The 72,089-nt window shown below is 41.7% G+C and overlaps 4 protein-coding genes and 1 long non-coding RNA gene across 10 annotated transcripts; 3 read left to right on the top strand and 2 right to left on the bottom strand.

Moving 5' to 3' along the window:
- Positions 1-7,575: 7,575 nt before the first annotated feature.
- Positions 7,576-12,227, top strand: RPN12A (regulatory particle non-ATPase 12A). Of its 2 annotated transcripts, none has more exons than XM_078582016.1 (7): positions 7,576-7,754; positions 8,365-8,443; positions 8,670-8,772; positions 9,757-10,020; positions 11,571-11,682; positions 11,793-11,933; positions 12,027-12,227. In XM_078582016.1, the coding sequence occupies exons 1-6, from the start codon at positions 7,650-7,652 to the stop codon at positions 11,931-11,933; spliced, it is 804 nt and encodes a 267-aa protein (XP_078438142.1). In that variant the 5' UTR covers positions 7,576-7,649; the 3' UTR covers positions 12,027-12,227. The 2 variants fall into 2 exon arrangements, with proteins under 2 accessions (XP_078438142.1, XP_078438141.1); XM_078582015.1 differs by having other exon boundaries at positions 12,000-12,227.
- An 8,584-nt stretch (positions 12,228-20,811) lies between these two features.
- LOC144708936 (cellulose synthase-like protein D2) lies at positions 20,812-25,205 on the bottom strand. The gene is made up of 2 exons (XM_078582387.1): positions 24,341-25,205; positions 20,812-23,319 (listed from the first exon to the last, which is right to left on the bottom strand). Exons 1-2 carry the CDS (start codon positions 25,093-25,095, stop codon positions 20,904-20,906), a joined length of 3,171 nt encoding a protein of 1,056 aa, XP_078438513.1. The 5' UTR covers positions 25,096-25,205; the 3' UTR covers positions 20,812-20,903.
- A 4,664-nt stretch (positions 25,206-29,869) lies between these two features.
- On the top strand, positions 29,870-35,451 carry CRR22 (Pentatricopeptide repeat (PPR) superfamily protein). 5 transcript variants are annotated; one of them, XM_078582390.1, is made up of 4 exons: positions 29,870-30,078; positions 30,866-30,955; positions 31,932-32,063; positions 32,983-35,451. In XM_078582390.1, exons 3-4 carry the CDS (start codon positions 32,058-32,060, stop codon positions 34,879-34,881), a joined length of 1,905 nt encoding a protein of 634 aa, XP_078438516.1. In that variant the 5' UTR covers positions 29,870-30,078; positions 30,866-30,955; positions 31,932-32,057; the 3' UTR covers positions 34,882-35,451. The 5 variants fall into 5 exon arrangements, with proteins under 5 accessions (XP_078438516.1, XP_078438515.1, XP_078438518.1 ...); XM_078582389.1 differs by having other exon boundaries at positions 30,860-30,955; XM_078582392.1 differs by lacking the exon at positions 30,866-30,955 and having other exon boundaries at positions 32,989-35,451.
- A 10,320-nt stretch (positions 35,452-45,771) lies between these two features.
- On the top strand, positions 45,772-47,260 carry LOC144708924 (uncharacterized). Its single transcript, XR_013582900.1, has 4 exons — positions 45,772-46,104; positions 46,823-46,876; positions 46,946-47,015; positions 47,099-47,260. It is a non-coding gene; the product is annotated as an uncharacterized LOC144708924 (long non-coding RNA).
- Positions 47,261-49,297: 2,037 nt separating this feature from the next.
- On the bottom strand, positions 49,298-52,542 carry LOC144708474 (Target of Myb protein 1). Its single transcript, XM_078581833.1, has 4 exons — positions 52,315-52,542; positions 51,025-51,669; positions 50,357-50,590; positions 49,298-49,809 (listed from the first exon to the last, which is right to left on the bottom strand). The coding sequence occupies exons 2-4, from the start codon at positions 51,541-51,543 to the stop codon at positions 49,405-49,407; spliced, it is 1,158 nt and encodes a 385-aa protein (XP_078437959.1). The 5' UTR covers positions 51,544-51,669; positions 52,315-52,542; the 3' UTR covers positions 49,298-49,404.
- Positions 52,543-72,089: the final 19,547 nt, after the last annotated feature.

Raw genomic sequence — 72,089 nt, 5'->3', positions numbered from 1 at the left:
ATCAGAGGCTTCATTAATGAGTCTGACATGTTATTTGTTGATGTAATACTTTCGATCACAATATCTCTTCAGGCAATGATCTCCCTAATACAATGAAATTGCCTCATAATGTGCTTTGAGTTCTAGTAAAACGATGGTTCTCTCTCTTTTGATGGTGTACCATTGTTCTCACACAACAATAGAATAGGATACAAAATGAAAGGAAAAATACCAAGCTCAATGATAAAATTTCCTCAACCATACTACCTTGGCAACTTTGGCTGCCACAATGTATTCATCTTTTGTATTCAATGCCACAAGTGCTTTTTTTGGAACTTTTTCAAGATGCCACACATCCGTTCAATATGATCATGAATATAGATATAGATATGCTATCATTGGGGTTTGACTAGAAACTTGAGTCGATATAACCCTAAAGCTCCAGCTCCTCTCCTGCATAAATTAGAAATAATTCCATAGTCCTTCTCAACTCCTAAAGGATGCATTTCACCGCTACCACTGTTCATTTTCTAGGTCGGCCAGAAATCCCCTTGCGACACTTAGAGGAATCCATGATCAGGCCTAGGTACATAGCATTTCATACATGAAGATCTGATAACCTATGCATATGGAACTTTGCCATCATCATTCTATATTCAGGAATCTTAACTAAGTGCTCTTTTGATACTTGAACTCCATGTATCATTGGTATGAGACCTCACTTGGAGTTCTCCATATCGAACCTTTTGACACTGGTGTCCATGTACATGTATTGTGATGATCCTGGCATCCTCCTAGATCTATCTCAATAGATACATATTTCCAATACCTAGGTTGCTTCTCCAAAATATTTCATGGACAAGTTCTTGCACAATCATTCCTTAACTGATTAAAACATCCCTACATCATTCCTAATGGATAGACTCTCATCCACATAAAAAATTGCAAAAGTTGTGCTCCCACTAGTCTTCTTGTAAACACATGGTTCATATTCGTTCTTAATGAATTCATAAGATTTTATGGCCTTATCAAATATGAAATTCCAGATTCCCAAATATTATTTTATTTATAATTAGATATTTGTAGTTTTCAAACCCTAACTGAAAACTCCTTTGATGTATAACCATTGGGTTGTATCATATACACCTCTTCTGCAAGGTTCCCAAAGAGGAAAAAAGTTTTGCCATCCATTTTATAGATCTCACAGCAGAAGTGCCCATCTATGGAGAGAATGATTCTTGATGTAAAATGACTCGACGGATTCATCAATCGTGTTACGTCACAGTAGAACAATCACTAAATGTGAGATTAAGACAGTGGAATGATGTGTTTGATTTGAGAAAACTTAACGAGAATTATGTCTGGAGACCAAGTAATCCGAGCCGTAACCCAGATGACGACACGAAAAGGAATCGAGTAACGACCAGGCTCCCAATGACCCGAGTGTTCGATTAGACACATAGCGTAAACTACACAAGAGTGTTCTCTTCATACGCTAGTTGAAGGGCCCTCACATTGACAAAAACATGAGTGTGAGTATATTTCAAATTTTGGAGGAGTTTGAGTTGAAGTCAAGATTTGCATGAGTTTATTATGAATCATAGATTTTTCTCAAATCTTGACTTCAACTCAAACTCCTCCAAAATTTGAAATATACTCACACTCATGTTTATCGTTATGACTTAATTTTATCCAGAAATGTGGAGTGAACACCAACAATACGTCAATAAACATAATAATGATGAGTATTCTAGAAGAATATTTTTTGGTTTGAGTGCCTTGATTTAAGGGTAGAAATTCTTTTCACTGCAACAGAAGCTATGCTCGATGACAAATCAATCTCTAAAATATCTTGCATCATATTTACATTGTGGGAACTTTTTCCTCCCTTAACTTGATCCATTGAAAATTATTCTAAAGTTGTTTACATGTTCGGCCTCTAGAAGTATCCATGCAATCAAGTTGCTCTTAGATCTCCACTTTCTTCTCTAACTCTTCTTGAAGCTCTTGTAGATCTTCTCACCATGAAGACTCTCTTTTACTTATAGTTTACTTAATATTTTTCATAAAAACCAATTAATTCAAAGTATATTTACCAATGCCTCAATATTTTATTTGTGTGGCTTTCTAGGCCCATGTATTATTAAAGTTAATAACTTTAGTGGCCTCGTGACGCAGCCTTAGCACAGGAACGATGTAGGAACACGACTTGAATCCACAAGCCTTGCTCTACTGGAAGGAGCCAAGTCCTGAATCCACAAAACTAGCTTCTCCAACCCTTGAGTCCACAAGGGGTTGCACATGAATCCACAAGCACACAAGCACTCTCTAACAAACAGAATACTCAGAGGGGAGAAACAACAGTTTCAACAAGATAATAGATTTCAATAATCCTCAGTCAGGGTACATGGGGGGCCTTATATAGGCCACAAGAAGTGTAGGGTCATCCATAATGACTGTGCCCATGACAAGACAAGTCAAAACATTGAGAAAAACAAATATGACAAGCTAAAATAGAGGATAAGCAGCTTGTCAAGCCTGAGCAGAGATATCCTACAGATTCTGGGGCCTGTAGAAGCTGTCAGGAGATATTTGTGTGGCTCAAGAAGATCCTGATGTGACAAAACAGAAGATATGCAGATCTGGCAAGTTAGAGCAGAGATCCTGGCAAAAGAAGAATCTGGCAGAGGATTCTGTCAGAAGATCTTGTTAGAGATAATCTTGTCAGAAGATCTTGTCAGAGGAAATCCTGTCAGAGATAATCCTGTCAGAAGATCTTGTCAGAGAAAATCCTGTCAGAGGATTTTGAGGGGCTCTAGGTATATTTTTGCAGATTATGTCAGTTCTAGAAGAATCTCCTTCTTGGGCCACAACTTGCTAATGGGCCTCAGAAAATGGGCTTTTGGGCTACATCACCTAGTAACAATTATTAGCCTAACTTTGAGTAATTATATTAACCTATAGATTAATTAGCTAAGGATTGATTTAACCTAATCGATAGGTTAAGTTTCCTGCTAGTAAGGTGCCAAGTTACACCTAGTGCTTCAAGAGTTACTCTCTCGTGGAACCTTTACTATCATTGATTAATTTATATGTATTATGCTTCATCTGGAAGAGACTCCTAAATAATCAAACCCTAATCCTTCATTTGATTAATATTAATGCCAAACATTGACCATTAGAGAATGTCATCTCCAATATTCTCACTAACCTGGCCAGGGATTTTTTTATTTGCAAAAAATACAGTGCCTGGTGTGGCCAACCCAGGGGTTATGCCCGTAGGCTGATCTAGTCGTGCCTGGACACCACCTAGGGAGGTTTTCTATATTAAGTGAAGTGTTTATAAGCGTTCATAGGTGTGAAGAGGGCGTAAATGTCCCAATTACACCTGGACCCTTCTCGCCCACACCCATGATGCAAAAAAGGAAAAGATACAAATGCAATACCGGAAAAAGCTCTCAGAGAAGGTCATGGGCGCCCATAGCATGCTCATGTCCAGTAGAGGTGGTGATGCATGGAGTATAAACAGTCCTCGTGCCATCATTAGATATCATCGAGGAGATGTGTAGAGGATACAATAGTTAGACGAGAGGTCGCGCACTCCCTGGCTAGGGATTTCACTGCATCATCTTACATGACTCAATCTACTCTTATACCAAGGGTGGATGATCTCATATTGATGAATCATTCACCTTTGTATGCTTCTTACAATATTTGAGCTAAGACTTGTTTGAATCTCATGGTTAGGTACTCGTAAGCCATAGTTAAAACATAGTGATCCATCCACAAAATATATTGAGTGTCTCAGGTCAACAGATCATTTATACAACCATGACATGAATCAACTCAATTTAAATTTAGGTGTATTACCATTTAGGGATTAACACAGATCAGTTGAGAAAACTCTTTCTCCAAAGAGCACCCACCATATGGCTTAGTGTATCCACACTAAAGGCCATACGATCAAGCATACTTATCATGTAAGTAGGATCAGATGTGCTATTTTATCCACATAATCAAATATCTATCAAATGTGAATATTTAGAACAGGAAAACTAGTGATCACTGTATTATGATGTCATCATAATTCTTTAGGCCATTCCACATGTTCAAGGACTTCATTATAAATATCATGAAGAAACAATAATGAAGAAATATTTCATTCAATGAATTTCAATAAAACATGGTAGTGTGATTGGCTTGATGGCCACATAATATCCATCAGATTTGAAGTCTGTGAATCCATCAGATTTAGTACAAAGACACATGCCCTATACGGCACACATCATTGATCTTGTAGTTCAAGCTAGATTGCGCTGCCTATGAGTGGGAGACGCACCATTAGAGAGGGTCATTATAAATGATAACAATACTATTGGGTGAATGAAAGAGAACAACATAACGCATTTACCTACTTTGGTTGATTTACACTCAGAATGCCATACTTTGGCTTGAGGAGATAGTTACTACAATGCACCAATGTTTCAAGTCAATATTGCCATATTGACACAACAAAATACATTTGTGCATAATGCTTGTAAAGTGATGAGTTAGGCCTTCAGCACTATTTCACTTATTTGTCCCTCCATGAAGCTATAGTAAATTAACCATGAGTTGAGGGATGAAATCATATTGTATTTGCATAATTTATTACTATTGATTGAGATCACAAATGATCAGTGCATGGATCATACATTTCATTCTAGATGTTTTCACCCAGCTTGGACACCTATAATTTTTTAATAGAAACATTGGATGAGTTGTTGCCAAATAGCGAGCATATTGCCACCATTGATACCATACATAAGCTAGGTACATATTTAACTCACCTCCTACCAGGGGGATAGAACCATTGCATTGGTGGAAGGTAACATGTGCAGGATTAGAAATATTTTGTGAATGAATTCTTGTCGGTCTCAACAACAAGTACTCCTCAAAGAGATTCTTCTTTCCTCATCTTTCCATCATCAAATAAAAGCCATCCAGGTTGACATCAGAGAGCATTGAGTTACTTATTACATAGAAGTGTTGGTGTGAGGTGAAAGACGATGTTAACAATGGTACCAAGCATAAGGATGAAGCTAGTGATAGGGAATCAAGGGTTGATTAGGTCTAACCTTTTTCTTGCTTCAAGCAGATGGACTAATTGTATTGATGGGAAACCTACCTAAAAAACTCATGTTTCTTTTTCATAAATCTAAAATTTGACCTACAGTTCTGTTGTGTATTTAATTTCTAACTTATAAATATTTTAGAGAATACTGAATGGCAATGTAAGAAGTTATGATTGTAAAATATATATCATAGAATTCCCCTCGCGTGGTTAACCTCTCATTCGTCTTCAGTGCTCTCCGAACCGTGCGGGAAGGTTTCCCATCACATGGCTCACCAACTTGATCTTCCGCGGGAACCGTATGTCTAGAAAAACAGGTTCCGAAGGTTCTGCAAGAATCTCACTCAAGTGTACGGCGGATGTCGTGCTTAGGCCCCTTCTTCCCTTCCTTAAAAAAAGAGTCCACCGTCTGCCTGACATAGTTTTGGTATGGGTATGGAAGCCTGCCCCCCTTAGGTGATTAACTACCGAAGCGAGAAAAGGTTCCGAAGGAAGGGGTACTACGAGCCCTCTGTCCCAGATTCCCTCGCTGCTAGGAAATATGTTCACCGGTTCCATGGGAATGGCTCAGCCCACATGCATCATTTGATTGATGAAAGCACTCCACCTTTTCAACGAAAGCTTTGCTTGGTAGGCGCTGCCTACTCACCCCACTCCCTCAGACAATGCAATGCTCTGAACACTCCAGTTTGAAGTTCAGCCCCCTTCTCCCATGCGGAGTCACAGACAGCGCCCCGAAAAAAAGCACGGACGAGCCGGTTTTATGTTTTAACAAAGTAATCAAAGAAAGAAAATAAATCGCTCGTAAACTCGTGCCTAAAGTAGCGCGTCGCGCCTCAGAACCTAACGACATTGCAATTTAGAGAGCCCTGCCCTGAGTCTAAGCGAGCCAGGAGTCAGAGTAAAGAATGATCTGATATGGTCTAAGTCTCCATTCCATGAAGAAAAAAAGCAAAAAGAGTCGAGTCGTTCCTTCTTCATCTGAATCTTTACTCCGCTCCATTGCGCCGCTCATAAATTCGCGCCTTGTTCTTGCAGAACGTTTCTTTGACTTCGTAACGTTCTTTGACAGTCATAAACGCTCTGTCGCGCCAGCTCACTCGCGCCTTTGATAGTTGTTGCCTAAGAACCCGACAATTTCCCCCGTATGGAGCAAAGGTGTTGTTCCCACAGTTTATGCTTTCCCGAGGCAGAAAGCCCATTTTTGACTTTATTTTGCTCCTGCTTCTGCTCATAAATTCCTCACTTCTGCTCCCGCTCGTCTTCATCTTCACGCTCGTCGCGCCTTGTTTTCAGCAGCATTGCAATCATAGACTCCCCTTTTGAAAAGTCAGAAGGAAGCACATTTACTTCTACACTTATCCGTTTCTTAACAGAACCTCATTTATCGCTCCCGCTCACTTGTGCCTAAAGTCGCTTCTTCGCTCTGTTGCGTCTTCATCTTCATCTTCACGCCCCTCGCACCTTCGGAAAACCTTTTACTTCGTAAACCACGTGCATATTAAGCTTGCAATATTATGCAAACTTAATAATGCTAATTGCAAGCTTATAAATTTGTGTACAAATGTTCTATGGGTAAGTAAAAAAGTAATACCTGTAAAATATTAATTCAAACATTATTAAGTTTGCATAATATAATAATTATTGTCTACATACTAGTGGACGTCAATAATTATAACGTTAATTATAATTATTGTATAAAATTAGGCATAAATTTATAGGTCTAAAATTAATAGGAACGTTAATAAGTTTGCAAAATATACTAGTTATTATCTATTTAGTGGTGGACATCAATACTTGCAATGTTAACTACAGACTTATAAATGAGGCACAGATACGTTATCAGTTGTGGATGTACAATATTAATCAAAACATTATTAATTTTGCATAATTATAATAATTATTATTTATAGAGTAGTGGATTCAATTATTAAAAAGTTCATTTCAAACAAAAAATCATCAAAAATAAATGTTTGGAGGTTATCTGATGACGGTATTATATTATTTAATCATATTATTATATTATTTAACTTTTTATTATCTAAATGTTTTTCTAAAATTATAAAGTACAATATTATAATTAAAGGCACGAAATTACAATCATTTACAACAAAAAAGATATGGATCTTTACAACAAAAGGTTATGTTTTTATCTAAAAATTGTAATTAAAAAGGTAGCATAAAATATTATAATTAAAGACTCAAAATTATAATCATTTACAACAAAAAAGATATGAATCTTATCAACAAAAAAGGTTATGTTCTTATCTAAAAATTGTAGTTATTGTATATTCTAACGTAAAATATTATAATTAAAAAGGTTTGTGTGAATTGAAATCTAAAAATTGCAAAGACCAACCGAAAACCCTTCCCTGAATAACACGTCTATAAATAACAATTCGTCATCCGTCGTCATCTGAGAGGGTTCGTCATCCGTTTGCGAACCTGTATAAATTTCGAATTTGCGTTGTTTGCTTGGGAAACAAGCAGAGGAGGGCATCGCCATCGCGGGAGAGGAGAAGCAGTTCATCGTTTGAGTCTGCAATTCGGGTTCGTGATGGATCCAAAGCTCACGGAAGTGGATCAGTTGTTCGGGCGGTTCAAAGCTGCATTCTTGCGGAACGATTACTTGACATGCGATTCGTTGCTCGCTCAGCTCAAGGTATCTCGGATATGCCACCGTTTTTTTTAAATCGAATGCTGATTTATTCTTATTGAGCATCTCAGTTTTTGCACTTGCATTGTTGCCCTTAGTATGGGCGAATTTTTTTTTTTGAATTTGTCTAAGCTCTTGCTTGCAATGCGTGTCGTGATGATGGTGGAATGCTATGGATCGGGCGGGAGATTTTTTTTGTTATCCGTAACAGAGGAGAGAAAAGGTAGCTCGTCACGCTAGGAATATTGTCCAAATCAGCCGTCTGGATGTGTTTGGTCTGAAGAGATTATTGAAATCACTTCTCCTCATTATAGGGAAGGTTTTAGAAGACGGGATTGTTGCCAATTATTGTGGTTGCTATGTGGCATTCTCATTATTAATATTATTGTATTATTCATTTTTCAATTGAGAAATTTTGGAGGTTTGCGCTGAGAAGATTTCAGCATGTTTGTATATCCTTAATTCGTTTCTCAATAGGTTTCTTGTTGATTAAGTTGGTAGATTTTTTCTTTGGGATTTAGGAATGAATTTACTTGTATTCGTTGCCTTTTCTTTTATTTAAATCTGAAATATCTGAAACCCTTTTGTTGATTTATTGAAATTTTTTTCCTTGTAGGTACTCCTGTCCAAATTTCCTAGCCTTCCCCCATCATTTCAGGATTCAACTAACGCTACACAGGAGTTGACAATCGCCAGTAAGCCATCATTTATGTACATTGTTTGATACTCTTTGTGAGTTTTGATACTGACAAACTTAGTATTTGGAAATTTAGTGGACTGCGTAATCTGGTGTAAAATATGTTGTTTTCGCTTCCCCTTTTCTCAGTTTGAGTCTTTGTTGCCATCAGAAAAAGTGCCTCTATCTTTTCATGACTGAAATGCTGAGAAGTTTCATTCTGAATTCCTGTGGGGTATTTTCAGGAGAGATTTACGAGCATGCTGTTCTTTTGAGCGTCAAAAAGGAAGACCAGGATGCCTTTGAGAGAGATTTCTTTCAGTTGAAGCCTTATTATACCGATACAGTGTAATCTTACTCTTCCCATTTTCCATGTTTTATTTTCTTTGGCCAATTTACAAGAAAAAATGCTTGCCAAAATAGAGGTACTTAGCAAACGATGGTTGTTTGTATTCGTCTTTATTATCATAACTGTCTCCATTCCTTGGAGACCTCGACTTTGTAAATGATTAGCACTACCTTAGAATCTGAAGTTAGAAGTTTTACCTCATTGTTTTGTCTCCATGAAGGAAAAACACCAGCGCATAGGGTTTGCCTACATATAAGATTAGTCTGTGACGATGAAGAGTTGGCATCATCCTCATCATTCATCTGGTCCAGGGCGATGATGATGATGATGATGATGTCGATGATAGAGGCATCATCATCGCTCATCTGCGACTAAGATGACAATGACAAAGTCGTCAGCGCCATCATTATCATCATCGTCTTACTTACAGACAATGATGAGGACAATAACTTGTTCATCATTGTTCTTTTGACAAAGTTATGGTGGAGGTCAACGATGAGATTGTTTGCTTGCAGTAACTTTGGTTGTGCTGGTCAATTTACCTTGATTTCAAAAGAAAAACTTGATTTCTGAAGAATATTCATGTTATGGTTGTCTTCTTTGAACCTATAAGGGATGTATTATTGATTGATATATTTGTGGGGATAACTAAGCTCTTACCATAAGTCTCGACTGCCCTCCTCAAAGGAGGGCTATACATATTTATAATAAAAGCAAGCAATCTACCCTAAGCATTATATGACTAAGATGCCCCTAATGGACTAAAATGTCTAAGATACCCGTGGGGGTACAGGATCGTATCAGCTTGCAGTAACTGTGGTTGTGCTGTTCAATTTACCTTGATTTCAAAGGAACAACTTGATTTCTGAAGAATATTCATGTTATGGTTGTCTTCTTTGAACCTATAAGGGATGTATTATTGATTGATATATTTGTGGGGATGACTAAGCTCTGACTATTTTTCATCGAATCAATCGATACAGAGGAATCATCCCCCCATCACCGCAGGAGTACCCAGTGTTGGGACTTAATCTTCTGAGGCTGCTCGTCCAGAATAGAATCGCCGAGTTCCACACAGAGCTTGAGCTGCTGCCGACTCGTGCCTTGGAGCACCCTTGCATTAAGTATGCTGTGGAGCTCGAACAGTCATTCATGGAGGGTGCGTACAACCGGGTCTTGACTGCAAGGCAAGCGGTTCCTCATGAGAGCTATGTTTATTTCATGGATCTTCTTGCCAAGACTGTCAGGTATTTTTCATTATTAATTGTGTCCACATTTTTTTTCTTTTAATTTCAAAGGAATTTCATGACTCAATGGGGTTTGGTTCTCCTCCCTGGTTGAATATATGTTGTCTCTGTTTCTCCATCCCACATTCTCTCTTTCTGTCATCATGGCCGGGTTTCCTTTTTCTCTCTCTATATCTATGCCTTTTTCCCCTATCGCTCTCTCTCACGGTTACATTATTAATTTTACTATATATTATGTCTGTTTCTCCGTTTCACATTATCTATCAGGCTTTCTTCATCATGGACGGGGTTCCTCTCTCCCGCACCCTTTCTCTCTCTCTCATTTGCTCTCTCTGTCGCTCTCGCTTTATCTCTCTCACTCTCTCGCTTTCGCTCTCTCTCTCTCTCACTCTCACTCTCTCTCGCTTTCTCTCACTCACTCTCTCTTTAACCTTCTCACTCTCTCAATCTGTTTCTCACTTTCTCTCTCTCTCACTTCCCCCTCTTTTTCTATCACATTCTCTGTTTTTCTCTTTTTCCCTCTCTCTTTCCCTCTCTTTCTCACTTTCTCTATCTCTCTTTCCCTCTCTCTTTCTCACTTTCTCTCTCTCATTTTCCCTCTCACTTTCTTTCTCTCTCTCTCACTTTCCCTATCTTTCTCACTTTCTCTATCTCTCTTTCCCACTTTCTCTACCTCTCTTTCCCGCTCTCTTTCTCACTTTCTCTCTCTGTCTCTCACTTTCCATCTCTTTCTCACTTTCTCTATCTCTCTTTCCCACTTTCTCTATCTCTTTCCCTCTCTCTTTCTCACTCTCCCTCTCTCTTTCTCACTTTCCCTCTCTTTCTTCTCTCTCTCTCTCACTTTCCCTATCTTTCTCACTTTCTCTATCTCTCTTTCCCACTTTCTCTACCTCTCTTTCCCGCTCTCTTTCTCACTTTCTCTCTCTGTCTCTCACTTTCCCTCTCTTTCTCACTTTCTCTATCTCGCTTTCCCACTTTCTCTATCTCTTTCCCGCTCTCTTTCTCACTTTCTCTCTCTGTCCCTCACTTTCCCTCTCTTTCTCACTTTCTCTATCTCGCTTTCCCACTTTCTCTATCTCTTTCCCTCTCTCTTTCTCACTCTCCCTCTCTCTTTCTCACTTTCCCTCTCTTTCTTCTCTCTCTCTTTTGCTTTCGCTCTCTCTTTCTCACTTTCTCTATCTCACTTTCCCTCTCTCTTTCTCACTTTCTCTCTCTCGTTCACTTTCCCCCTCTCTTTGTCACTTTCTCTCCCTCACTTTCCCTCTCTCTTTCTCACTTTCTCTCTCTCGTTCACTTTCCCCCTCTCTTTGTCACTTTCTCTCCCTCACTTTCCCTCTCTCTTTCTCACTTTCTCTCTCTCGTTCACTTTCCCCCTCTCTTTGTCACTTTCTCTCCCTCACTTTCCCTCTCTCTTTCTCACTTTCTCTCTCTCGTTCACTTTCCCCCTCTCTTTGTCACTTTCTCTCCCTCACTTTCCCTCTCTCTTTCTCACTTTCTCTCTCTTTTTCTCTCTTCCTCACATTACCAGATAACAATCCATTTTTTTGCAGGGACGAAATAGCCAGTTGCAGCGAGAAGGCTTATGACAGCCTATCAACAGCAGAAGCAAAAAGGATTCTGACGCTATCTTCGGATGAACAACTCGCACTTTTCTTGTTGAAGGTGAGACCACCATTAAACATGATCATCGCGTTAATACGCATTATTTATATGCATGATTGTCTAATTGTTGCCGGGGTTCCCCGTATGATCAACACATGGCAACAATGCAGGACCGTAAGCAGTGGGAGATCCGGAACGGCAGAGTGTACTTCCAGAGATCGAAGAAGTCCGCTCCCCGCAAGGAGATACCCTCTCTGCAGCTCATCAATCAGACTCTGAGCTATGCCAAGGAGCTGGAGAGGATTGTCTAAGTAAGCCCCAACTCTCATCTGCTCATGAATTTGAAAATCTATATTTCTCTGACTTGGGACCGGAAGATTGGATTATTATCCGGTATTGGGCAGGGCGTCGCCGCATACCTGATCTGGTAAAAAATGGGGGTGTTACTGTGTTTTTTTCTCCTTGAATGTCGACTGTTGTTTTGGCTGATCTCTTTCAGAACTTGTCTAATTCAACAATGAATGAATTGTACTTGTAATCCTTTAACTGCTTCTAAATAATTTGAGCTGCTTGTCGCTTCGCGACAATTGTCTCAATTGAAATAATTTTGGTTCTTCCCACAAAATCGCGACGATGATTCTGGATGAATGTTCTAGAGATGGTAGCTCCATCTTACTGTAGGATAACGGAGAATGTGAAAATTTAGTTTCTCCCATTGGTTAGAACAGAGATGAAATCTGGTAGACAGCTGTAAGGTACTAATTATGATAGTAGGACCCCAAGAAGTTTGATTCAGTAAGGCTTAGTGTTAACCCAAAAGGTTAACTTTAACCTCAAAGGTCCACACCAATAAGATAAAAAATAAAGTGGTGTCTCCAGCATTTCATAGCAAGACTAAGTTCTAAGTTTATAATGATCCTAATATCCAACATATTGAGGTTCATTAAATGGACTGGTCTGCATGGCAAACCTAAGATACATGAGCCAAAGAGAGAGTGGAGAAGAGTAGCTCTTAAAGAATTAGGCTTAATACAAGAATGGGATGGAACTATGTTGATCCATGTATCATTATATATTTCTACCAAGGCATAGAGTATAAAAACCTGTTAACACACACCATTGGAGAAGTGATCATTTTGGTTCATTAAATGTACAGGTCTAATCGTGTTATTATTTCAAATAAGATTTGAATCATGAATTTCTGATCTTGGATAGTTATGTGGAGGGGTTACAGCACATTTAATTGGTATACGTAAACCATGTGATAACAATAAAACAATATGCTTCATTGAGTCATTACTAAATGCCATTAACATGCTATTATTTCATGTGAAAATAATGATTTATCAATATGTGATAAAAAAGTACAAGAGTACCAAGCAATGAATTAATCATCACGAGCTAGTTAGAGGCCCATAGCATAGGTGAGTTGACAACGTCTGAAAACATCATATTTGAATGCAGATAATAGTAAACCTTACCTAGCTTGTTTGGATATCATTTTGATATTGATGACAAGAGTATCACAGGAAATTAAATTAAAAATAGTGATGTTCTTACAGATACAGAAGAAGACAATGCATTTAGTAGAAGTGATCAAAGAAGCCTAGAATGTTGCAGAAATGATGAAGTTGGTGGTAGAGAGCATATTCTTGGAGATCCTGTTGGAAGTATCAGAACTAGGTCCACACATAGGAACTATGTGAAATGTATAATTTACATCCCATCTATAGCCTGAGAAAGTGTGTGGTAATCTGATGGATCAAAACTAAATGAAAGTTATTTGAAAAGAGCTGAACCAGTTCTCATTTAATGAGTCCAGGGAGTACTACTAGAGCCAATGAAAATATTAAAATATAGCAAATCCTTTTTAAAAATTATTTTACTAAAAGATACTTATAGTTAAATTTCATTTTAGTAGAAGTAAATACTATATTCACTAAGACCACAAGTAAAATTGACTTGTCATCCCTAAGAAGTTAGGAATGGATCATGCCAAAGGCTTATGAAAATTCAAACATGGATAAATAGTGTAATCAAATTTATTTTTATTACTTATTGAGGCGCAAAGTGAAATACATCAGTTAATGATTTGTGAAAATGGATCAAAATAATACAATGAAATCGATGATCCATTTGATTTTGAGATCAAATTTTCCATCTGTGGAACCTCTGGATTTTTAGTCCATAATTTACCAAAACAACCATGAATTAATATTAAGTTATCATTTATAAATAACACTGTCCATATTATAGACTCTACATATTATAGACTTTCGAGAGGCGGTGCCACCTAGGTGTATGTGATATAATATCAATCTCAACAATTAAGATGATAACATTGAGGGGGAACTTATGTTCAGAGGTAGATATTAATATCTTTGAATTGTTTCACGAGGGAGTTAAATATGTGCATCGATGATAATTTTAAACTCATAAAGGGGAGATTGATTATTGAACATTTGTTCTAGACCGACTTATTCATGATTGGTAAAATACATTTTGATTGTATCAAGTCTAGCTCAAGTATGTCGGTATATTAAAACTATCAAAACAGACCATAAAGTATAAAGAGATTAGCTTGACTTAAATAGATGGATTAAGAAAAAAAAATTTAGTTTATGAATGGAGATCCTTTGGTCTTCCAATGATGAAGTCAAACCTTAGATTTTGAATTGGTAAAATTTTTTAAGATCATAAATACTTTATTTGACCTAAATGATAAATTTAAATATCTCATGTATGATTTGGTTAATATTGGGTGCTTTATTTTATAGATATTACAGTAAAATAACTGCAAGCGAAATTTTTATTTCTTATTGTTTAAAATAATTTATTTTAGACCATTATCATAGGGAATTTGATGAACTTCAAGTTTGAGAGAAAACAGGCTTCATTAGGTTTCAATGGTATAGTTAAAAGGTTATAAAAACTAGCATTCTGATATCAGGTCTTTTCTGACACAATCAGTTATATGAAATGGACCAGTATGTGGCATGCGAAAATCAAACAGAATGTCGTGTTTTTTTGTTATCATTAGTTAGACTTTGGAAACATGTTATTTGGTGACTTGAGAAAATTCCTAATATTTAAGGGTTTCCTAATACCTAATTTCGTTCTCACAGAAAAGAGAGTGATAATATGCAATTGATGCATCATGGGACCACTAATTATCATTCTTAATGATTTTAAGACACTAGGGAATCATATGCCATCTAAATCAATTTAGAAAACATACGACAAGTATCTATAAATGAATTAGAACATAAAATACACTTTAATGAATATAAATTATTTAATTTAATTGTATAGCCATATATTTAGTTTTTTATATGAAACTTGAACCAAATTGATCAGAAATTTTAATCGATGGATCTGTTGCATGCAATTGAAGACAACCTTTTGGATTTTCCATAGAAAGAGCAAAGGATGCATGTCAGGGATTTTATTGGCTCAACATTTCCCCAAAACTTCTGATTAAACATTTTAGTTGAAATAAATACCATCTGTTCAACCTATTTTACAGTCCTCTATGGTTGAAGTGGTATAAAGCTCGGTCTTCATCCTCTTCAGTGCATTTATAATTAAAAAAATGGTGTATTTTTTAATGAGCTCATGCTCATGCTCTCAATGGAACAGAATATTTTTTAATGAGTTTAAAATTCTGTCTATTTCTGGAAAAAGAAACTAAGGATGGGGTACATTTTCTCATGTTGACATTAACTTTGCTTTCCAATCAAAGTTATGATGAATATTATGTATTTCCAGGATAGACTCGCACTAATGTGGCTTGGTACCCTTCTAGCAATGTTCCTCAGCTTATCCTTAAATTAAAATTGACTTCGTATGAGTTCAATAAACCCCAGGTTCTTTATGTTATTGTGAGACTGGCAGGAACATGGATTGGCAAGGTCCTGGCCATGTACCCCAAGCTATCTTACTTTACTGTGTTTGTACAGCGTCGATCCAAAAATTATGAGCTTGTTAGCTTGATCTATCAGCTCGCTATCCACCTCCAACACTTTCTGACCCAGTTCCACTTCAGAGGTCCATTGGTATAAACCCAAAGGCCCATTAAGCGTTCTCCATTAACTCATTGTGGTGGTGCACACGATCACACACCCTCACCAGACGTTGCACCACTACCGCAGGAGATGTCCTGTATCATGACATGTCGCCAACGTCAACTTCAAATCCGGGATCCGAGCATCATTTAAAATTAGATTTGAATTTTAAAGTTATTTAAAGTTTTCTCTTCCCTCAAAGGCCTATAAATAGGATAATGCTGTACTTAACTTGGTGATTATCTTTGGAATTGAAGTTTTTTTCTAAATAAATTACCCTAGTTTTCTCTTTGTTGCTGCCGCTGCCTCCGTTGCCGCCTCTATCGCTATTGAGAGGAGGCTGTCCTCCCCTCAGCGCATCACTGTTGTCACCCACCGCGTGCAACCGCCCGCGCTGTCGCCTTCCACGCGCAACCGCCCACGCCGTCACTCGCATGCGTTGTCGCTTGTAGTGTGCAAACGCAGCCACTGCACGCTGCCCCCTTCCCCTGCAACCGCCGCACGCAGCCACTCGCCCACGGGCCCACTGCGCCCAGCCCCCACGACCAACTACACAGCCGTCCGGCCACGCGGCTGCCTGCACAACTACCACTCGTCGGCCCTACCGTTTAGGTTCTAGGGCAGCTTTGGGTGTAGTACCCCGAACCCCGCAAGGGGCGACTTCCCCCTTGACCCCCTGCTAACTGACCACGCAGTTGGATCCACGCCCACCTCGTCAAAGTGCACGCCACTCGCTCCCACCAACGATGCGTCGACAACTTTCCGCGTCGCCCCTTTGCACTACGCCCGTGCTAAGGGTCCATTCTTTCCTCTTTGGTGTCGGTATTACTTCCTCTAATGTTTCTTGTGTGTTTTCCATCGTCGTTGGACTTAGTAGAATAGGGGGGGTGTCTTTTCGTAATCAACCATTCGGAATTATGAATTTGGAGTTTTGTTTTCACCGCGGTGGTCTAAGACAGTCCTCCCGGCCTCAACTGAGGAAAGGGGCTGCACCATCAACATTTTTGCCATAATTATCTGATAGACAATTGATCATGTTGATTTGTGGTTTTTTTTATCCATCCTAAGTTGATCTTTAGTCTATCATACCCGCGTCAGTCCTAGTCATCCTGCATCACATATACCCACTCTCAAGATATCCTTACCTGCTCTACAGGTCCAAAAAGCCAGAAAACTCCAGAGGTAAAAGTCAGTAAACCCAAAAATGAATTTAAAAGATAATTTATAAAACCAATTCTATAAAATCGTGTAAATTTTACTAAGATATATAAATATAATTTTTCTAATTTTATTTCAAGATTATTTTTCCCTAACTACTTATCTTAAAATCATAAAAATGACACAATAAAGTTATGCATGAATAACGTAAGTGTACATGAATAAATAATAACATGTATTATTTGAATCACTTGCAATCATTTTTAATGGTCTAAAGACCTACTTATACAATCGTGGTGTAATTTACCTGATTAACAATTTTTTATAACTATTCATGAATTAATATTTGAATCACTTGCATGAATTCATGAATTCATGATTCAAATAAAAAATTGTTAATCAGGTAAATTACACCACGATTGTATAAGTGGTCTTTAGACCTACTTCTGGTCATGCAAGTGATTGTATAAGTGGTCCTAATATTTATGAATTTTTCATGGACCAGTAAGAAGTTCATGCCCAAGTGTGTTTTGTTTGTATCTTGTATTGGATCTTCAACACTTAAAATCAATCATATGATTATCAAAATATAAGGGACATCTGCTGCGTAAAATTTCAGATTAGTTATATATGAAAATAAACATCTCAACCCCAAATTGATAAGAAAAGTATCATATTCCTCCAAGCATGTATAGACCTTAATGATAAAAAACTGGTTATTTTTTGCTTTTACAATTTCAATCACAATTTTAATAGTAGGTAATGAATTTTTTCCATGCAGCTCGTACAATTATCATTATTAATTAATATACATAAATGGTTATTTATACTATTGTTTATGTATTTGAAATCATAATTAATATGATGATCAATTCCGTAATGTTGACACCCCTGTGTTTTAAATTTTAATTATTTCTAATTTCTGGCATGTTGATTAGAAGTTATGCCCCACCACCTCTATGTAGTCTATCTGAGGAAGGTTGTGTGGCCCAACCTGTGGCTGCCACATAAGTGGTTCCCAAGCAGAAAATGAAGTACTCCTTGGGATAAATATGTCCATGTAATGAAGTGATGATGACGAGATAAGAAGGTAGATAGAGAGATAAAGATGCGATGATGGAAAGATTTACAAAAGTAGCTTGAAAGTATGTTAATGATGGCACGGTGATATGAAAGACATATGGTATGATATAGAGTTGAAGGAAGTGATATGATGATATGGGTTATGGTTTTAACCTAATCATGATGATTAATTTATGTCAAGGTACTTACTCTAGATCCTTGAGTTCCGCTAGGAGCATGGTGCTTTGCAAATACAAGTAAGGTCCTCTTCTCCATTGCCTCTCCTCAAGCATCCACGACACCAAGAGCAATCTTGATGGGTAGTAAAAACTCACTATTTTTATCATCCCAAATATAATATTGGCATGTTTTATGATGATTTTTACAAAGATCCATGCCTCATTATAATATTGGCAAGTTCATGTATTAAAAGAGAACAAAAAGATGAAGTGTTTTCTAAATTTTCAACTCAATAAGCCTTGTATATCATCTGATATTAAGCTTAGAAGTTGAAACAATATTGGTCATCCATTTGATTAAATAATATATCTCTCCCTGTCAAAATCTCGCAATACTCATTTCACTGACTTCCTGCCATTATCCTCATTATCCGCAATCAACTACTCCAAGACTGCCTCTGGTCATATGCAAAAACAAGAGGAAAAAATGCATAAAAGAATATATGTATTATATGTGTCGCCACACGCCACATCAACATTTTTTTATTTGAAATAATGATAGGTGGCCATGAGCAATTGTTCTGTTGCAAAAGAAGTGCATGTAATGATGAAGTAAATAAAGGCATGACTTGGAGATGAGGATTGCGCTGCTACGTTAACATGTTTTTTCTTCTCCACCGATGGAATGATGTCAAGTAAGCATGCCACATTTCTTGTCTTTTCAAACATTAAATAAAACATAAATAATATTTTTGTCATCTCCATATCTCATTTATTATGATTCTGATTGTATCTTTTTCTACTTGTCACCTCATCCTGCAGATTAAAAATGAAAAAGTGTCATTAAAATATGTGATGCCACAATGTCATATTTTTTGCAGTGATTAGATGTCCAAATCATTGCCAAAAACCATGATTGGTTGCAAATCATAAAATCAAACGACAACATGTGGCAGCGCAAGAAATTGGAGCAGAAAAAAATTAAAAGTTAGATTAAATAAAATATGACTCATAAATGTAAAAAATAGATTCTAATATGTCAATGAATATGTCGTTAAAATAATAATCAAAATATATTCAGACTCAGAAATTTTTTTGTTAAGTATATGATCTAAAAAATGATTTAAAGACAAACAAATCCACACAATTAGAATATCAGTTACAAAATAGATTTAATCATTTCGGCTTCATAACACATATATAATTAATGGATGAAACACTAGATGAGTCAATGCAAACAAATGGATCCGTCCTAAATATGAGATCATACAAAAAGTACCCTTAAGATATTAAATATGATTAATTAGTTATCTTAGATTCACAAGTAACCAATTAAATAAGACGCAAAATGAATTTTAGACTCTTAAGTGGGAAATTAAATAGGATACGAAATGAATCTTAGACTCATAATTAAGTAATTAAATAAGATAATAAACGAATCTTAAATTCATAAGTAGCAATTAAATAGGATACAAAGTGAATCTTAGATTCATAACTTAGAAATTAAATAGGATACAATAATAAACTAGTGAATCATCATTATAAGAAAAACAACAGAATAAAATATTAGAAGAGAAAGGAAGAAGAAGAAGTGAAAACTTTATGGACGGAAATGGTGTGTGCATCCTTAAAGCCAATATCAATCGTATAGAGCGACCCTAGAGGCAGCCTCAAATCTTAATCAAAACAAATGTCACAAGAGAAAGAAAAATGATGAAAAGAGTGAGATTTTAGGGGGAAAATGTTGCATGCATCCTTGACTAGGAGTAAATATCAAAGTTATTGGGTGACCCTAGAGCCAATCCCAAGTCATCCTCAGTAGGAGAACCAGCGAATCAAATATTTCCGGGTAAAAAAAGAAGAGGAATAGAGTGAGATTCCATGAAAGAAAATGTTTCATGCACCCTTAACTGGAAGCCAAGACAAAATTCATTGGGTGTCCCCATTAACAATTGCAAATCATGAATCAATATGAGAACCAAAGAATCAAATATTACAAGGGAGAATAAAAAAGAATTCGAGGAAAAAAAGGATTCAAGGGAAGGTGTGGGTGACACCAATCTGCCCATCAAGGTGGGAGTTGGTAGTGGCCAGGCAAATAGCAACCCACAGCAGAGATATATATTGACGGCTCTGAGCCTGCTAATCCGAATCAACAAGGGAGAACTGGTCCATATCCTAATTATGATAAGATAGCTTTGGCACAAGAGCAAGACACAACGTTCACACCTCCAACACCCCACCAGCCACTTCAATCAGCCACCAGTGCAAGCATATTTTCTCTCTCCCATATCTACTTCCAATACCCATCTCATCCATGTATTCTTTGACAGAAACAATCTCAGAAATCATCAATCAATAACAGAACCAGGGAATCAAATATTTCAAGAGAGAAAGAAAAACAAGGATCCCGAGGAAGAAAAAACCAAGGGAAGGTGAAGGTTCAAGTTTGCAAGTTGCACATATCATCTATGGGTTCTTTAACACAAACAATATCAAAAATCATCAATCAATAAGAGAACCAGAGAACCAAATATTACAAGAGTGAAAGAAAAAGAAGGATCCCGAGGGGAAAAAACCAAAGGAAGGTGAAGGTTCAAGTTTGCAAGTTTGCACATCTCATCTATGGGTGCCGCCAATCTGCCCACCAAGGCAGTAGCTGCTAAAGCGCGGGCTACGGTTTAGCTTTGCACATCTCATCCATGTGTTCTTTAGCACAAACAATCTCAAAAATCATCAATCAATAAGAGAACGATCCAGAGAACCAAATATTACAAGAGAGAAAGAAAAAGAAGGATCCCGAGGGACAAAAAAAAAATCAAGGGAAGGTGAAGGTGCCGCCAATCTGCCCACCAAGGCGGGAGTTGCTAGAGGGCGGGCTAATGGCGACCCAGAGCAGAGATATAGTGATGGCGATGAGCCCCGCCCAGACGAACACCACCGTCGGCGTCCTCCCTCTCCTCCCCATCAACCCCTTGGCGAACGGATACAAGTGCAGCAGCACCCACACGCTGAAGAACACCCCTCCTATCAACCTGCTCCACTGCGGCAGCACGCTGTAGATGGTCCGGCTGACGCCCACCGCGATAGCGATCAAATTCACCATGATTATCGTCAGCGGCATGATCATAAGCGCCGTCCACTTCACCGCGTAGAGCTCCGCGAATTCATCATCCGCGTCCTCCCCGGAAGCCTTGGAAGTCAGCGTGAAGGAGATATCCACCCCGGCGATCACCTTCAGCAAGCCTTGGAACACCGCGGCGAGGTGCGCGCTCGTCCCGCCGATGAGCCAAAACTGCTCGTTCCGCCACCACTCCTCCAGCGACACCCCCGACCAGCGTATCTCCAGCACGGCCAGCAAGCAGAGCGTCAGCGTTATCCCCAGGAGATAGGCCAGGAAGGTGACGTTCAGGCTCTGCACGATGAACTCCCCGGAGAAGAGCGAGAGCGCGGGGAGGAAGCAGTAGACGACGAGGAAGACGGAGGTGAAGGGGTAGATACCCACGTTGAGGTACGCTATTCTCTGCAGCAGCTTCATTCTCCGGGAGGCGAAGACGGCGTTGTTGCGGGAGAAGAAGATCTCGACCGAGCCGGTGGCCCAGCGGAGGACCTGGTGCAGCCGGTCGGTCAGGTTGATTGGCGCGGTTCCTCTGAACGCGTCGGGCTTCGTCACGCAGTAAACGGACCGCCATCCCCGGTTGTGCATGCGATATCCAGTGACTACGTCCTCGGTCACCGAGCCGTAGATCCAGCCCACGCGGCCCCCCCATTCCGTCTTCTCCTCGTACCAGCTCGAGACCACCGCGACCGCCTCCGCGACCGCGGCCGAGTCGAGGGCGCGCCGGCGGCGCGCCCCCGGCTCGGCCAGCTCCGCCACCGCGTCCGAGAGCAGGCTCGACCCCCCGAACCGCTTCGGGAACGACGACAAGTCCCAGTCCCCGGCGATAAGCGCGGCCGTCTCCTCGCCGCCGGCTCGCGGCTTCTTCTTCTTCGGCGGGTCGAAGCCGTAGACCGCGACTCGGCGGAAGAGGCAGCCGGTGCCGACGTAGACCGGGCCTTGAAGCCCGTCCAAGGCCCGCATGTTCACGTCGAAGAAGACGGAGTTGCGGTTGGCGTAGCGGTCGGAGGGGTCGATACCTTCGAAGCGCTGCGGGAATTGCACGTAGCAGAGGCGATCCCCGCCGGCGTCGAGCATGTAGCAGATGCCCTCGCGGAGGGCTTTGGAGTTGTAGACGTAGTGGTCGCAGTCGAGGTTGAGGATGAAGGCGCCGTTGGACATGACCGCGGAAGCTCGGACGAGCGCGTTCATGGCACCGGCCTTCTTGTTGTGGTCGTAGCCGGGGCGCTTCTCGCGGGAGACGTAAACGAGCGCGGGGAGGCGGTCGTCGACGGAGTCGGGGTCGGAGGAGAGGGGCGCGGAGGCGGAGGGAGGCTTGAGCATGACTTGGATAACGCCCGGGTGGTCGGACTTGGCGTGGTCCGGGGAGGGGGTGGACCAGTAGGCGGGCCAGTGCGAGCCGTCGGCCATCCAGGTGGCCTTGGGGAGCTTGACCGGGGGCTCGGGGGGGTCGAGCCCGGACTCGCGCTGCCGGCGCAGGGCCTTGACTTCTTCTCTGGCGTTGAAGGCGTCGGAGCGCCGGCGGATGGCGTCGGGGAGCGCGTTGATTCGGACCTTGAACTCGTCGTACTCGCGCTTGACGCGGCGGCGGTCGCGGACGAAGTCGGGGCGGAGCTGGGTCTTGAAAGGGTCGCGCTTGAGGGAGAAGTAGGCGTCGGGGTTGCGGGGCTCGATGGCGTGCTTGCGGCAGAAGGGTACCCAGAGAGAGGCGAAGCTGGCGGCCTCCGCCATAGCCTCGAAGGTGAGGAGAGAGCCGCCGTCGTCGGAGACGTAGCAGGAGAGCTTGTCGACGGGGTAGTCCGCGGCGAGAATGGAGAGAATGGTGTTGGCGGTGACGAGGGGGGGTTCTTTCTCGGGGTCGGCGGTGGAGACGAAGACGTCGATGCCCGGGAGGGAGGAAGGGACGGTGGAGTCGAACTTCTCTTTGAGCATGGCGAGATCGGCCGCGCGGTTGACGGGGCAGAGCTTGGGGAGCTGGTCTAGCAACCAGGAGAAGGCGAACCAGATCTCGCAGACTACGGACATGCCCCATAGCCAGACCGCGTCCTCGTTCACGTGCCGGATCCTCCATGCCAGGAACAGACCAAGCACCACCATCCTCACGAAGATCAGCAGCCTGCGAGACAATTATCAACCAAACCATGAGAACCCAGCAGCCAAATCAACTCTCTCTCTCTCTCTCTCTCTCTCTCTCTCTCTCTCTCTCTCTCTCTCTCTCTCTCTCTCTCTCTCTCTCTCTCTCTCTCTCTCTCTCTCTCTCTCTCTCTCTCTCTCTCTCTCTCTCTATCTATCTATCTATCTATCAATCTATCTATCTATCAATCTATCTATCAATCTATCTATCTAGCTATATATTAATCAATCTATCTATCTATATATCTATCTGTGTATCTATCTATCTATAAATCTATCTATCTATCTATATATATCTCTACATCTCTCTCGACCTTTCTCTATATATGTGTATCCAATTGCATCTCTTCCTATCTACAAACTATTTGGCTTTCTCTATCCCTGCATTTATCTATCTCTTTCTCTATCTTTATTTATTTATCTATCTATCTAGCTCTCTATTCCTCTCTCTATATATATCTATCAATCTACTTCTTTATTTCTCTTTCTCGCTCTATCTATCTATCTATCAATCTATCAATCAACCTTTATTTCTCTTCATCTCTCTATCTATCAGTCTGCCAATCTCTCTAATCTCTATCCCTCTTTCTCTAAATATATCTATCTATCTATCTATCATTTTGTCCATCTCTCTCTATATATATCTATCCCTTTGTCCATCTATCAAACTCTATATATATCTAAGTATCTATCTATCAATTTGTCCACCTATCCATATATCTATGTATACATCTATCTATATCTTGTCCATCCACCCATCTAATCTATCAATCGATGTATCTATCACTTTGTACATCTATCTATTAATCGGGTTTTCTCTATCTCTGTCTCTATTTGTGAATTCGTCTTTCTTTCTCACTATCCATCGATCTGTCTACATCTCCATTTCTATCTCGCATCAATCTATGAACCAATCAACCGCGGACTCCATCCAATCTACCCACCGATCAATCATCAGAGAATCCACCCACCGACGAATAAAAATCAGTTCTTTCGCCACGCACCTGTAGGGGCTGAGAATAGCGGCCGAGATCTTCAGCTTCCGGGTGAGCGGCCGCGAGGTCTTCTTCATCAGATCAGAGTGCCCATTAGCGCCGCCGTCGCCACCGTCGCCGCCGTCGTTCTCCGACGGCCAGAGGGCGTTCCCGTAGCCGTACGTTCCCCTGGTCTCGAACAACCAACGGTTCTGATCAAACTCCCCGGTCTGGCTCCTCGCGTAGACCCCCGACCGAACCATGGTCAGCTTCTCGGCCGAGCCGGGCGGCGCGGCGCCGTCCTCGGCCGCCACGTACGGCTCCTTACAGCCAGGACAGACCCCCGTCTCGCCCTCTCCTCTCGCCGCCTCGGCGTAGCAGTCAGCGCAGATGCTGAACCCGCACTCGCACGGGACCGCCGGCTGACCACGCTCGTCCCGCATGGCTCGGCCGTCGCAGCCCGCGACCGCGCACCGCCCGACCGCGGTAGCCTTGTTCTGGTCCGAGTCGGTGACCTTCTCCATCAGATGGGCTCGGGTCGCGCTGTTGAACCCGCCGGAGAAGATAGAGCTGGAGACGTACTGCTCCTCCGTCTGGGCTACCGCCGCGGCGATCGGATGGTTGTCCGGCGTCGCTGGGATCTCCACCAGGTATCTCGCGTAATCTCCGCCGTCCGTTGTCTCCCCGCCGCCCGGCTCCGGCGTGTAGCTCACGTACCTCCCCGAGTTTGACTTGCGCGTGTATGCCCCCGCCTGCCTCTGCGACCGGCTGATCTTCATCGCCATAAACGATGGTTTCGTTATAGTCGTTGAGCTTCTTCTTATTCTTCTTCTTCTTCTTATTCTTCTTCTTCTTCTACTACTGCTTGTTCTTCTTGTTGTTGAGCTTTGTTCAGACGGAGAAAGAGATATAAAACGATGGTTTTGGCCCCACGCGGAGGAGAAGAACGAGTTGACCCGGACGCGTTCTCGCCGTGGAGGGTTTGCACTCGGTTTTGGGCCTGATTGCGGGGTTTTTGGCGCCGTCGATGGTGAGATGAGTGGCTGGGATTGTCTGGAAGGAAATACCGGGGGGGTTCCGGGATTGGTCGATGGTGGAGGTTGAGCAGTGACGTTGACCCAGCTGGAGCCCATGAGCAAATTGGCAGGCGTTCTTTTAATCTTTGCTTGGAAGCTTCCTCTTTTCTGGCTTTTCGGGTCCACGTCCTTGCCGCGTCATTGGCCAGCGGTAGATAGAAAGGTAGATAGATAGATGGGTAAGTAGACAGATAAATGTATAAATGGATAAGTAGATAGATAGATGGACTAGTAGAAAGATAGATAGATAGATAAATAGATAGATGGATAAGTAGATGGATAGATGGATAAACATATGAATGGATAAGTAGATAGGATGATGGATTAGTAGAAAGATATACAGATGGGTAGATAGATGGATTAGTAGAAAGATAGATTGATATATGTATAGATGGGTAGATAGATATATGGATAGATGGATAGATAGATAGATAATGGAGAGCGAGAGATCAAAAAGAGAGATTAATGTTTAAAGATATTGGAGGGGAGAGCGACATGAATGAATAAGAAACAGATAGATATGTTTGGGAGAGATTTGAGGCTAGAGAATGGGTAGAGAAGTAAAGAGAGACATATGTTCAGAGAGAGACATGGATATAAAAATAGAGAAAGAGACACGTCAAGTATAGAGAGGAGAGTGTGACTTAGAGAGAGACAAAGTTCAAGGAAAGATAGGGAGAGAGATAGTTGTAAGATAGCGAGATGGAGAACAAGACGGAGATCGAAAGATACATACATATATATATATAGAGAGAGAGAGACATTGGAGGGAGAGAGACATAGATAATGAAATAAAGAGATATATGGAGAGTTTGGTGGAGAAATGGCATAGATCAAAGAAAGATAGGGAGAGAGCGAGAGTTGTAAGAAAAAGTGACGAGGTGTATATTTAGAGAGGTTGGAGGGGAGAGAGACATAGATAGAGAAATAAAAAGTAAGATACATAAATGTATACATCGGGATACTGCGGCAGAGAGACATAGATCAAGAAAAGATAGAGGGAGACAGAGTTGTAACAAAGGGCGATAGAGATTAAGACAGTTCGAAAGATGGAGATACATATTTACAGAGATTGGAGAGGAAAGAGACGTGCATAAAAAAATAAAAGACACATATCTATATATAGGGAGAATGTTGTGGAGAGAGACATAGATCAAGGAAAGATTGGGAGAGAGAAAAATTTTGGATAGCATGATGTAGACCGAAAGATGGAGAAGTTTGTCAAGAGAGATTTTAAGGGAGAGAGGCATAGAAAGAGAACTATAAATATATACGTGCATGGTGGAGAGAGACATAGATCAAGGGAAAAGAAGGGGGAGAGAGAGATGGAAAAGAAAGAAAGAAATAGAGAGATATTCATTATTCAGGACGCGTTCTAAGACTCGACAACTTATTCTGAGGCCTGGGCCCTTCATTCACTGTCGTCGTATGGCGCCATGTCGTTGTCAGCTTGTCATCCAGACCTGTCAATCATGTCATATTTGCTGGTGCCGGAAGATTTTTACATCCAAAATGATGGAATGACTGAATTATAAAAATAAATATGTATTTTCCACATGAAAGAACCCAGGTCACACTTAGAAAATAATTATGACTCAAGAATAATGGCTACAGTGATTTTGATTATTTTTATTGTTGTAATGTTTTGATACTAAATTGACATGAATTTATAGAAATTGATTCAACTATTGGAATTTAAGTTATACGGTGATGTTACTTGAGGAATATTAATTTGTATCTTGGAAAATATGTATTTTGTACAAATGTTGCAAAGTGTACAGTGTGTTTATATAAAAATGCAGTCTTAATAAGAGTTTAACAAATTTAGTTAATTTCGTTCTATTAAAGCAGAAGAGCTAAAAAGGCCCCAAGATGATTTCACAACTTATTAGGTCAGTATTTTCATTTTTTTGCGGAATCAACCTATGATTTCTCAAGTTGTATTTTGTACTTATCCTCGAGAATGGACAATGTATAGCCTTATGTACCGCATTAATATTTTCACCGGGATGGTTTTGATAAGAAATCTAAATAACAGAAAAGGAGGGACAAACAACTGGTTTTGGATTAGTTTTATCCTTTCTGAAGTCGTGATTCAAAAATATAGCAATAGCTAATTCATCATTCTGCATCTCTCAATAAAATTAAAATAAACCTTAACGAGCAAAATCTAAACTTTATGGGATCATAACTCGACCCCTCGTTTTCACAAGTACCACACTAAAACTATTATCCCTGCCATCTGATCCCCTTTCAAGGCAAGGATACTAGGTTTCGAAAGAATAAATATAAATCTAGAACGATATGTAAAGAAAAATATATTATAAAGGTAAATATTAGCTGGGAAGATGAGAAATTGCAATACTGGATAATTACTGATGGAGAGATGATAATTTGGAAAGCAGGGAGAAAACACAAATAAATGGATGAAAAGAGAAAAAACAACATGAATAAAATGATGTTTAAAAAGTAGTTTGAGCAAATATAAAAGTTGAAATGCAAAATTACCTGTCGAGAATATTTAAAACTAGAGTCATACCAAAACTGAGCAAAATGAGGATTAATCATAGAAATGGGAGAAATAAAGAGAGCGCTAATAAATAATCACATAAAAATTTTAAGGACATATTTGGAAATTAACATCGAGAAATGCAAATAAACATGGAGTGATTTGAAAAAAGACAATTTAAAAAAATAAATGGACTAAGTTGGGCAAAATGGGTACAGAAGTACAGAGAGAAATGAAGACATTCCATGACAGGTTCCAAAGACCAAAGAGCGTGGTCATATTGACTGCAAAGTTGGACAAGATAGCCCAAACATTTAATTAAACGTTTATCATGAATGAAATATTCATTTTTAAATAAAATATAAACAATAAGAATGATGGAATGAGGCGCATAATACCCGTGGAAGTAGGTAGGATGTGCTATTGTGGCAAGAGAGAGAGAGAGGGGGAGATTGAGGGAGATTTTTATCCAAAGGTTAATGGTGTTGTCAGTTTAAAGTAGAATTTTACTAAGTTGATGGCTGAAGATGATCAGTCACATCAAACTTAAACATCCAAAGGTCGGTAACATCACCATTGTTGACCTGCACATGCGGCTTCAACATTACGGAGCTCCTTCGATGATATTTGATGATGGGGACCACAAGACCCAGTCCATGATGCCCCAAATCCAATGGGAACGAGGACCAGCCACTGCCGCACGAGGCACGACTGTTTCCTTTTTATAGTGGTCATGAACAAGTGGGGTCTGTGTATGAATTACGATATTTACGCTGACTCCACACCAGGAACATCCATCAAACACTAGACTTTTACTTTTATAAAATCTTCCTGGGTGGCGTCGAGGGTACAGCTGGGTTGTTCTATGAGCACGACCCTCGGGTCGGTCATACCCGACATCGACCCGTCAAGGAGGGTAGGTGTTAACTCTCGGGATGCCGATGACATAACGTCATACGTGACTCTGTCACCACGTCATCCGTCGTCTCGATATAAAGATTCTTTCTGGGCTCTGACCCATATCCATTTGTTCGTCTCCCATTTTATCATTTTAGACCGGCCACTGGCGCATGAGGTACGATTGTTTCCTAATTTATAGTGGTCATGAACAAATGGGGTCAGTGTATGAATTGGGATATTTAAGCTGACTCCACACCAGGAACATCCATCAAACACTAGACTTTTGCATTTATAAAATATTTGTGGGTGGCGTCGAGGGTATTCACATCCGACGGTTGAGATCTCGCCACGTGGCCTCGCTATGCCAATTTGCATGAAGGTCATTGTGTTTTTTCGTGCGTGTAAACTTAGCCGCTCAGAATTAATTGTACATATGTCCATTTGCATTCTCTCTCCTCCATATTTCCCTTAAAATACTTAGAAAAATCTATGTTAATATATTAAAAATATAAAATGGGTTTTTTCGTCCGGGAAAAATTTCGGGACAAAAATTTGTCCCGGGAGGACTGGACGGGATGAAAAACCATCTCGAGATTATTGGACGGGACGGTTTTGTTGTCGGTGGACGGAAAATCCTCCCGTCCTTCGTCCCTGAGCTAACATCGGACGTGGGACAGGATGAAATGCGTCCCGAAATTTGTCCCGGACAAAGAACCCCGTCCCGTCTTTAGTCCACGTCGGGGATGATCCGGAACTATATTCTTAATGCTCGGGATGACGATGACATAACGTCATCCGTGATCCAGTCATCACGTCATCCGTCATCTCTATATAAAGATTCCTTCTGGGCTTGGGCCCATATCCATATATTTCTCCCATTTTATCATTTTAGAGAGAGAGAGAGTGAGATATATATATATATATATATATATAGAGAGAGAGAGAGAGAGAGAGAGAGAGAGAGAGAAGATGATCTACAGGAAATGGTCGCTGTTGACGATGCCTGTAGTGATTTTGGGCGGATTGGGGGCTGTAGTGCTCGCTCATAACTTTGTCTTCGGTGCCAATGTAATTTTCTCTTGATTTCCATTTTTCTCTTCTGTTTCATTTTTGGTCGTTATCACGAGAAGGATGTAGATGATGAGAAAGGCTTAATCGCGAAGATTTTTATAGGGATGATGTGTTTCGCGTGTTTGCTCGTCATCTGTTTCATTTTTTCCTTGTTTTATTTGACGACGCATGGTTGGGCGAAATCGGGGATTGCTAAGCGTGGAAAGCTACCGGTGTGGATCCTATCAGATGTATTTAATTCCTTAAAGTCTTTCGTTTTTATAGTTTCAGTTTTCTTAAGATTGACGCCTCTATTACTTCATTTTTTTATGCATTATGTGGATTTTGCGGCAAAAAGTGTCCAAATAATGCCGAGGATTTGGGTTTCTGACCTGGCCCATCGTCATAATTACCGATTCTTGACACACCCCAAAAGTTTGCATCTTAGCCTAATCATTTCACGACCAAAGCTCCCTGTTTCTTAGAATTCGCTTTAAAACTTTTTTGCCTTGCTTAGCCTGTATCATGCGCCCGTGTGTGATACAGGCTTGCTTAGCCTTGCAAAGCCATTAAGGGTATTGCTTTGGTGTTTACAACGTTCGCCTAATCATTGATCTACTTCCATCCAATTGGATCAACTCTGTTGTAAGCTTAATGGTTCTACATTTTTGTTCCCTACCACCGAACGAATGATGAACAAATAAGAGAGACGCAATGGCTTCTTGTACAATGATCATGGATCATTACATTACCCTCTCATTGGGTGTACCTTTTGATACTAAAATTTTCACTTTGACTAATGAACACGGTGTAGTCTGTTGATCATACAGGCGTGCTACCATGTTATGATGATTCATCATTTCTTTGTGTTTTATCTTTTATGGGTGTAACCACCATATTAAAACTATTTATTTATTTCTTTATGTTATTGATTGAATATTCAAGTAGATCTTCAAGGTAATTGGAAGAGATCGATAGAAATGCACAATGATCCCATAGTATCTATCGTTCTAGTGACAGGAGAGCAGAAGAACAATGGGGAATGGAGGGAAGAGTGGGGAAGAACAGAGGTGCTGGGGATCGACCAGGGACGAGCCGCCTGAAGACGTGGTGAGTAGAGACAATCACAAAGATGGGGATCGTATAGGGAGAGAGGAACCGCAGTCATGTAGAGGAGAGACACGCGACCTTATTTCATTCTTCTTGGCTGCCCTCCTAAGGGAATGGCAACCCGATTTATAGGAAGTACATGGTGACCAAATGACTAAAATGCCCTTGCGGGCTTACATGACAAAATTGCCCCTAGATATATTGAGGATCATATCCGAGATGAGCAGCATCAGCTGTTCTTTCTGGAAGGAGGATCTCTCATCCAGACACAGATGCCTCAGCAACTTCAGACAGAATCCCTTTATGCCTTTCCTGAGGGAGAAGGGATTTATTTATAGTGCTTCCCTTTTCCTGCCCACTCACACTCTTCATAGGGGTGAATGGCTGTCTTGCATTCCCCTTCTGGGACTTTTCTTATGTCTTCGGAACAGTCATAACATTACTCCCCCTCCTCAAGAGCCCAATTGTCCTTCCACTTCATGATATGGGTGTAACTTTCATCCTTTCTTCGTGTTATTTATCTGTTATAGGTGTAGCCACCATGTTCAGATGATTTCATCCTTTATTTGTGTTATTCACCTGCTATCGGTGTAAGCTCCATGTTAAAATGATGTCATCATTTCTTTGTATTATTTACCTGTTATGGGCGTAACAATCTTAGAGTGAAACTTGTTTAATATTTTTTAGAAAATTTTATGTCGTATTATTTCTGTAGACAGTCCATGGGTATTTTCAGATCAATATCTGTAGTTTGTAATCCTCTCGCTGGTTTTGTTAATTCTCGATGGGAAACAGTAAATCAGCTAATCGTGTGTGAGATGTTATTTAAGGGCCACACATGTATATTCGGCCTATTTAAATATTTAACAAGTACATTTTTTTCCTTATTTGCCATGCAATCTGCGGTTTTCTTTCAAAAAACATTAGAATAATTGATGAGGAACTGACGGTCTTGCCTTCTCCTTTGAGTTCACAGGAGCGATTTGTACAGAAGATCAAGGAGGAAGGTGAGAGGCTTCGTCAGCAGGACCGAGCAGCAATGGCACTAGAGAAGACAGCATGATCTCCAAGAACTATTGACTCTTGTTGCAATAAAGTGGACATGTTTGTGAGTCTCCCTAAATCAACCCATATGGTGTTGCTAGCCTATTCAAGTCCTCTTGCACTGTCTTCTTCTTCTGCCAAGTTCTAGTGACCACTTTAAATGCATTCATACAAAGGGAGTTGTTATTGAATGGGCTGTAAGATCTCTGGATACTGCCAGAACACTAGAATTCTCTGAATCGACCCTGTGCAAACACCAGAACATTAGAAAGTCTGGAAATATTTCTTGAAATATGATGGGCACTAAGCCCAGCATGCCCATCACCGGCCAAATATGTCCTAGTTTCAGTAAAAGAGGGTATATCTTACGTGGCTAAAATACTCCTGACAGAAAAATTAAGGCAGTAAAATGACATCAGTACAAGCAATGGTGCTCTCCATGGAGTATCATGTTCATGGGGATGTTGTATGTGACTGGAGTTTCTGTTAGGTACCTCTTTTACATGTTTTTTAGGTCCCTCCATGGAGTATCATGTTTAGGTTTGAGATGATGCACGGTGCCTGCCAGTCAGGTACCTCTTTTACATCATCCCAAGCTCTAGCACTTTGGTTGGTTCCCTGTAATGTCAGGACTAGGCATGCGATTGCAGGTTAGCCTGTTCCACTCTTTCTTCTCCTGTTCTCTCTCTTATCTAATCTCCTCTTTTTCCTCTTTGTTTCTCACTGCTTCCCTTTTATATTTAGCTCGCCCAGCCATCATTCCTTCCCTTTTCTCTAATCTTAACTTATCTTCATGTCTTTTCCTTTTTCTGTTTCCATCTTTTCCATACTTTCCCTGTTCCATTTGGACATCAAAATTTTCCATAAAATATTTCCTAGCGTTTGTATTTTACTTCACTTTCTTACATAATCTCACTGCAACCCATCACAATTCACTCCACGTAATTTCTCTCTGGCAGTCCTAATGACTTATACATGTCTAGCAGCAGTATCATAGACCCAAGATTGCCGCCATGGCCATCGCCCTCACGCGGCTGCTCAAGTCCGCCGCAGAGACATCAGACCTCCACCGAGGAAGACAAGCCCACGCCCACCTCATCGCCGGCGGCCTCGCCGGCGACTTAAAGGCCGCCACCGCCGCCCTCACCATGTACGCCAAGTGCAGCGCCATCGCCGACGCCGAGAAGCTCTTCCAAACAATCCCCAAACCAGACCTCGTCGCCTGGAACGCCACCATCTCCTGCTATTCCCAGAACAAGCTTCCCTCACAAGCCATTCAAGCCTTGGCCAAGTTACAATCCTCCGGCGAGAGACCAGACTCCGTCACCGTCGTCTCCGCCTTGCCCGCCACCGCCGAGCTCCGCTCTCTCCCGGCGGCGAAGTCCCTTCACGGGTACAGCGTAAGAGCCGGGCTCTCCGCGTTGCTCAACATCTCCACAGCTCTCGTGGGAGCCTACGTGAGGTGCGAAGCTCTATCCATGGCGGAGACTATATTCGAGAGAATGCCAGAGAAGACGACGGTCGCCTGGAACTCCTTGCTCGGCGCGTACCCCCCAGCGGCAGCGCTGAAGCTCTACCAAAGGATGGTCTCCGAGGGAGGGAGACCTTCCGAGGTGACGATAATGGCTGTGGCGCAGGCTTGCGGGGAGCTCGGAGACTTGGAAACCGGGAAGAAGCTTCACCAGCGGCTAAGTAAGCTGGGGGGGCGTCGTGGGATGAACTCTCTCGTCGCCATGTACGCCAAGTGCGGAGACATCACTGCCGCCGCCGAGGTCTTTGCCTGCATGGCCGTGGCGGAGCCAAACCCGGAACAAGACTGTTTCTCTCTGGCGAGCGTTATCGCGGTGGTGGCGGAGCAGTCATCGCTCCGCCGCGCGAAGTGGGTTCACGGGCTGGCCCTCCGCCGCGGCCTCGCGGACCAGGCCCTCGTCAACGCCTACGCCAAGTGCGGAGCCGTCAATCTCGCCAGGAGAGTCTTCGAATCGACAGCGGAGAAGGGGCTGATCGCATGGAACGCCATGATCGACGGCTACGGAGTGCACGGGAGGGCGAGGGAGGCTCTGGCGGTCTACAAAGAGATGAGAGAGAGAGGACCGGCGCCCAACGGTATTACCTTCCTCTGTCTGATATCGTCGTGCGCGCGGGCTGGGCTGGTGGAGGAAGGCCGGGGGGTGTTTGAGGCGATGAAGGCAGAGCCCGGGCTCGAGCCGCGGGGCCCGCACTACGTGGCCTTGGTGGACCTGCTGGGCCGAGCCGGGCGGCTCGACGCGGCCTGGGAGATTATAGAAACGATGCCGGTCGAGCCGGACGAGACCGTGTTCGGAGCCATGCTGGGCGCGTGCAGGCTCCATGGGAACGTGTCCATGGCTGAGATGGCTGCGGAGCGGCTCTTTTTACTTAGCCCGAGTGACGCCGGCTACTACGCTCTTCTCTCCAACGTCTACGCCGATGCCGGGTTGTGGGGTGGAGTGGCCCGCGTGAGGAAGGAGATGGAGAGGAGAGGGCTGGTGAAATGCCCGGGGATGACCTCTGTTGAGATCAGAGGGGAGTTGCACTGTTTCTTCTCTGGGGATAGCTCTCATCCTCAGGCGGGGAGGGTGTACGCGAAGCTTGAGGCCCTCATGGCTGAGGTTAGGGGGGCAGGGTTTGAGGTGGGTGAGAGGGGGGGTTGGCATAGTGAGAGGCTGGCTATTGCTTTTGCTCTCATTTGGTCCAGGGAAGGGGAAACTATACAGCTGAGGAAGAACTTGCGAGTCTGTGGGGACTGTCATAGGGTCACCAAGTTTGTGACTGTGGTCACTGGCAGGGAGATTGTTGTGAGGGATCTGCGCCGGTTTCATCACTTCAAGGATGGGCAGTGCTCCTGTGGGGATTTCTGGTAGTGCTGGATCTTCAAGAGTATGTGGTTGAATCCATGATGTGTTCTTCAATGTGGCTTTGAAGCCTCTCTCTCTCTCTCCTCTCTCTCCCTTTATATATATATATATATATATATATTGGCTGACTCTCTCTCTCTCTCTCTAGCTGACTCTCTCTCTGGCTGACTCTCTCTCTCTGTGGCCGACTCCTCTCTCTCTGGCCGAGTCTCTCTCTCTCTAGCTGACTCTCTCTCTGCGGCTGACTCCTCTCTCTCTGGCCGACTCTCTCTCTCTCTCTCTAGCTGACTCTCTCTCTCTCTGTGGCTGACTCTCTCTCTCTCTCTCTCTCTGGGTGACTCTCTCTCTCTGACTCTCTCTCTCTCTCTGGCTGACTCTCCTCTCTCTGTGGCTGACTCTCTCTCTCTCTCTCCCCTCTCTCTCCCCTCTCTCTTCTCTCCTCTCTCTCCTCTCCCATCTCTCTCTCCTCTCTCTCTCTCTCTCTCACTCTCTCTGGTTGACCGGAAGCCTCAGAATTTCTCACAATGTGTGATTCAGGGATCCCAGGCATATATTTAAAATAATTGCACTTACTTCCGACTGCCTTGATTAAGTTGCAGTTGTGATGAGTCAATTTCAATGTCACGACTTACGAGTCAATTTTAATGTGGGAGTAGATCTTCATGCCAGCATGCAACCTGAAACTATAATGGCATATACATGATTTCCATGAACCAATGAACCAATTGACCACTTTCGGAGTAGAACTACGATCCCTGGAGACTCACATGCTAACACTTGATGGGCTAAATATTTGGTACTCAAATGGGAAGTTAAACCAACTTTGTGCATAATTTTAGAGTAATCATAGTAAAGCATATTTATTCAAATATTGTAAACGATTAAATTTTTTAAAATCACATATGCATTGATTATGAATGATATCGGTCCAGAGTTTATCTGCAGCAAACTTCCGCATCTAGCAGATGTCAAATAGTTAACATTTTATGACTTGTCTTCTTCAAGTAGACATTATAGCGTAGGTTCTTTGTCTGGACTTCTCTTTTTAATAACTATTATTTATGATATCCAGAGTTATTACTTATAAATGGGACGTGTTCTGATTTGGATTATTTTCCGTATTTTAAACACGGTGCACAAAATTAACTCGAAACAAAGAGCAAAAAGTTCAATTCAAAAGAAATGTTTCCATGGGATGTTCTCGAATGTGTAAATAGCTTGTATCTAATTCTCGCCAAATAATTCTTTGCTGAATTATCTTGATCCTCGATGTGTCTACGCATTTTAGAGACACATCCTAAATTATCTGAAGATTTAGGATGATCTAGATACTAATTATAGCAAGTATACATATATTTGACCACTGTGTATCGTTGAACTACATGACCAGAGCAATTATTTAGCTTAGGAAAGTTAACTTATCATTTGTGTAAACAGAAAGAGACTAAAAATAGCTTTGCATCTAATTTTAATGTAGCTCAAGGATATTCATTCGTCCAAATATCTAATGTTTAGAATTTGGTAAAAATGAACTGAAATCTTCTATTATAGAACTACTTGTTAAATATGTGATGAATAAATCTATCAGAACCTTACTCATTGATTATTTCAGATTAGTGAACTTTGCTCGTACTTCAAAAGAGGCTATTTATTGCATCTTTCACCTTGTATGTCAAAGATACATTTTTGTTAAGCCCCAAATGGAACGTCTCTTGGGCCTACACAAGGGCCAATTATAGCTCAACTGACAGAGTTTTATTTCTTTCTTAGGAGAGAGCTTCTCTCTGAGTTTTTCTCTCTTGCCCAGAGAATGATTCACCTATGAACTCAATCTTTGATATTGCTAGATTTGTGACATCAGAACTACCTGCTTCCAAAAGATGAGGAGTTTGTCAACCAAGGACAAGCTTTGAAGAAGCTTCTTTATTGGCTCGTGCCATATCATGAAATCCTCTTAGTTTCATGCAATGGGTGATAATCAGTGACTGGATGAAATCTGATATACTAAGTTTGCTTGGCATAACTGAATATTTAGGAACTAATTTTACAGAGTGCCATGATAACAGACTGAAAGATGTGGTTTTTCCCAATATCCCATATAAGAATAAAGAGCTAAGAAAGAGCTAATATTTCCGGACTTTCTAATGTTCACATCCTAAGATTAACTTATGGGAAACACTAGAGTAAGGTAGTTACTAGGGAAATCATGAGGTATTGGATTGCAATCCAACTCAATCCATCACTTAGTCTATGGTTTATAAAGTCTAGCAGCCACCCCTAGGTTTTGGCCAATCCAAGCTTTTATGATGAAAGGACTGCTGGCCATGTGGTAGCCCACAGAAGTCATTACGATAATACATGTGATGACGAGAACGCCAACACATCACCGTCGAATGCGTCGCCACGGTCAACCGGAGTCAACACGCCTGCTATGGACCCAACGGCACGGTCAACTGGAGTCAACACGCCTGTTATGGACCCAACGGCGAAGTCAACCGAAGTCAACCCGCCACGGTCAACCGAAGTCAACACCAAAGTCAACACATTGCAACCGTCGACAAGCACGTCTCCTCCCGCGCACGTCCCTATGCGCGTCATGACACGACGCCAGAGGCAGATCCACAACTGCCCTTTGGCGTGACACGGCGCACGTCTTTAATTTCTCGTCTCTAATTTCTCGTCATTTTCTCTTTCCTCCAAGGCCTATATATAGGCCATTATTTTCAAGAAACATTAGGCAGTCATAATTTCAAGAATTGAGTTTTGTTTAACTCTTCTTGGAGGATTGCCCAGCCTCCTCTATCCCTCCTACCCCTAGCCGTCGCCGCCACCGCCGCCGCCGCCGCGTCGCCGGTCTGCCTCTTCTCCTCCTTCCATCCTCTCTTTCCATCCTCTCTCTCCATCCTCTCTCTTTCTTTCTCTCTCTCTCTCTCTCTCTCTCTCTCTCTCTCTCTCTCTCTCTTTCCCTCTCTCTCTCTCTCGCCGCCCAAAGGCCGCCCAGGCCGCCCCAACCAGGGCCGCCCAGGCCGCCCGACTAGGGCCGCCCAGGCCGCCCGACTAGGGCCGCCCCAGCCAGGGCCGCCCAGGCCACCCCTGCTAGGGCCGCCAAGGCCGCCCCTGCCAAGGCCGCCAAGGCCGTCCCCAGGCTGCCCGCTTGGGGCCGCCTCAACCAGGGCCGCCCAGGCCACCCCTGCCGGGGCCGCCAAGGCCGCCCCTAACCGCCGGCAGGGCCGCCCAGCCGCCGCGCCAGCCGCCCCTGGCGCCGCAGGGCGCCCAGGCCTCCCCGCAAGACTTCGACATCGGCGGCGCTGGTCGCCATCGACGCCGTTCGACGCTTCGAGCCGCGCGCGCTATGCGTGCTCCGGGTGCTCTGCATGCCCTCCGCGCACTCCACGCGCGCGCCGGCGCTCTGCGCGCTCAGCGCCTGCGCACGTTGCCCCGCGCGCTCCATGCGCTCCGCGCACTCTACGCGCGCTTCGCGCGCGCGGGTATTCGCCTACGCCTGACTCTACAACAACAACATCTACTCTCTACCATGGCTGTTCAACGCCCGGAATGTCTAGAGTTTTCCTCATCCAGTGGGCCGCTCAACGCCCGGATTCACCCAGCCTTGTCGCGATCGAAATTTCTCGCATCCTCGTCACGCACTACGGTGCCGAGGTATGCCTGAACTCTTTGGTGTCGAAAGTGTTCTCCGTCCAGTGTTTTCTCGAGAAGTTTCCACCGCTGTCAGACTTAGATTTGGTTCGGATTTCCCCTTCTTCTCTCTCTTTCTCGAGTGTTTCTTCGCGGTGCGAATTCGGTCATTGATTTCGGTGCTTAGGCATCGTCGTGGTGGGGGAAGACAGTACTCCCGCTCTCGATAAGGGTCGGAGTTGCACCACCAGATTTTCATCGGTTTTAAAGTCTGAATTCGACCGTGTGATTTCTATGGCTGTTTTATCCCTCCAGTACCCGATCCATCCCTAGTCGTCCATCTACCCGTAGTTTATCCCATCAACCCAGTAGTCCATTCCTTAGTCGTCCATTCTGTAGCCGTCCTACGTCAACATGCAATACTTTCATCAACATGGGACTCCATAAACTCCAATCACATACAACATCACCATGAACGTGATACTCCATGGAGAGCACCATTGCTTGTACTGATGTCATTGTACTACCCTAAACTAATTGTTCTGTCAGAAGCACCTTTGCCAAGTAATATATACCCTCTCTTCCTGAAACTGGGTCATATTTGGGTGGGTGGTGGGCCTGCTGGGCTTAGTGCCCATCATATTTCAAGAAATACTTTCAGACTTTGTAATGTTCTGGTGTTCGCACAGGGTTGGGCATTATTCAGAGATATAACAGCCCATTCAATAACTATTCCCTTTGTATAAGTGCATTTAAAGTAAACATTTGAACTTTGCAGAAGAAGAAGGCAGTGCAAGAGGACTGGAATAGGCTAACAACACCGTAAGGGTTGATTTAGGGAGACTCACAAAGTGTCCACTTTATTGCAACAAGAGTAGGAAGTTCTTGGAGATCAAGCCGTCTTCTCTAGGGCCATCGCTGCTCGGTCCTGCTTACGAAGCCTCTCACCTTCATCCTTGATCTTCTGTACAAATCGTTCCTGTGAATTTGAAGGAAAAGGCAAGACAATCAGCTCCTTATCAGTTTTTCTAATGTTTTTTTTAAACAAAAATGCAGATTGCATGGCAAAGATGGAAAAATAAACTTGTACTTTTTTTTCTTTTTTGAAAGAAAATAAACTTTTACAAGTTATTCGAGTAGGCCGAACTTGCATGTTTGGCCCTTAAATAACATCTCACGCACAATTAGCTGATTTACTGTTTCCGGTCGGGAATAAACAAAACCAGCAAAAGGATTGCAAACTGCAGATTTTAATCTGAAACTATCCGTTGACTTTCAAAAGAAATAATACGACATATTTTTTTCTAAAAAACATTAAAGAAGTATCACTGTTAGAGGGTTACGCCCATAACAGATAAATAACACAAATAAATGATGAGATCATCTTAACACGGCGGTTACACCGATAACAGGTAAATAACACAAAGAAAGGATGAAATCATTTTAACATGGTCGTCACACCGATAACAGGTAATTACACAAAGAAAGGATGAAATCATCTTAACATGTAGGTTATACCCATATCCAGAGTCCATCCAATCCTTCTTATTCATCCGTGATGGCAACCAGCTCCTATTCAAGTGGAAAGAATTCCCACATCATGAAGCTACATGGGAAGATTTACAGGTTATCGAGCGGCAACTTCCAAATTTTCCAATTGAGGAGAATTGGGCTCTCGAAGAGGGGAATAACATTACGAATCTTCCGAAGACATACAAGAAACGTCCCAAATGGGAAGGCAAGACGCCTATTCACCCCTATGAAAAGGGGGGTAATCGGGCAGAAAAAAGGAAGCACTATAAGTAAATCCCGTCTCCCACAAGAAATGTAGGTTGGAATCCTACATTTCTCCTTTCTGTTCCCACTCTTCCCTCCCTTCTCCATTGTTCTTGAATATTTATCTGTCCTGTCACTCGAATGATTGATACTAAGGGTATTGCTTTGGTGTTTACAACTCTAGTCTAGTTCGGGTAATTTGGCATCAAGTAGATGGAACATTTAATATTGGCTGTGTGATTATGAATAAAACATTTTGAATTGCATATCTTTTTCTTTTCGTTTGAACTTGGTCTATCTCGTCTTGCTTCTGAAGTTTAAAATTTATAAACGCTTCAACTCTCAATTAATCGATCTACATCCATCTAACAGGTAGGACAAAGAAGAGATGCTATGGTTACACCCATAACAGGTAAAACACAAAGAAATGATGAATCATCATAACATGGTAGCACGCCTGTATGATCAACACAGTACGCCGTGTTAATTAGTCAAAGTGAAAAGGTTAGTATCAAAAGGTCCACCCAATGAGAGGATGATGTAATGATCCATGATCATTGTACAAGAAGCCATCGCATCTCTTTTATTTTTCCATCATTCGTTCGGTGTTAGGGAACAAAAATGTAGAACCATTAAGCTTACAGCAGAGATGATCCAATTGGATGGAAGTAGATCAATCATTAGACTAATGTTGTAAACACCAAAGCAATACCCTTAGTACACACAGGCGCATGATACAGGTTAAGCAAGGCAAAAAAGTTCTAACTCAAATTCTAAAAAACACCGGGAGCTTTGGTGAGTGAAAGGATAAGGCTAAGATGCAAAATTTTGGAGTGTGTCAAGAATCGGTAATTATGACGATGGGCCAGGTCAGAAACCCTAATCCTCGGCATTATTTGGACACTTTTTGCCGCAAAATCCACATAATGCATAAAAAAATGAAGTAATAGAGGCGTCAATCTTAAGAAAACTGAAACTATAAAAACGAAAGACTTTAAGGAATTAAATACATCTGATAGGATCCACACCGGTAGCTTTCCACGCTTAGCAATCCCCGATTTCGCCCAACCATGCGTCGTCAAATAAAACAAGGAAAAAATGAAACAGATGACGAGCAAACACGCGAAACACATCATCCCTATAAAAATCTTCGCGATTAAGCCTTTCTCATCATCTACATCCTTCTCGTGATAACGACCAAAAATGAAACAGAAGAGAAAAATGGAAATCAAGAGAAAATTACATTGGCACCGAAGACAAAGTTATGAGCGAGCACTGCAGCCCCCAATCCGCCCAAAATCACCACAGGCATCGTCAACAGCGACCATTTCCTGTAGATCATCTTCCCTCCCCGAAGCTTCTCGCCTCCCAACTGCGCGCCTCTCTCTCTCTCTCTCTCTCTCTCTCTCTCTCTCTCTCTCTCTCTCTCTCTCTCTCTCTCTCTAAAATGACAAAATTAAATACATATGGGCCTCAGCCCAGAAAGAATCTATATATATGGATGACGGATGACGTGACGATGGGGCTACGGATGACGTTATGTCATCCGCATCCCGAGCATTAAGATCCACCTCCTTGATGGGCCGATGCCAGGTATGACCGACCCGAGGGTCGTGCTCGTAGAACAACCCAGCTGTACCCTCGACGTCGCCCTGGACGATTTTATAAATGTAAAAGTCTACTGTTTGATGGATGTTCCTGGTGTGGAGTCAGCGTAAAAATCCCAATTCATACACGGAACCCACTTGTTCATTACTACTATAAAAAGGAAACAGTCGTACCTCGTGTGCCAGTGGCCGGTTTAAAATGATAAAATGGGAAACAAATATATAGATATGGGCCCCAGCCCAGAAAGAATCTATATATATGGATGACAGATGACATGATGACGGGGCTACGGATGACGTTATGTCATCCGCATCCCGAGCATTAAGATCCACCTCCTTGATGGCCGATGCCGGGTATGACCAACCCGAGGGTCGTGCTCGTAGAACAACCCAGCTGTACCCTCGACGTCGCCCTGGATAATTTTATAAATGTAAAAGAGGGACGGTCCTTTTGTGCAATCTGATGGGCGGTGTCGGGCCGCACATCAAAAACCACACAATTAGACGACTAAAAGAGGCAACTAAGTGTGAATTTTCTGATTCAGACTATAATTGTAAACACAAGTATAGCGGGGTCCATAGGGAATTAAGGTTTGACTTTTAGTGGGTTGATTTTTCTAATTGACTCATTCGGCTAATCTAATTTTTGGAATTTCTAGAGGGAAATGGGAGGGAAATTTCAAGAGTCTTACAGAAACCTTAATTACTTCAAAAGCCCTAATTTGACCCGAGGAGTTGACCAGTCAAAGATGTTGACTTTGACCTGTAAAACAGCAAAAAGTCCACGCCCAGTGAAGGGTCAAATAACTATCCATATTTGATGAAATTGGTACCATTGGAAATATCTTGAAACAAGGAATCCAATGACACCCAAATCAAAGAAAATTGAGTATGACCTCGAAGATATGACCAATCAAAGTCAAGATCTGAAAATCACTACTACACACAAAAGGATGTATTGGTCAAACAACAATTTCAGGGACCAAACCTTTTCAGAATCAAATGAAATTGGTGGAAGCAAAAGTTGATCAATGTTACCCCGTGTATCTCTAATACCTGACGTATGGACTTCAGAGAATGAAGCATTCTTAGGGGTTATTGTGCATTGGGTAGACATAGAGTGGAAACAGTGTGAGTACGTGCTTGGGATATGCCAATTAAAAGGCCCCACACTATAATAAAACATGAGCGCAAGTGTCCTCAAAATATTGGCAGAGTTTGAATTGAAATCAAAAGTACGCAGCACTTTTTTATCAATAATAATTTTGGCTCTTTCCTTTTTATCATTATGATGTAATTTTATGCAGATGTGTGCAGTAACCATTGAATATGTGTCAAATAACAAGCAAATGATTACTACTCAAGATGACGAATTAAAGTTGTTAAACCCTCATTTCACTACAAGTAGGCATGTCTTGTGCGTGGCACACATCATTAACCTTGTAGTCTAGGCTAAGCTGAGCTCACTACATGTGACAGAGGCACCATCAGAGCATGTCATTTTGGATGATAACAATAGCTTTGGTGCCAATGACAATGAAGAATTCAAAATGTCTGACAACTCCGGTTCATCTATATTGGGCAACACAGTACTTCGGCTAAGGGACATAGTCACTGCAATACGTTGGTTGACACAACATGACGAGCGCTATGCATCATTATGCAAGCAGTTTGGCCTACCGAACTAGAGAAAGATCCCCTTAGACTGGCCAACAAGGCGGAATTTAATGTATGAGATGCTTGTCGCGAGCATCGAGAAGAGGGATGTTCTTGACATCATGGCATTGAATGTGTTGAAAAAACATGTGCTGGTTGACATGGAGTAGCAGATGATCAAGGATTTTGCAGTCCAATAGTTGCAATTCCTAGCACAGAAGTCTTTTCGAATCGCCTCCTAAAGCTTGAACCCAATCAGGCATGCTGAATCAATAATGATATACACGTTGTAGGTATAGCCAACTATTAGGCACATACTCATCAAGAAATATCATAATCACACATGAAAAAATTCTAGAAGATGAAGATGAAACATGACTAGCAGATTAAAGATGAAGAATATGAGGTGAAACAAGACTTCACCTAACCTATTAAAAAGAAAGATAATCTCCATGTTATGCAACGTGTACTCAATCAATCATATCAAATAGATTCAACAAATACGCCTACTTTGCAGACCTAGAATTGTGTACGTTCAAATCACTAAGAGGTGATCATTAATATGGGAAGCAATATCAACATTTTCCCATTAGGAGAAGTCAATAAAATGAAACTACCATAAGACACAAATATGATGCCTTATCAGGTTGCATCAGTTAATTTTCAATTTATTCCTTTTGCATAATGTAGCTTATTCAACCTACATATCTCATTTGATTGACATGATTTGTGGTTATATGTATTGATAATGAAGGTAAATGACATTATATTAGAATGTCCACAATTAATGACACATATGCTACCCTTTACAAAAGAAGTAACTATTGTACCTTGATGAACAAAATTTAAATGCATCATCATCATACCATTTTCCCAGAATAACAAGACCAATCCATCACCTATAATTGGCGTTTAACTCATCCTTACACTGATACAACTCATTCTTCAAGATGTTTCAAAAGAATGTATCCAATTTAGATGATATGCACAAATTTAACAATTATGACATTGCCCATGCAAAATCCAGAAGCATACATCATCACCACTGTCATGGCCATCCTGTCATGTCAGCTGTGAGAGCCCATCCACCATGATCCAGTTATCCGCCACCACTACTTCATCACATTTCCCATCACTATCACGCATCCTAAAACATCATCCATCATACCTCTGTCACTATGGTGAAAGACATGATAGATGACTTTTTTCAAACCCTAGTTCCACGTCATTTCTGGCACTGAAAAGATTGCAGGTGAATAATAAACAGTTATCAAGAACTGGCTTGCTATTTTTCACCAGCCAATGGGAATTCTGATATGACATCAACTGACCCCTAATAATCAAATATAAGATACCTCAACCAACACTAAAACTAATAAGATATAAGCACATACCCTCCATCTATTATAAGTATCACATATAGGGATCATGATTAAATCTAGAATAGGGTCACATCTAGCAGTAGAGAACAAACATAGACGAGGAACACAAATCTAGACATTGACGACCCCTAATAATCAAATATAAGATACCTCAACAAACACTAAAACTAATAAGATACAAGCACATACCCTCCATCTATTATAAGTATCACATATAGGGATCAGGATTAAATCTAGAATAGGGTCACATCTAGCAGTCTAGAACAAACATAGACTAGGAACACAAGTCTAGAGATCAGGATCAAACCTAGTGGTTAGGAATTGCAGAATATGCAAGGATTTCACATAGAATAGTAATAACAACGATCATTAATTTTACTAAATATGAACAAGATGTTCTACATTCTTCCTGAATCTCATGATCTGAGTACAAGAGACTATTACAGTACGCTGTCTTTTGTCTTCTTTCTTCTTCATTTTATTTTCTCTCCGATCTCTTCTTCTTCCTCTCACCCGATTCTTTACAATACTTTGCACGTCTTGTCGTCATTGTCTTTAGTGTAGAGGAGATGGTGATTAAGGTTTATGGACGACAACGGATGGAAATTGCTCCGTTCCGTCTACCATCAAACGTCAATCTTACAGTCAAATTTTTATCGTCTCACCGTCCTGTACGTCTCGCTTTACGGCAACTTCTCGGAGGGGAACTAAACAAAATAACGAGCCTTGTAACGGAATAAATGAACCGGCGTCCGTCAATCCCGTTCCGTCCGTCCTCCACCCTTCTCGGTGGTGTCGATGACAATAATTTAAAGCTTCCCTAGTTCATTTCTCCTCTCTCTCTCTCTCTCTCTCTCTCTCTCAGTCTTTCTCTATCTCTCTCTCCCCGTCTCTTTATCCCTCTCCCCCTCTCTCAGTCTTTCTCAATCTCTCTCTCCCCGTCTCTCTATCCCTCTCCCCCTCTCTCAGTCTTTCTGTCTCTCTGTCTCCCCATCTCTCTATCCCTCTCCCCCTCTATCAGTCTTTCTCTGTCTATCTCTCTCCCCCTCTCTATCTCTCTCTCTCTCTCCCTCTCTATCTCTCTCTCTCTCTCTATCTCTCTCCCTCTCTCTCTATCTAGAAACGAGGGCATGGCAGAGGGAGGAGACGCCATGGAGGAGCTGCGCAAGAAGGTACATCAAAACCCGGAGTATACATGCACCTCGTCTCCTCTCTCTCTCTCTCTCTCTCTCGACCTATCTATCATTCTTTCTATATATCTCTCTCAACCTATCAATCTTTCTATCTATTTATCTCTTCTCTCAACCTATCTATCATTCTATCTATATATCTCTCTCTAAACCTTTTTTTTTTCTCTCTCTCAACCTATCTATCATTCTATCTATATATCTCTCTCTCAACCTATCTATCATTCTATCTATTTCTCTCTCTCTCTCAACCTATCTATCATTCTATCTATATATCTCTCTCTCAACCTATCTATCATTCTATCTATTTCTCTCTCTCTCTCACCCTATCTATCATTCTATCTATTTCTCTCTCTCTCTCACCCTATCTATCATTCTATATATATATATCTCAACATATCTATCCATCTCTTTCTTTCTCTCAGTCTATCAATCTATTTATCTGTCTCTCTCAATTTATCTATCTATTTATTTATATCTCTCCGATAATCTCTATTTCTTTCTCTCTCTCTCAATCTATCTATCCATCTATTCATCTATCTCTTTTTTTTTTCCTCAATATATCAATCCATCCATCAATCTATCCTTCTATCTCTCTTTCTCCCCATACATCTCTCTGACCGTCTCTTTCTCGCTATCAATATATATCTCTCTATGGATATATCTATATCTCTCTCTGACCCACCTCGACTCTGATTTCAAGATCCGAAGCCACGAGGTTGCTCTGGCGGAGCTCGGCAGCGTGCAGTCCAATCGGGTATGCAAAATCTCATCTTTTTAACCCACTTTTCAACGCAAAACTTGAAAAAACAAACAACTCTTCCAGTCTGTATACCAGAGGAACGGCATCATCTTCTTCAAGAAACAAGTCAAGGTGGCCACGGCTGTGGAGCAGAGTAAGCCCTCCGTTCCGTTCGTCTTGTTATGTCGTCCGTCATCCGTCTCAAGTCTTATACGGTTGTAATGATGGTCTGCGCAGAACAGATGGAGGTTTTGAAGGGGCAGCTTCAGAAGATAGAGAAGGGGATATGAGACAGAATGAGCAGAAGAAATGGGTTTTTTGGTTTTTTTGGTTTTTTTGGTTTTCTGATGTGAACTTGAAGGGGACTGTTAAATTAAGGTTGAAGGGACGATTTATATATAGAGATAGAGAAGGGAGTGATAAGAGGGAGAGAGGGAGAAAGGGAAATATAGATAGAGAGAGGAGGGGAGAGAGGGAGAAAGGGAGATATATATAGAGACAGAGGGGGAGTGAGGGATATATAAAGAGAGAGATATATAGAGGGGGAAAGAGGTGTATATATATATAGAGAGAGAGAGAGAGAGATAGAGGGGGAGAGGGGGAGAGGGGGAGATATGTATACAGAGAGAGCAAGAGGGAGAAAGGGAGATATATATATAGAGAGAGATATAGAGGGGGAGAGAGGGAGATATATATATATAGAGAGAGAGAGAGGGAGAGCAAGAGGGAGAAAGGTATATATATAGAGAGAGAGAGGGAGAAAGAGAGATATACAGAGACAGACAGAGGGGGAGAGATGGAGAAGGGAGATATATATAGAGGGAGAAGGACACAGGGTGAAGGGTAAACATATGGGGAGAGGGATGGTAGAGATAGGGAGAGAGGGAGGAAGGAGATATATTGAGGGAGAGAAACAAAGGCGGAGAGGTATACTTTTGGAGAGAGAAAGAAAGGGAGAGAAAAAGAGGGGGAAGGCATATTATGGAGAGGGGAAGATAGATAGAGGGAGATAAAGAAAGAGAGATGTAGAGAGAAGAAGAGTGGAGGGAGAGAAACATATAAAACAGAGAATGTGTCTGTAAAGTATGTTTGTACTAGGAAACTATGAGAACTGAATCACGGTATCAAAACACTAAAGACATTATTTAATTTTATATTACTAAGGAGAAACTCATACTATTTATTTCTCGGTAATCTTTTGAATGGTGTAATGATAATCAGTTTTGAAGTACAGTTTTGAATGGTATGATTTTCATATATATTTCAAATTTTTCTGCCCTTTATCATAACTTACAAAGTTGAAACGACCATGGTCAGGTTAACCAGACGACCTCACCTGATCATAACCACTGAGACCCTGCTCTTACAGAACTGTAGCCTGAAGTTGGCTTCTATTTTTTCATATAAAATGAAACACATAAATTGATGATGGAGACGATTATACAGAGAGATAGATAGAGAAAGCCATATCTTGCCAAGATAGGTGGTAGAGAGATCATAGAGGAGGACACAGAGGGTCATAGAGATAGACAGGGACATATAGATAGAGATAGGTAAGATTGAGAGAAGAGAGAGAGAGAGAGAGAGAGAGAGAGAGAGAGAGAGAGAGAGAATAGAGCTACATAGAGAGAGATAGTTAGGGCTAAAGAGAGTTTCTATATATCTTGGTAGATAAGGAGAGTATAGATATTCTAAGAGAGAGATGAAAAGATACATATGGCGAGAATAGGAGAAATACTACAGAGAGAAATGTCCAAAGTAAGATAGAAAGAACTGTTGGGTAATGATACAGAGAGAGAGAGAGAGAGAGAGAGAGAGAGAGAGAGAAAGAGATATAGAGCAAGCAAGAGAGAGTTGGAGGGAGAGATAGAGAGAAGAATATATAGTTTGAAGATAGACCGAGAGAGGTAGAGAGAAAAATAAAGATAGACATAAAGAGACTTTTCGGAGATAGAGAGGTATAAAGATCAATAAATAGCAATGTAGAGAGATATAAGAGGGAAATTTGTTATAAAACTCTTTTATGGCAGGGAAAAATATTTTTATAATATCCACAAAAATATTGGTAGATGTCAATTTAATACACATGAAAAGAATTATATATTATTCATAGAGTATCATCTCTTCATCAACCCATCATCTTCATTCAGTTTACCAGAGGCCATCATCATCATCCACTCGATGGTTGTCATCATCATCCATTGGACTCAGAAGTACAGATGATGATGATCTTTCAGTTTAAATATAAAAAAATTGTCATCATCCGCCAACCCTAACTGAATCCGTATACCCAACAAGGACGTCCGGCCGGGTATAGTTCACAGACCAAGAGGCCAGATCAAGGGTCAGGTTGACTTTGGGTCAGGTCCACAGGCCAACTTGAGTACCACATCCATAATCAGATCATGCTCCCCACTATCATCATAGCATCAGATAGAAAGAGATGAAGGCACACCCCCCCCAGTAAATATAGATAAATAAATACGAGTAACTTTGATGCAGTTGAGTCAAGACCTTTAGAAAAAACAGAGAAAACTAAGGAACTAGAACCTGATCAGATCATTCTTCCCCTGTTCACGACCCTCGGATGCCGAAGAACCACCGGACTTCTTTCCGAATATCATCTCATCGAGATCTTGCAAAACATCATCCTCTTCACGGCTCTGCTGCCGGGAAGCTGCCGGCCGCCGTACCAGCGCCTCCTCTGTTGCTCTTGGGACCTCCTCGGGCTCTACTGCCACCGGTATCATCGCCGGCTCCGGCGGCCCCACCGTTGCCGTGGCCGATGCTCTCAGCTGCTCCTGCTTTGATAGCACCTTCTGGATTTCATCGTTCACGTTCAGGGCCTCAAACAGCAGGTCTTCATCGTCTCCTGCTGTTTCAATTATCCTCTGCACCGCATACTGCGACTGCCGGCACTGCTCCACCAGTGTCCCCACTAAGTCGTCCTGCTCCGCAAAACATAATCACCAGATAATGTTTCAGAAAAAAACCCAAACAAAAGTTTCCAACTTTTTTTGCTTGTATCTTAGATGACGGTTAGTCTGGTAACGGGCGAAGATGGAATTTTAAGTGATGAAACAATAATGCAGGAAGGAATGGTGGTAAGGTTACTAATGGATGCAATTTCCAGTAATGAAGGTTAATTTCATCTTAGTTTAGTAATAGTGTCTGCAAGCCAGGATAAAACATCAAGGAATGATGGTTCCTTGGATCTTATTTTGGTAATCATGCTTGTAACGTTGGGTGAAATATAAAGTAATAATGACTTCTTTAACCTTAGTTTAGTAACCATGGTCATAACATTGGATTAAATATAAGGTGATGATGGTTAATTTCATCTTAGTCAAGCAATTATGCTTGAAAAATGGAAGAAACATCAGTTAATGTTGGTTAATTACATCTTAGTTTAATTAAGCAAGCTTGTAACATTCAATGAATTAAAAATTGCATAAAAATCATCATGTCGGTGAAGCACGACAGAGAAGGAAAAACCTTGAGAAGATCCTGCTCAGGTGAAGAAGATAGAACTGTTGAGAGGAGCTCGATGCTATTTCGAGCAATATTGAGTGCATCCTTTGAGTCCTCCACAGAGAGGACAGGCGGAGGGAGATCAGGAATTTGACGAGTCACCGGCTGCACTTCCGGGACTGAACTTGGTGGTGTAAAGATGGGTGCCAAGCTCTCGTTGTCCCGGCCAGGGAACCGAATGCCACGGGACTTCAAGCTCTGAGATAAAAAAAGAAATGATAAAATAATTACCATGACATGAGCCATAATTCTCTAATCATAAAATGTTTCAGGTCTAGTGCAAGGGATATGCAAGCTCTGAGATAACAAAGCGAGAGAATAAAATATTTACCTAGACGTGGACCTTTATCCTCTAACCATATAATGTTTCATGTATAGAGGAAGCTAATTGCAATCTCTCTCACCATACTAACCCTAACATGAACCATAATTTTCTAACCAGAACATGTTTCAGGTCTAGAGCAAGGGATGTGCAAGTTCTGAGATAACAAAGTGAGACAACAAAAATACTTGTAGAAACATAAATCATAATCCTCCAACCATAACATTATTCATGGCTAGAGCAAGAACCATGCAATTTTTTCCTCATCAGACAATATGAACCATACAATATGAACCAGATCATACAATACCTTGTAGGTCTCCTCGTAGACGGGCAGGTAGCGGAGTTCATCACCTGACTCACCCCATGATTCTATGAGCATGAGGGCCTTATTCCGGTTGCCGACGACAGTCTGGGGATCATCGATGAGCTTCACCATCTCGTCGAGGACCCTCTCGGCGGCGACCTCGGAGAAAGCCTTCTCACAGTTCTTGACGCAGGTCTCGAGAAGAACCAGAGCGAGGAATTGCACTCTTGGCTCCTTGACTGCGATCCTCTTCTTGATGCCGCGGATCAGCTCCACGCTTTTGAGCTTCTCGGAGTTCACCATGTCACAGATCTCCATATTGGCGGGCCAATCGGGCCCGTCGAGCGTCTCCGAGGTAGCATCCTCGACGATCTTCTCTTCCTGGTTCTGGGTTTGGAAGAGCTCCTTCATCTTGAAGCTCATGGAGCTCATACCTTCTGAGACCTTGCGGCTGACCTCGACACTGCTGATCTTGAGGCGCTCACCAAAGGCGCTGACCTTCTCCATTAAATTGTCGCTCATCTTTGGATTATCTGGGGAATAATTGAGATATTGCCGCTGTCTGATCTCTTTCTGAAGAACTAGATGAAGAAACTGAGCTTGGGCACGATGAAATATGCTTCTCTCACTTTTGGTGGAGTAAAAGATCTGGGAAGAACGCAAATTTCTTTTCATTATTCGATCAACTCAGAAAAATGAGAAACAGAATGCCTCATTTACCTACGGATAGGTAATAATTACTGATTCAATGAAAGATTTTGGAAAAAAAATGGAATTCCCCAAAATCTGATCACGGCACAGACATCGCCTGTATGAACTCATCTTCGAGTTAGGTAAAAGCCATGGATCAGAATTTTATTTCCCAAGATGACAATTTCCATAATTCATGACAACGGAAAATACCCAGTTTCAGGAAATAAATAAACAAATGAAGATATTTCTGCGATGGCTTACTGCGAACACATCCAAGCGGAAAAAGAGAGATTCGCGAAAATAGACTAGGGCGCTATCAAATCGCCATTAACAACTGAAAACTGCGATCACGAGACGAAGTACAAGTAAAAACACTACCGCATGACGCGAATCACCTCAAGCCGGTGTCAAACAGAGAGGAAAGACAAATCAAGGATCAGAAAAAAACCTAGAAACTGGTCGCAAAAGGTTTGAAGCGGGATCCACCGGCGCGAATCAGAGAAAAGAGGAACAAACAGAAAAAACCCATCTCGCGAACGGCCCCATCACCGCAGATCACTAAAAATTTGAAGAAAAATTCATCAAATGTAAGTAAAATACCTAATTCAGATCATGGGCATTCAGCCGTGGCTTCGTCCTCGCCGATCTTCCGCCGCTCTCGATCTCTCTGCCCCTCTTTCGGTTCCGAGGAACTTTCAACGGCGAATTTCTCAAATTTGAAAACTTTACAACCGTCAGATCGATCTTTCCCGAATGTAAACCGTTCGATTACATCCGCAGGACGGTGACCGCCTGCTTAAAGAACAAGCAAGCGCAAAATCAGCCCCGTGAACCTATTGACCAAGTGTTCTGTTGCTTTCTATTCTGCCATGTTTGGTAATAAAAGTGTATTTAAGTATGTTTTAATATGTTTGGTGTATTTTAATATGTTTATTTTTAAAAAGTGTATTTTAATATGTTTGGTGGAGTTTTGTGTATTCCTGTCTTCCCCCGTACAATGAATGATCCGAATGGGTGCCACTTCTCGGTATTTGCTCCGCGAAGCACTGCCACGTGTTGGGCCATTCTCACGAAAATATATGTGGCCAGCAAGCCAATATAATGCATGTTATGACTAGCGGAGTGACATATATGCATATAATGCATGTGTGATGCTTATGATGAATCTTATGATACATGCTATGAACAAGTGGATTATAATGGGATCAAAATATGGTGATCATTAGTATTTCAATTTTTTAAATAAAATAATCATATTCAAAGGATACTGGAGAAGGACATCAAAATATCAAATAATAATAGCAATGTCTCATTCTGCTCATCATATGTGTGTCGTCGGTCTCGTAGCCATTAGTGTGGATGCACTAAGGACATAGTAATTTGTGCTTTTGGGAAATAGCTTATTAGATTGATCTGTATGGATCTCTAGATTTTATTGTACCTATCAATCAATCAAGTTGGTTTAAGGCGCGTGGTCATTAGATAAGATACCAAAGACATTGGGGATGCACAATTGTATGTTTAATGCGACCTATGACTAACCAATCACCATATTTGAAACTTTCTCTGCTCAAATGCAGCAGTAATTCCAAAAAGGTGGTGTGATTCTAAGATGTACTCATTCACCCTCTTATAATGGAGACAAAACAAGAAGACAATGTGATGAAATTTTTGGCTAAGGTAGTGGAATATTAGATAAGAGTTATCTGATGATTTCTTAATAAACAAGTACTAATTAGGAAGAGGCATTAGCATTTGAGAGTTAACAATACCCTAAGTCATCCTAGGAGTGTCAAGGGGATTATGTACCCAATAACTAATTAAAGTAAGGCTGCATGAGCGAGTTGATATACTTACTTGTATCTTCTAGAATATGAGGTGTAGATAACTCAACTTATAGATTATGTCGAATTAATTCTTGGGCAATTGATCTATATGTTTATATATAATTAATAAGGTTAGATAATAAATGTTATTCTGCCATTAGACTTATTAAAATTGGATGGATACATGGCCTTGCAGTGCATACACATTGTATGTTACGCATTAAAATGTATAGATAAAGCTTGGCAGTTTATGAAAATATACTTAAGTAAAAATACGAGAAAGTCTTAAAAAAAATTTACCTGAGTATGAGTTCTTCATGAGCCCATCTTTCTGTTCCCTTCTCTACTAGATTTCATTCCCTCTTGATGGAATCTTAAGGACACAACGATGATGATGGATCGACAATGATGCCCACTGAGATGAATAGGAGGACACTATATGTGCCAAAGATTACATGAACAAGTCAAGAGGCCAAACTCTTGAATGGATCAGCATAAGTTTGATGCATGATTACTAGGGCTAACATGGGATGGGATGACTAAACAACATCAAGGTTAGATAAAATAGACCACAAATCAGCAAAACCGCTTCAAATTTTCACATCTAGAGAAAACATTTATGGGCCAATCCCGTTCCCTATTTTGAAGGGGGGAAGTTGATGTGGCACGTCGTCGTCGGCATTGTCTGACGGGTAATTCACTAAGTGAATGTAACTACGTGATGTGAATGTCCTAGGTGAAATGTACGTGCAGCGCTAACGAGTGGGGGTTCGCCGAGTTTCGAGCTCTGGAGCGGGTGACAGATGACGATGATGGTGACCTTTTGAACCTCGTTAGAGCGATGATGGCGACTACGGTGCTGAAAGGAATTGTTCTGTGGGGGCTCGCATGTAACGGGCGAGCTCAAACCGTACCTAAGAAGACACTCAATTCGTAGTTTTCTCGAAGTGATTCTCTCACCTAATCTGACCAGAGCATGGTGGAGTGAAGTCAAAAGATATACTGAAAGAGGTAAGATAACTGGCGAGCAACGGGAACGGTGTACCTCATCAATGGCAGCGTTCATCATTGACGTCTTCGTCAGTGCACAGAGCGATGCGGGCGTGTGCGATGGAGACGTGTGTGAGGGGGGCGGCATGCTCAATTGGCGACGCAACACAGGAGCAATCAGCGGAGGTCGTAGGAGGACGGGAAGAGAACTAGCAAGACGAGGCCGTGGCAATGGGGCACGACTGAGGATGACGGAGCAGCCTAGCGTTGGCGGCGATTTGGGTCGTCGACACGATGGAGTTTTGGCGGCGTGACTGGGGCAACACCGTCGCACAACGGAGACCGCAACCTGTCGAGGGAACAGAACCCTGATCCGAAGGCCATGAGAGGCCGGCAGAGTGGTTAGCAGTGGGGACATCCAAAGGCCTGAAAGGTTGACCAGTAAGCCGCTTGAGCAACCAAGAGCCACTTCCTTGATCGTCCGGCGGGTATCGGCACGTCGGCCGAAGAGAAAACTGTGAGGCTGACACAGTGGTGAGGATCGAACCGATGGTTCGTTTTCGGCCAGAATATTCACGTTTCGATTTCATCTCTCAAGGCTGTCAACAACACAAGAAGAGTGACACGGTGTCAAGACGAGCCCGTAGATTACCGGCGTGGCACGTATTTTTGAACCTGGTGCAGGAGTTCAACGCTCGATGGGGTGTCGGCGGGTGATCTGGCAGGACAGATAATCGGTGGTGCAATTCCGTGAGACGTTGACAAGTCATAGTGAAGGTTGTCTGCGAGTGCGTCGCCGTGTGGAGACTGAACGACTAGGGTCAATGAGCGATGGAGGATGCGAATCGACATTCAGGGTGACATTCCTGCACACGTGGGTTTTCAGCGATGGCATACAGAAGCAACCCGACTGACGACGACGGTACACAGTGGTGAAACCCGCATGTTCTTCTTCTCCTCCCTCTCTCTTTTTTTCCTTCTTCCTTCCTCTCTTATTCTCATGGTGAGATCTGAAAACGTAGAATAACTGCAACAAAACACTTCCAGACCTAGTTATGAATGTGGTGTCATCATGGCCTTATATAGGACCATGATGGGCCTATTACAAGGGGTTCAAGGAGGGGAGTCCAATAAGAGCCCCCCCCCCCCCCCAATTTACAACAAACAAAGATAACATTAAATAAAATGACGTGAGAACAAAATAGTACGAACGGATATGAAAACACAGTGACATTGATGCGTCACGACAAATAGGGTGCACTCGTCGTGATGAACACAAAACCAAAATTAGACAAACAAAAACAGATAATTAAATCATGGTGATATGGATGCGAACGTGCTCTACCCGGGGTATTTAAACCCGGGCGTCTTCAGGGACGCTTTGGCGTGCCAGTCGGGCTGGACACAGACCGGCGGTGATGCTCATGATGACAAAATGGCTATGATGATGAGTCATCGATGTCGTGTGGCCGCGCTTCATCATAAGTACTATATTACAACCACTCCTGCTAAAAAAGACGTCAAATTAAAAAATCCCAAACAATAAACTATGAGAAGACACAAACCTATTCCACTAACCAAGTCTAAGAGTCAAATGAAGGAGGGAAAAAAACACATAAAAAACTAGATGAAACAATGAAGATCACAAAAGCGGAAGAGTAGACTTTCAACCCTCATGAAGTGTGATAGGGATAGAAGAAGAGTTATAGAGGCATTTGATGGTGGGATAAAATGATGTCTGCTTCAACAGGGCAAGGGCTTGACATGGTCCAACAATGGGGTCAATTGAGGGGGGGCTCAAGCAAAACATCATCCCCTTTAGGGGCTCAGGGTAGTGGACCAAAACCTAAACAATGAACGGAGCATGCAAAGTGTAGAGGTGGTATGCAAATACAGTAGAGTTGTGTAGCAGACTCAAGGTGGCATAATGCATTGGGATGATGTGTTATGGTGTAGTTGCATGGGATGGTGTGACAAGGTACATCACTCACCAATGAGAAGGTGTGGGATGGTGCATGATGGTGCAGGATGACGTAGCATTGTAGGGTGGCATGGGACGGGTGTGGCAGAGTTGTACGCAATGCCGGTGTTACAGCTCAATAAGGCATGGCAGCACATCGTATTAGTTGGGTTCGGTGCCTTGGTTTGTCCATGGAAAACACATTTCCACATATGCAGAAGTGTGTCGATCGATTCACAATCGATCTTTAAAATAACCATATTGAATGTACCTTTTTGGGGAACTAATTCCACCCTTGACATGCTCACTTTGAGATTGTTTTAAAGTTGTTCACGCGTCCGGCCTCTACAAGTATCCACGTGATCACTCAGCGCTTGGATCTCCATCTTTTCCTCTTCAACTCTTCTTGGAGACTCTCTCCTTGGCTGATGTAGAGAAGGAAGAAGGGAGGGGGTCTCAAACCAGGCTTGCATGATGCTTAAAATGCGACCCCTTTCTATCTTTATATTTCACTCAAGGTTTTTCTCAAAAACCCTCCAAAGTAAAATATATCCACCAATGCCATTATGACCTTGTGCGTGTGACCCTTTAGGCCTATGCATCATTCTAGTTAATAAATTTAGTGGCCCAATAACATTTATTGACCAACCTTATTAATTAATCATATCAACATATAGATTAATTATATAATGATCGATTTAACCCAATCGATAGGTTAAGTTTCCAGCCCGTGGGGTGCCAAGCTACACCTCGTGCTCTAAAAGATACCGAGTAGTCTCAAACTCTCTCATAGAACCTTTATCATCATCGGTTACCGTATATGTATAATACATCATCTGCGCGAGACTCTCGAATGACATAGGGTATGGTTTATCGTCAAACCCTAATCCATCATTCAATTAGTAATGATGTGTAAAGGGGATCATTAAAGAACGCCTTCTCCAATATCCTCACTACCCTGGCCAGGGATTTTTCTGCATCATCTCCCTTGAGTCATTCTCCTCTTATACCAAGGGTGGATGTTCCCCTCTTGACCACTCAATCATCTCCATAAGCTTCTTACTCCATCCGATTTATAACTTGTTTGAATCCCATGATTAGATGCTCGTAAGTCATAGTCAAAACGTTGTCGTCCACCCACAAGATGTCGTTGGTGTCTCATGTCAGTGGAGCACTTACACAACCGTGACTTGAATCAAATTGATTGACGTTTAGGTATAAATCCATTCAAGGATTCGTACGGATCAATTCAGTGAACTCTTTCTCCAAAGAGCACCCACTATCTGTCCTTAGTGTCGCCATACTAATAGCCACATGATCAGCTATACTTATTGCATAAGTAGGATCAGCTAGTGATATTCTATCCGGATAATTCGATGTCCGTCTTGACTATCCATCAAATAGGAATATGTAGAATACATGTTTACAGACTAGCAATCACTGTATTATGATCTCATCATAATTCACTAAGTCATTGCAGGTGTTCATGGACTTCATAAACATCACGTGGAATAATAATGAACATAAATATTTTATCAACGAACTTAAATAAACATGGTTGTGTGATTGACTTGACGGCCACATAATATCCATCAGTATTGGCATGATTGCATGGGATGATCTGAGGATGTAGAACGGCACAAAAATAACTCCTAGCAACAACAGCAACAAGTGGTGATGACAACAGTAGAGAGGGTAGTAAGGTAGTTATTGAGAAGAAAAACTCACTTTCATTACCATGCAATGATCCATTTTAACAATATCGTATCTATTGGACTTGGAAGACCGAGAAAAAAAATATAAATTTAGAAATTTCAGAAATAAAATTTTAATAATTAAAGTTTGGAGATCAGATCAAGGATTTCTGGTGATGATGTTTCATGACCGGGATCATCTCCTATAGGGGTAGTGACAACTTTTTCATTGGTGTGGTGTGGACATGTGCATAACCTAAGTGACTTTAGGAACCAAGAAATTTATGATTTAATCTATGCCAAGGTGATTCAACCATTGGTTTTATTTATTGAAATGATATGTTATGATTCCTTTGTATGATCTACTTCCTTTGTCTTTGGATCACAATGATCAATACCTCAGAACCTGGCTCATAAACTTGATATATCAACATTAGAAATTAATATTGTTTTTTAAGTTTAAATTCATGAATAATAATTCATCATGCAAATCATAGTTATGAAAATATCATTATATAAATATGAAAAATTAAAGCTACAACTTATGTTTTTTCTGATAATGTTATATCCATCCTTAATGATCTTAAGGCTAAATTTTTTAATTGTGATGAAGCATTAAAGCTGAGAGCATGGATGTCCCTCTATGAATCACCAATGAACTTGAAAGTGAGTTTTGGTTTTGCATTAAAGAGAGTAAAGATTAAATGTTTGTGTAATAAAGAGTACTGAGCCTTAAAAAGAAAAATAGATGGACCCTAACACTCAGTTGGAAAAATTATTACTCTACTAATGCTGATGATGGAGGGAAATAATGGGTTGAAGATCTAAATTTTAGGACTATGCATGTTCCATGCATGCATAGTAGTGCATTGGACAAGAACACCCTACTATTATTCATGCCACCCCACGCCACGCACACGTGATGCGCGCAGCGCGCCCCTCACCCGCATGACCCCGCGCGTTGCACCACAGCATTACTGCCAAACCTACACGTCCCCCACACATGCGTGCTCTCAACGGCCCACACGCCCAGCACGCGCAGGCCTTCCCTGATCCGTCGCGCATGAGCGCTGACGGGCTCGCGCATCATAAGGACGATGGCGTAAAAGATCAGGGTCAGACGTCACTGTCCGTAGTGCGTATTGTGACATCACACCAAAGGACTCAGTCTCTAAATCATGAATCCCACACACGGACATGTCCCCATAGTTAGCACGCATGCCTCTATGTAGGAATGCCGCATACTTTGGGGCCTCACTTGTCTGATTTTTCTGATTGTGCTACACAATTATTTGAGAATATATGAATACCAGGTTTAAGGAATTCAAAATGGGACTTGCCACCTGATTTCTAGTTTCTCTCTCCACTGTTAATGTACTTTCACCATGTGTCCCTCCATAACTTGGGTCATTATGACCCATGATATTTCTTTAGCTCATCTCAACATGACCCTCCACTCTTAATAATGGAAATCTTTGAGCCATAGGGTTGTTATATCTGATTTTACATATTCTGACTTTCCCCATCTGAAATTTTATGATTCTTAAAATAGCAAACCTTTAGTCCCATATCAGGAATCAAAGCAGGTCACATATGATAATATAAAATCAAAACAATTTAAGTGTTATAAAAATATATTTGTGTTGTTAGATCAACATAACACTTTTACTCTTTAAATAATAAAAATTACTCTCATATCAAGAAACATAATGATATATACAGATATGTGATAACACACATTTTTAATAGGTTAATACGACCGTATCAACATGTTTATTTGTTATTAGATTGATTATATATGTGTGTTATTAAGCTGAAAATGATTAAATTTATTTTTAGAATGATAATTTACATTTATGAATTTTAAGTATTTGAAAAGTTTTTTGTGACATCAAATTTGGTAAGAACATAATTTTTTGAGTCGATATATTTTTTCCTAAAATTTTTGGCATTATATTCGAATCAATCATTTTCGGAATTCAATATATATATTTCTAACATTTTTATCGATGAATGTCTATTCTTGTAATTATCTACGTCCATCATCACTTCACGTCTTCATCTATCTCACTCTCTCATTTCCATTTAATCTAACCACTTCCTTCTACATGTTCCTTGTGTTGTTATTTATATAATACTTATTAAATATTTATTATCTTGCTCTCACCACTTCATATTCATCACATACAAATATCCTACTTTATATGTATCTCCTCTCATCCCTCTTGAGCCATCATTTAAAGTGTATTTAGACCCCTATTATATGTTCCCTATGGAGACAACCTTTGATCATCATTAACCAGTCAAAATATTTAATGATTAAAGTTATATAAGTTTTAATTGATTAACTCAATATCAAATACAAATTAAAACCATAAATTTGAGTTTATAGATATACACTAACAATAGTTGACTGTTACAATATATATGTATACATTCTTATAGGATGTCGCATGCATGTTTCTGTATCCTAACAAAATCAGTTACATGATTGTGTCGCATAAGGGTGATTCAATAAACCTAGATAATATGTCAACTCTCTCCATTTTATCTTCTAATTATGAAAAAAGCAAAGCTCTAATCCAAAGTATCCCTTTTAGATTATGAATTTATTGGAATTAATACTTGCTTGATAATTTAACATTCATCTTCTATTGTTCTCTGGGATCATATTCCCCTCATTATAATAATGTTACATGCACCTAAAACCTATAAACGTAATCTTAATTGTCTTGAAAAAACCGAGTTTCTGGAAATCCAGATTCTGATTCTTTGATATTCTCCCTTTTCATTCTATCCTTCTAATATATTGTCCCCCTATTCAATTAGTTGTGGATCAATCCCTAACTTTCCCAATTATATACTAAATAAAAAATAAAGTTTGAATAATTTGAATCATTTCACAACACAAAATGATCCAAATTTTGTTTTCTTTTCAAGTGGCACTATTGTTAGAGAACAATTTCTAAATGATTATGGTTAATAAAATTATAGATTTATTATTTTTACTCACTAACATGGAATTAAACCCTTGAATAAGAGAGATATAGATATTAGAAATGTTTATTACAGAATTGACGATTCTTTCATCTTGCTATGATTCCTTAGAAATATTTATCATTAAAATTCATATATTAATATCTCATTTTTATTTAGAGTAGGGGGTTACAAAACCCCCCGGTAGTACAATTTGACATGTGAGGATAAAATGAGTATGCAAAGTAGGGCATGTCTTGATCATCTAAACATAAGAAGAAGTGGATGAAATTACATAGTTTTAATATATGCATGTTACTAAATTTAACATAAATTCACTATATTTATTAATGTATACGTGAGATTTAAGAATGATCATCTATTGAATAAAACTTCTGAAACGTTCTTGTTGGAAATTGAATGATGAATCATTTGAATATATAAATGAATTTATGAGACTTTTAATAGTATTATTTCCTTGGAATTTCTACCAACACTTTAATATGACTTTATTCCCCAATGGTGTACATATGGGTTTAAAACAATGGTTAAAGAAATTCAATCTTTGAATTAGGTAGAAAACTATTTCTTCCAGAAAATTTCTTAGGATTAAAAGCATATTATGAAGGAACAAGTAGAACCATTTCACTAAAATATAAATATTTCAGAAAAAAAAACCCGCTGAGTTAAAATTTTGAAGAAACTGTCCTTATGATTGCATCCCCAGGAGGAAATAGGCATTAATATTTTACTGGATACTGAATGATAAAAAAGCAGAATTAAGACTCTTATATATAGTTAGCTATGGAATACATCTATACATCAAACACTTAATTTTCTAATCATGCTTGAAACAAAATGACATGATTAGGTCTCAAAGGGTGCAAATTTATTATGTGAAGGTAGTATAAGTTGAATTCGGAATGTAAGAATCAGAGAGAAATGTAGAAAAAAATGGGCAAGTCGATGGAAGATTTAACCAGTCATATGAGATGTTTATGAAGAGTGAAAATTCCCAACATATTTTTTTTATATTTTAGAAAATTCTGATACATTATGTTTAGTTAGTAGCAACAATGATCACGATGATGATTTTTTATAAAACGAATACCCAGTGAATCTGTTCGTTCTAATAAAAGGATGTGTAAGAAAGGAATTTTATAATGTAGAGATTTGGTTAGAAAGGAATAAATGACTTCTTGTCAGTGATTTTACACCCGCAATTATCGTTAGTTTCTAAAAATTCGTTGATAGATTTGTGCAGAATTAATTAAAAAAAAGTTCATTTATTAGATAATCAGAGTTATACAAAGAAAAATTAGAGATAGAAAGTTTTTAAGGTTGGGCAAGGAAGAAATGCGGACAAAGTAATTTTTGAATAGGTAAAATTAAATGTAAAATTGTAGCCGATCAGGTCAATTTCCAATACAATTGTGTAAATCAGAGAAATTTATATTTTTTTAGTATCAGTAGAGAATAATGATGCTAATGTTGGGTTCTGTACCATGGTTCATCCATGGAAAACATGATTCCATGGATGGGGATGCGTGTTAATTGATTCGTAATCAATCTTTAAAACATACATTAAATGTACTTTGTGGGGAACTTGTTCTACCCTTAAATTTTCCGCTCTCACATCATTTTGAAGCAATCCACGTGTACGGCCTCTAGAAGTATCCACACGATCACTTGGTGCTAGGATCTCCATCTCATCATCTTCAACTCTTCTTGAAAATCATGAAGATCTTCTCACCATGAAGACACTTTCCTTGGTTGAGTGGAGAAGATAGAAGAGAAAGGGGGGCTCTCAAATCTGGCTGGCATGGGTGCTTGAAATGAGTGTCCCTTCCCTTTTTATATTTTACTTATATTTTTCTCAAAAACCCGTAAAGTAAAATATATCTACTAATGCCCTTATGACTTATGCGTGTGACCCTCTAAGCCCATGTATCATTCTAGTTAATAACTTTAATGGTCCAATAACAATTATTGGCTATCCTTATTAATTAACTATATCAACATATAGATTAATTATATAAGGATCAACTTAACCCAATCGATATGTTAAGTTTCCAACCTGTGGGGTGCCAAGCTACACATCGTGCTCTAGAAGATACCAAGTAGTGTTTGAACCCTCATGGAACCTTTACCATCATTGGTTACCGTCTATGTATACATATCATCTGCGCGAGACTCTCAAATGACATAGGGTATGGTTTATCATCAAACCCTATTCCGTCATTCGATTACTACTGATGCGTAATGGGGATCATTAGAGAACACCTTCTCCAATATCCTCACTACCCTGCCCAGGGATATGCATCATCTTCCTTGAGGCAATCTCCTCTTATACCAAGGGCAGATGATCCCATCTTTGTTGGGTTCTAGAGGCCTAGACATGGATGAAGAAATCAAAATATTCCGCAACGAAAGACTTGAATGGAATCAAAATGATATCGATAAAATAATTGAAATGAAGTACCTTTGCATGGACCGCATCCATGATTTCTTGGATCCTGGAGTGAGACCAGTCGAGCTGCTCAAGTGTGCAGCCTCTATATGTATCCACGCGATCCTCTACACGTCGAATCTCCTCCTCCTCATTGACGAGCCCCGTTCTACCTCCATAGCCGTCGTTACGCTGTTTCGATCACATCAGACATGGAGAGGGGCGTTGGGAGATGGGAGAAGAAGGGAAAGGCCCCTGAACAATTCTGGCCTGGATGAATTTCATTCAGGGCCTTCCCTATTTATACTAAGTAGGTATTTTTCATAAAAACCCCCAAAACTTAAGAATAGCTTTCGACATCCAAAAGACCATTTGCGTGTGATCCTTTAGGCCCACGTATTAGTCTAGTTAACAACTCCAGCAACCCAATAACCTTTATTCACCTTCCAAATTAATTAAATATATCAGCATACGGATTAATTAATGTTAGATCGATTTAACCCAACCGATAGGTTGTGTCTCCAACACGCGGGGTGTCAAGCTACACCTCATATTCTGTAAGATACAAAGGAGTGCGTATCGACTATAATGTCGGACGTCGTCGAGGACATCATCCAGTCGGTACCGAGGACGATGGCTCAGTACCTATATAGTGGTGTTGGATGTCGACGATGTCATCGTCTGACGAATAGATAAACCATAACGGGAATATATAACTATGATACACGATGAATGCATCCTACGTGTCATACGTGTAGGCCCTGACTCAGTGGATGGCGTCTATGGGCTGATCGGAATCAATCCAAGGGGCTCGCATCTAACAGACAGACTTGTTCGTATCGGTAAAGACCCTCAATTGTGTTTGTAGTTTTCTCTCAATTTTCCTCTCACCTATCTAGGCCAAGCACGGAGGAGCCAGTACAAAAGTAAACTGCAAAGGATAATATAACAAGCGGCGGAGAGGTGATGCACCTCGTCAGCGAGTGGCTTGTCGTGTAGAGTCCTCGTCGATGGCGACAGCCGGGAGCGGGTTGCGGTGGAGAGGAGCCGGAGAGCGTCGGTGGCTTGATTGGCATAGCGCATGAGCAGTCGGAGGTTGAAGGAGGGGGAGACGAGGTGTAGGAAGTTGCCTAAGCGCTCGATCGTCCTAGGGCTTAGACCCTTGGCGGGCCGGCTCAAGAAGGTGCTCCGAATAGGATTGCGTGGAGGGATGATGGCCCGGAGAGGCGAGGCACTTGCGTGAGTACCCCCACGCAGAGCAGTCACATGTCTGCGGTTTAGTAATTGGCTGACTGAATCCAAGGGGGAGCACCCGAGGGCGCTGACTCTATCCCACAAGGACGAGCTGAAGGCACCCGTAGAGGCCAAGAATCAGGAGGATCCTATTGTCATCCTGGGCGGTAGAGTACACGGCGGCATCGAGAATGCATTGCCCGAGACGAGGGTCGTCACGCTGGCCACTCTCGTCAGAAGTAGCGATGATCACCAGACCACGAGCAGAGATTGCACTGAGTAAGAGCTGATGGGAGTCAAGGACCGTCATGCTGATGGTGGATTGAAGCTAGTGTTGACAGCCGAGCTCCCTAAACAGGTTGTGATCGTCGTTCCCGCCTATCGCATAAAAGTCGTGACGCAAGCTCACAGCAAGTGACAGAAGTTTTCCCTCCCAGCTCGTCCAATTTTTCGTCGGTGTTCTTGCAGACAACCGAGTGATGCAGAAGTTGCCGCATCGAGTTGATTAACCGGTTGTCGGGTGTCACACGCTCTGAATCTAAGCAGCACGCGACGACTGTCCTGAGCGATTGCCATTCGCAGATTTGGGCGGAACTTGGAGTGGCTCTGATGCGAATTCGCGGGGGGGGGGGGGGGGAAGGGGGGGGGGGGGGACGGTGATGTTGTGCATGATCGGCTGGCGTTGCTTGCCTCCCCGCTTTCTTATTCCCTCCCATTTCATTACCCTCTTTCGTCCTAGTTCTCGTCAATGATCTTGGCACTGAATTGGCGAGCCAGTGTGTATGTCTCCTGGGGTTAGGGATGGGGGAAAATTCCGGGGAAGGAAATTCTTGATAAGGGGAGGGTATTTGCCTTCCCTTCTTGTTGCCTCCTTTCTCCCAACCCCCATGCTCCTTCGTCACCTTCATTCTCCCCCTTCTCCTTTCTTTTTTTTTGAAGGGGTGAGACCTGTTCCCTTAACAAAATTCAACACAATCTAAGAAAACAACTCTGTCTTTCTCCTAGGGCGCCCCTCTTACTTTATAAGGGGAGGTTAATTGGGCCCTAGGAGGACAACAAAGGGGGGCGGGTGTTGGTCCATTAAGGGGGCCCTTATATAATGGGCCCCCATTACAAAAATAAAGGGGAAAAACAAAGCACAAAAAGAGAGAGGGGGAACAAGGGAGGGGAGTCCAAAATGATTAAGGACCCCCTCTCACATGACGATGACGACATATGGACAAACGACGCACGCGTCACGATGCGACGAAAAAAACTCTTTAAGTGAAAAAACACGAGACGTGACTAACGAAGAAATAAGAAATCAAAACACAATAAATGAGCATAATTCACCTGGCGATGGCATGTGGCATGGATGACGTCTTCGATGGGTCAAGATGGCGTGCGCCATCAGACTTACTTCATGGAACCTGTTTGTCATTGGGTACCATGTATGTATAATCCCCCATCAACTTGACGCTCCTTGGATGACTTAGGGTAAGGTCAACTATCAAACCCTAATCGGTCATCCGAGTTGGTACTGATGCATTTTGAAATCATTGGAGAACTCTTCTCCCAATATTTCACTGCCTTGGCTAAGGACTTCATCACATTGTCTTCCTTGAGCAGTCACCTCTTATACTGAGGGTGGACGATCCCATATTGACGACTCAATCATCTCCGTGAAATTCTTGATGTACTCGAACTAAGACCGTTTAGAATCCCATGATTAGGACTCGTTGGCCATAGCCAAAGTACAAATGTCCATCCATAGGACGTCTTTGGTGTCTCAGGCCTAAGGACCACTTACACAACCGTGATCTGAATCAACCTGATAGACAGTTTGGTATAATACCATTCAGGGATTCGTACGGATCAATTCAGTGAACTCTTTCCACTAAAGACCACCCACTATCTATCCTTAGTGTCTCCACACTAATGGCTATAAGACCGGCCATACTCATCATATGAGTGAGGCTAGATAGTGCTATTCTATCTGAATACTTTGATGTCCTTCTCGCGTATCCTTTGAATAGGAATGTTTAGAACACATGCTTAAGTACCAGTGATCTCTGTATTACAATCTCATCATAATTCACTAAGTTCGATAATGTATTCACGGACTTCATTATAAACATCACATGTGCACTATAATAAATATGTTCTACTAATGAACATGGAACGAGATGTGGAATGTGTGATTGGCTTTCCAGACATGTATGTTTCTATCAGTCTTGACCACTCAATCATCTCTGTAATCTTTTTAATACCTCCGATCTATAACTTATTTGAATCCCATGATTAGAGGCTCATAAGTCATACTCTAAACGTCGTCGTCCACTCACGAGATGTCCTTGATGTCTCAAGTCAGCGGATCACTTATACAACCGTAACTTGAATCAACCTGATTGACGTTTAGGTATAATACCATTTAGGGATTCATACGAATCAGTTCAGCGAACTCTGTCTCTAAAGAGCACCCACTATTTGTCCTTAGTGCTGCCACACTAATACCCATAATATCAACTATACTTATCATTTAAGTAGGATTAGTTAGTGCTAGTCTATTTGGATAATGCAATGTCTATCTTGATTATCCATCAAATAGGACTATTTAGAATACATGTTTAAAGACTAGTGATCACTGTACAATGATCTCATCATAATTCACTAGTTCATTGCACATATTCATGGACTTTAAAATAAACATCAGACAGAATAATAATTAACACAAATATTTTATTTAATGAACTTGAATAAACATGGTAGTGTGATTGGCTTGATGGCCACATAATATCCATCAGCTAATTCATGAACTGATACTATATTTATGATGGCGAAGCCCTCAAGTTATCTAGGTTTGTTTTTCTAAGTCTGGGTTAAATTTTTCATGTTTTATTTTAGGGTTTTCCCTTTGTTACTCATGGGGCCTATATATAGGACCCCTTGGGTAAGAAGAACAGAAGTCTAGTTGAATTTTTGGAACATAAAAAAGGTTTAGTGAAAGAGAGTTGAAGAAGCGGCGCCGCCGGTCCCCTCTGGCCCCTCCGGCACGCGCCCCCAGTCAAGGCCCTACGCGTGCCCGCCGCCTTGCGCTACACAGTCGCGCCACCGCACCCCCCCTCACACGCACGTTGTCGCGCCCTGCGCCACCCGCGCGCAGCCGCGCGCCGCTGCTGCGCGCGCGCCGCTGCTGCCGCCACGCGTGGCCGTGCGCACCTAGGCTCGCCGCGCCCCGCCGCATCGCCGTGCCCCAAGCCGTGTCGCCGATCGCCGCGACCGCGCCGTGCCGTGCGCGCGCGCACCAGCCGCGCCTGCGCGCCGCCAACCGCCGCGCGCGCGCTTCAGCCGTGCCTAATCGCGCCCAGCCGCCCGGTCCATTAGGCCGCTTCGCCCATTGGGCTTGCGCCAGCCGGCCAGGCCCACCTATCCAACCAGGCCTAGCCAGCCTGGATCCCGCGCCCTGAGGCGTCGTAAATCCGCGCCCCGAGGCGCCGGTTACTCTAGCCGCCCATGCACGCATCTCGAGGGATGCCACGTTAGCCCTAAGCCCAATAATGGGCCTAATTTAATGGGCCGCCGCCAATCCCGATGGTCCAATCTGGCCCAAACTCGAGGCCAGCACCATGATTGCGGCCCATAATCGCGGCCCAATACCGTGGCCGAGTCAGGCCGCCGCAGTCGCCGCCTCTGGCGGCCGCCATCTCCGGCTGCCGACACCGCCTCTGGCCGCCGCCATCCCCGGCCACCGCCGCCGCCATCTCTGGCCGTCACCGTCCCTGGCTGCCGACGCCGCCTCTAGCCGTCGACGCTACCTCCGGCCACTGCATCTCTAGCCGCTGAAGCCGTTTCCGGCCGCTGCCATCTCTGGCCGCCGCCGCCATCTCGAGCCGCCGTCGTCCCTGGTCGCCGCCGCTGCCGTCGCTCGCTGCCTCCGCCCGCCACTACCGCTCGCCGCCGCCGCTGCCAGCCACGCCGCCGCCGCCGTCGCCGCTCATCACGCCGCCGCCCGCCGCGGCTCGCCGCCACCGCCGCTCGCCGCTGTTGCACGACGCTGCTAGTCATCGTAGACTGCCGCACAGTTCGCTGCCGTCTTCGTCATCCGACCGGCTGAGCAGCCCCCCCCACCGATCGTCGGGCCTACCAACGCCCCGATGACTATCCGTGGAGTGCAGACCCTGTGGAGATTGCGACACCCCCGGCCCAACAAACTAAGGCCCCCGCGCAAGACAGAACCTTTCCGGGACACCCCACCCAGAGCATAATGTGCCGTCCAAGATGAACATCCCCCAAAAGGACGAACGGATGAGCACTCCCACCACAGGACGTCAACGACATCTGTCCTGCATCAAGTTATACATTGAAATGATAAGGGGTTGACTTGACGCATTTGATATTAGGTTAGAATAAAATTCTGAAATTGATACGAAAGGATAAACGACATGAGGGAATGTACGATAAATATGATGGATATTATGTGGCCGTCAAGTCAATCACACAACCATGTTTATTTAAGTTCGTTGATAAAATATTTATGTTCATTATTATTCCACGTGATGTTTATGAAGTCCATGAACACCTGCAATGACTTAGTGAATTATGATGAGATCATAATACAGTGATTGCTAGTCTGTAAACATGTATTCTACATATTCCTATTTGATGGATAGTCAAGACGAACATCGAATTATCCGGATAGAATATCACTAGCTGATCCTACTTATGCAATAAGTATAGCTGATCATGTGGCTATTAGTATGGCGACACTAAGGACAGATAGTGGGTGCTCTTTGGAGAAAGAGTTCACTGAATTGATCCGTACGAATCCTTGAATGGATTTATACCTAAACGTCAATCAATTTGATTCAAGTCACGGTTGTGTAAGTGCTCCACTGACATGAGACACCAACGACATCTTGTGGGTGGACGACAACGTTTTGACTATGACTTACGAGCATCTAATCATGGGATTCAAACAAGTTATAAATCGGATGGAGTAAGAAGCTTATGGAGATGATTGAGTGGTCAAGAGGGGAACATCCACCCTTGGTATAAGAGGAGAATGACTCAAGGGAGATGATGCAGAAAAATCCCTGGCCAGGGTAGTGAGGATATTGGAGAAGGCGTTCTTTAATGATCCCCTTTACACATCATTACTAATTGAATGATGGATTAGGGTTTGACGATAAACCATACCCTATGTCATTCGAGAGTCTCGCGCAGATGATGTATTATACATATACGGTAACCGATGATGATAAAGGTTCTATGAGAGAGTTTGAGACTACTTGGTATCTTTTAGAGCACGAGGTGTAGCTTGGCACCCCACGGGCTGGAAACTTAACCTATCGATTGGGTTAAATCGATCATTATATAATTAATCTATATGTTGATATAATTAATTAATAAGGTTGGTCAATAAATGTTATTGGGCCACTAAATTTATTAACTAGAATGATGCATAGGCCTAAAGGGTCACACGCACAAGGTCATAATGGCATTGGTGGATATATTTTACTTTGGAGGGTTTTTGAGAAAAACCTTGAGTGAAATATAAAGATAGAAAGGGGTCGCATTTTAAGCATCATGCAAGCCTGGTTTGAGACCCCCTCCCTTCTTCCTTCTCTACATCAGCCAAGGAGAGAGTCTCCAAGAAGAGTTGAAGAGGAAAAGATGGAGATCCAAGCGCTGAGTGATCACGTGGATACTTGTAGAGGCCGGACGCGTGAACAACTTTAAAACAATCTCAAAGTGAGCATGTCAAGGGTGGAATTAGTTCCCCAAAAAGGTACATTCAATATGGTTATTTTAAAGATCGATTGTGAATCGATCGACACACTTCTGCATATGTGGAAATGTGTTTTCCATGGACAAACCAAGGCACATAACCCAACAAAAAAAACACATTATATAATCATACCATGATGAACATATTCCCCCCATTCCGTTTTATAATTCCTTGAAAGAGCCTAAGGACAAACCTAAAGATTGTCATCTTTAAGGAATTTTAGAGAGGCACTTTTAAAGAGTCACTCAAAGCATAATGTATAGAATAAAGTTTTGATATGATCTGTTATTTGATGTATGAGATTAAAAAGGTTCCAAATTCTTCGAAGACCTATTTAAGTTTTTCTTATCCTTATCCCTAACGAGAAAAAAAGATCAATAAAATCTAAATCAATCAAAGCATCAGAAAATACTTTTATGTTAAGAGGAAAAGTGTGAATACAATGCCAAAGATTTCAATGATAAGTTGGAATTTGGGGTGTTGGAGACTTTACTTACAATTAAATGGCGCATCCATTATCAAGACAAATGGGAAGTAAGTGTATGTGGTTGTCATTTTCAAAAGTTTTTGTTTTCTCGAGTTTTGTAGGGTGAGATGCGGGGAATACATAATATTCATGCAACTAAAATAATTGAATAGATATTTACCATCTAGAGATGAAGGTGATACATATTGATCCAAAGGAGTGTTGGAATTGAAAGTTGGTAAGAAAAGTTGAGACCCAGATTTCCAAAAAATCATACAAAGAGTTTCATGCGCAATTTTGTGGATGGCGAAGAATTTGGTTGAAATTTATATGAATTTATTATATAATCTTCAAGATGTTAAGAGAAGAATTATATTTGTAAAATAGTAACTGAAATGATCCACTGCCCCAGATTCAAAACTCCACTGCCTAGATATTTTAAGTATGCATTTTTAGGACCTCACAGTAATTTTCCTTTGATGACATTTTTTTCATCTATGTGTAAAACTCTAATTGAATGTATAGTAAATACAAATTTTGTTGTGAGCAGACCCAACGCAAACAATAGATGCACTAGTCCTGTACATTCCTATTTCTCTCTCCCCCTCTCCATGACTTCTATACTCCCATATGAACATCTCTCTACTCATCTATATTGGCCCCACATAATGGCACATACTCACTCCCGTGGGATAAATCCAATCTATTATCATTTTCTCATATCATTGCTCTCCCCCTGACTTTTCCAAGGACGTGCTCTCCTCTAGCGTAGTGGGGCTCCCCCCTCTGCCCTTCCAGGCTACAGCTATATCTACTGTTTCTATATCTACTCTTTCTCCACTCGTGCTTCTGCTAGTTTCCACATTTCTCTTAAATGGATGGGGATGACGATATACCGTTGGAAGATACCATTAACACAAACATTAAATTTATACTGTATTATCGAATACTAAGTTTACTGGAATTTACGTAACCAATAATTAATTGCAGACTTTGAGATGCTGTGATGGTATA

The sequence above is a fragment of the Wolffia australiana genome, chromosome 10 (assembly GCF_029677425.1).
Source record: "Wolffia australiana isolate 7733 chromosome 10, ASM2967742v1".
In the NCBI taxonomy this organism is placed as follows: domain Eukaryota; kingdom Viridiplantae; phylum Streptophyta; class Magnoliopsida; order Alismatales; family Araceae; genus Wolffia; species Wolffia australiana.
The sequence above is the reverse complement of the archived record's forward strand: the minus strand, read 5'-3'. Positions and strand labels throughout refer to the sequence as shown.

Excerpts from the sequence above, each read along its gene's own strand:
- LOC144708936 (XM_078582387.1), bottom strand. The coding sequence starts at position 25,095 with ATGGCGATGAAGATCAGCCGGTCGCAGAGGCAGGCGGGGGCATACACG. Across the intron at positions 23,320-24,340 it reads GCTATTCTCAGCCCCTACAG|GCTGCTGATCTTCGTGAGGA; the intron begins GTGCGTGGCGAA and ends ATTGTCTCGCAG.
- RPN12A (XM_078582016.1), top strand. The coding sequence starts at position 7,650 with ATGGATCCAAAGCTCACGGAAGTGGATCAGTTGTTCGGGCGGTTCAAA. Across the intron at positions 7,755-8,364 it reads CGTTGCTCGCTCAGCTCAAG|GTACTCCTGTCCAAATTTCC; the intron begins GTATCTCGGATA and ends TTTTCCTTGTAG. Across the intron at positions 11,683-11,792 it reads TCGCACTTTTCTTGTTGAAG|GACCGTAAGCAGTGGGAGAT; the intron begins GTGAGACCACCA and ends GCAACAATGCAG.
- LOC144708474 (XM_078581833.1), bottom strand. The coding sequence starts at position 51,543 with ATGAGCGACAATTTAATGGAGAAGGTCAGCGCCTTTGGTGAGCGCCTC. Across the intron at positions 50,591-51,024 it reads TCTACGAGGAGACCTACAAG|AGCTTGAAGTCCCGTGGCAT; the intron begins GTATTGTATGAT and ends TTTTTATCTCAG. Across the intron at positions 49,810-50,356 it reads CTGAGCAGGATCTTCTCAAG|GACGACTTAGTGGGGACACT; the intron begins GTTTTTCCTTCT and ends TTTGCGGAGCAG.